The sequence below is a fragment of the Gopherus flavomarginatus genome, chromosome 6, assembly GCF_025201925.1.
Source record: "Gopherus flavomarginatus isolate rGopFla2 chromosome 6, rGopFla2.mat.asm, whole genome shotgun sequence".
Taxonomy (NCBI): domain Eukaryota; kingdom Metazoa; phylum Chordata; order Testudines; family Testudinidae; genus Gopherus; species Gopherus flavomarginatus.
The window spans coordinates 116,115,936-116,176,883 of NC_066622.1; the positions used below are offsets into that span (position 1 = coordinate 116,115,936).

General features: G+C 43.2%; 1 protein-coding gene across 14 annotated transcripts; it reads right to left on the reverse strand.

Moving 5' to 3' along the window:
- Positions 1-19,181: 19,181 nt before the first annotated feature.
- Positions 19,182-56,275, reverse strand: MKI67 (marker of proliferation Ki-67). 14 transcript variants are annotated; one of them, XM_050959256.1, is made up of 19 exons: positions 55,943-56,275; positions 53,007-53,119; positions 50,381-50,462; positions 50,182-50,297; positions 48,638-48,707; positions 46,979-47,048; positions 44,938-45,186; positions 43,246-44,157; positions 42,453-42,697; positions 41,288-41,780; positions 38,279-38,394; positions 35,135-35,306; positions 32,779-32,913; positions 28,655-29,637; positions 26,706-26,769; positions 22,572-25,060; positions 22,182-22,256; positions 21,461-21,719; positions 19,182-19,854 (listed from the first exon to the last, which is right to left on the reverse strand). In XM_050959256.1, the coding sequence occupies exons 2-19, from the start codon at positions 53,096-53,098 to the stop codon at positions 19,715-19,717; spliced, it is 6,762 nt and encodes a 2,253-aa protein (XP_050815213.1). In that variant the 5' UTR covers positions 53,099-53,119; positions 55,943-56,275; the 3' UTR covers positions 19,182-19,714. The 14 variants fall into 14 exon arrangements, with proteins under 14 accessions (XP_050815213.1, XP_050815211.1, XP_050815208.1 ...); XM_050959254.1 differs by lacking the exon at positions 22,182-22,256 and having other exon boundaries at positions 21,461-21,935; XM_050959251.1 differs by having other exon boundaries at positions 21,461-22,256.
- Positions 56,276-60,948: the final 4,673 nt, after the last annotated feature.

Here is a 60,948-nt window from a genome sequence, read left to right on the forward strand (position 1 = left end):
GTAGTAAAAGGAGGAGTTACTTGCCTCACAGTGACTTGAGTTATTCTATATTTTGTCTCTGGGTGCTACTCTATGGGATGTGTGTGGGCCTATGCACTCTCAATTGTAGGGTGTAAAGTAGCATCTGTGGGCCCATGCCTGTGCATCGGCTCTGAACAAAGGCTTATAGAGAGGCACAAGGTCACAGCCATTCAGTTCCTTCTCAACAGTGAAGCCAGAACTCCACAGCAGAGCGGAAGGAAGATGGGAGGTGGCTCACCAATAGAGACAAAACATCTTGAAGAACCCAAGTTATTGTAAGGTAAGTAACCTCTCCTTCTTCTAGTATATGTCCCTTTGTGTGCTTCACTGTAGGAGACACCCAAGCAATAACCTAAGTGAGGAGGTGGGTTCTCAGAAGGCGAGACTAGGCAGTTTGAAAGACTGCATCATGCAAGGCAATGTCATCTCCAAAAATAGGTAAAATGGCATATTTGGCAAATGTACGGATAGAAGACCAAGTAGTAGGTCTGCAAATTTTTGGTATGGGGACAGCCTTCAGTAGAGCTACAGCTGTGCACTTACCTCTAGTGGAACATGCAGTTACTCTGTGAGGAAAGTGGACCCCAGCATTTCCATAAAAAATGGTTACTCACCTCTCGTAATTGTTGTTCTTGGAGATGTGTTGCTCATATCCATTTGAATTAGGCGTGTGCACGCTGTGTGCACAGTCATCAGAAAGTTTTTCCCCTAGCAGCACTTGTCAAGTCGGCTGTGGAGCCCCCTGGAGTCATGCCCTCATGGCGCTCAGTATATGACTCTGCCGACCTGGTGCCTCCTCCGTTCCTTCTTGACAGTTACTCCAACAGAGGGGAAGGTGGGTTTGGAATGGATATGAGCAACACATCTCAAAGAAGTTACAAGAGTTGAGTAACCGTTTTTTCTTCTTCCAGTGGTTGCTCATATCGATTCCAGTCAGGTGACTCCCAAGCCTTACCTAGACGGTGGGGTTGGAGTTAAGGAAATGCTGACTGTAGCACCACTCTGCCGAAAGCCGCGTCATTTCTAGTGTGCCGGATGATGGCGTAAGTGAGAGGTGAAGGTATGCACCGAGGACCAAGTTGCTACCCTGCAGATTTCTTGGACTGGGACCTGGGCCAAAAACACTGCTGACGAGGCCTGGGTTTGAGCCATGGTCGGTACTTTGACCAGCTCACAGCACATGTGGATGCATGACATGATCCAGAAGAATATTCTTTGAGATGAGACAGGGAGCCCTTTCATCTGGTCTGCCACTGCTATGAACAACTGGTTCAATTTTCTGAAGTCTTAGTGAGCTCGATGTAGAAAGCTAGTGCTCGCTGAACGTCAAGGGAGTACAGCCTCCACTCCTGGTTACTGATATGAGGATTAGGGTAAAAGACAGTGGCGTAGTGGACCAGTGTTGTTGAGGCCATGCTGGAGCTATCAGAATTCTTTTTCCCGTCTCTGTGGGCCTTGAGCAGGACCTTGTGCACAAGGAACGGGGGAAAGGCATAGAGCAGGCGATCTCTCCAGGGTAGCAGGAATGCATCCGTGAGTCCACCTGGGCTGCAACCCTGGAAGGAGCCGAACATTGGGCACTTCCTGTTGTGTCAGGTGGCAAACAGGTCGACCTAGGGAAACTCCCACCTTTGGAAAATGAGGTGTATGACATCTGGCCGAATGGATCATTTATGTGCAGAAGGACCTGCTGAGGTTGTCCGCCAGCATGTTCTGAACTCTTGGTAGAAAGGATGCTTTTAGGTGAATGGAGTGGGCTATGCAGAACTCCCACAGCCGGAGGGCCTACTGGCATACGGGAGAGGAACAGACTCCACCCTGCTTGTTGATGTAAAACATGGTGGTGGTGTTGTCAGTTAGAATTGCTACACACTGGCCTTGTAATTAGGCCTGAAAGGCCTAGCAGGCTAGGCGTACCGACCTCAGCTCTTTGATGTTGATATGTAGGGAGAGCTCGTCCTGTGACCACAGGCCTGTGTCTAGAGGTCTCCCAGATGCACACCCCATCCCAGAGCCAATGTGTCTGTAACCAGGGACAAGGAAGGTTGAGGGTTCTGGAAGGGGACTCCTTTGCACGTTGCTTGAGTGTTAAGCCCAGTGGAGGGATGTGAGGACCTGCCCTGGAACTGTGATCACTGAATTCAAGCTGTTGCGCCCTGAGCAGTAGGCTGAGGCGAGCCATGTCTACAAAGGTCTGAGCTGCAGCCTGGCGTGCCAAGTTACGTATGTGCAAACAGCCATATGGCCGAGGAAACTCAGGCACCTCCTTGCTGTTGTGGATGGGAATTGCTGGAGGCTTTGAATTATGTCCATGATGGCTCAGAATCGGGTCTCTGGCAGAAGAGCTTGTGCCTGAACCGAGTTTAACATTGCCCCAATGAATTCTATTCTTTAGGTCAGTTCCAAGGCCGACGTCCCCAAGTTGAGGGACCCAGTCGCTCAAACATTTACCTGACCAAACGGATTTGGGACTGCACCTGACCCCTGGTGCAGCCCCTGCGCAGCCAGTCGTCAAGGTAGGGATATACTTGCACCTGCTGTCGCAGAGGAAAGCAGACACTACCAACATGCACTTGGTGAACACTTGGGGGTCTGTTGAGAGGCCAAATGGTAGGACAGTGAATTGGTAATGTTTGTGGTTGACCAAGAAGCGTAGGAAGCTCCGGCGTGTGGGACGAATTGCTATATGGAAGTATGCGTCCTCCATGTCGAGGGTGGCATACCAGTCTCCGGATCCAGGGAGGGGATAATGGTGCCCAGGGAGGCCAGGCAGAACTTCAGCTTTACCATGAATTTGTTGAATCTGTGAAGATCTAGAATGGGTGTGAGACCCCACTTGGCCTTGGGGATTAGGAAGTATCAGGAGTAGAATCCCTTGCCCCTTAGCTCCTGAGGAACCTCCTCCACCACTCTCATGGCGAGGGGCACTTGCACCTCCTGGAGGAGTTGCTCGTGAGAGGGGTCCCTGAAGAGGGACAGGGAAGGGAGATGGGAGGGTAGGTAGGAGCAGAACTGGAGAGAATTTCCCACTTCCACTGTGCAGAGGACCCAGCAGTCCAAATTTATTTGGAACCAAGCACAGTAGAAGTGGGACAGACGATTCAAAGAAAGACGGGGAAGGATCCGGAACCAAGGCTGGTGCACCATCCTTGGGTGCCACTTCAAAAGGCCTGCCTGGAACCTGACAATGGTTTAGTGGGGCCCTGGCCCTACCCGGAAGAATATGAGGAAGAGTTGCTGCCACTGGAGAGATTTGTTGGGACGTGCACCAAATCTGGAACCTGGACTATTTTTGCAGGTAAATGTGACATGTGGAAGATTTTCTATTGCATAGTAAAACCTCTTGCACCAACTTTGAGCATGAGCTCTCTAGGTGCTGGAATCACATCGGAGCCATGCCTTGAGGTGGAGGATCCCCAAGTTGGGTTGTATGGTATGCCCTTTGTCCTGAGAGAGAAGGTGCAGAGTGGCCAGAAGGGAGATCGGTGGGCACATCACGATCTATATCAAGTAAGAGTACCAGGTCTGTCTTGGCTACATGGGAGCAATGAAAATTACACAAACTCTATTCCTCTTTATCTTCAGCAAAACCTTCAGCAGAAGAGGAAACAGAGAAGGTGCACAGAAAGTCCTTGTCCCACAGGAGGAGGAGATCATCACCCAGAGATTGCTGACTGATCCCCACCCCGGAACGGTATCACAGACACTTCTTGTTCTGGTAGGTGGTGAACCGCTCTGTGGATGGTATTCCCACAGTGTGAATAAATCATTAAGTACTGAAGGGTGCATCTCCCACTCCCGTGGTCACATGGCAATTTGCGAATGAGCTTGTCCACTATTGAGTTTTGAGTGTCTGGGAGGTAAACCTTGGACAGAGTGATGTTATGAGAGATGCACCGGTTCCATAGTTTCATTGCCTCTATGCATAGGGAAGGTAATCTGGCTCTTCCCTGACAGTTGATATAATACATGAGGCTATGTTGTAGAAGGGGAAGGGAGGTAAAGTGAATGGAATAACCAGATCTGATGATCTCTTAGGACCCATCTATCAGATATTATTCCAGGCACTGTGGAACGTTGCCAAACGGTGGCCAAATGGGTGCATGAGCATAGGTAGTATTAAGGAAGGTTTCATGACACTTCAACCTGCCCATCAAAAGTAGTGCTGAGGGGCAGGTGGTTGAATCTAAAACTGGGAGCCCAAAGGCTTCTATTTTGGGAATTTCCCTTTATTCCTTTGGGGCAGATAGTGCCATTGTGAGGGGAATTGGGATGAATATTGGTATTAAGGGCTAAAATGTCTCTTGTGCCCTGGTGTGTAGATTCCCAGTGACCTGAGAGTAGCCCTGCAATCCTTCAAGGACTGGAGGGAGGCATCAGTCTTCTCAGCGAAGAGCTTGAAACCCTCAAAGGAGAAATCATCCACTGTGGTCTAAACCTCCTTCAGGAATCCTGAGAGGTGAAGCCACGATGCCCGTCTTTTCACCACAGCAGTGGAGATGGTCCTGGCAGCCATGTCGGCTGCATCAAGGGCCAATTGAAAAGACGTTTTTGCTACCAGCTGCCCTTCCTGAATGATGATCTTGAAGAAGTCCCAAGAGCTCTCCAGCAGTTTATCAATAAAGTCATGTAATTTATTATAATTCATGTAGTTGTACTTTGCCATGAGTGCCTAGTAGTTGGTAATTCAAAAATGTAAGGTGGCTGAGGAGTATACCTTCCTACCAAAGACATCAAGGTGCTTCCAGTCTCTGTCATAGGGTGTTGTCTTAGAGTGGTGCTGTCAGCCACAAGAGTTCACAGCGTACACCACAAATGGAATTTATGGAGAGCTGCCTCCATAAAGATGATTTTCTGGTGAAGTTGTCTTTGTAGTATCTTAGTCAGAGCTGCTGGCAGAGGGAACACTTTTGTTAGATAGGGTCCTTGCCAAGAAAGCAAAGGCACTGGGAGTGCTTGTCCACAACCAGATCGCCTTGCTGAAAATGTAATGCTTCTTGAAGTCCAGAGAGCCAGGCATATCCTTTTCCAGATGGGGTCGACACAAGAACAAAGTCTTTTCTCTCTCTTTTTTTTATTAGGCACAGCCAAATAAAGAGTCAGAAGAAAGCTAAAAGGTTTCTAAAAGCTAATGATTAACAAATGAAAAGGAAAGTTAATGATGCTCTAACGGACAGCTAAAGGCTCCGTCTCCATCCAGGGGCGGTTAAGAAGAAACTGAAGGCGGTTATTCCACAGGCACTGGCTAGCCTCATGGCGCAGCACGAGGAGAGACAGCTTATGTGCTGCCCCACAGACACTGCTACAGAATTCTATGATCAGCAGTGCAGGGACACAAACACCTACAGTGAAGCACCCATAGGGACACTACTAGATGAAGGGGATCTTTGCAACTATTGGCTCTGTGCAGTACTGGAGCAAAAAGGCATAGGAAAAGGGGTCACCATATTAAAGAGGTGGATAGTTGGGCTTCATAGTACAAGTTATGCATAAAAAAGCCCCCCAAAACACAACCTTTGAAAATGAAAATGCAGTTTACCTTTTAAAAAGGATTTTAAAATTCTCACTCCCAACTAAATACACTGCTTTTTAATTGTCTATGTTACAGAAAACCACACCACCATATATTCTTGTAAATGAGTTTGGAATAAATTTAAGTTGTGTGTACACTAGTATTTTTCTTAATCTCGCTCTACTCCAGCTCCACCAGCAGTAGCAACATTGGGAGAGCTGCCAGTGTTTTAAACTCTGTCATCTAAGGCCACATCTACTGTACAGCCATGTATCAGTATAACTACATTGCTTAGGGGTGTGAAAAATCCACATCCATAATAACATAGTTATACTGACCTAACGTCCATGTAGATAGCGCTATGTTGACGGAAGAGTGGATTAACTAAGCCAATGGGAGAAGCTCTCCCATTGGCATAGGAGCATCTTCACTAAAGCACCAGAATGGCACAGCTGTATGTGAAGACAAGCCCTAACTCTGCTTGAAACAGATCTGGTCGCACAATGGTTGCAATGCTAGCAGCCGGCTGTTCACATTAATGGTCCCATCAATGTTAACACCAGTGGAGCTGTGCTAGTTGTCACATAATAATGGAAGATATTAAGAAAAATGAGTGTGTAGAAAAGATTCAATGGTTAAAAAATTTCAGGACTCAGATCCTCATAGAAAAAACATTTAAAATACTGGTTTCTTTCTGAAAAATGGCTTAAAACCTCACTTAACAGATGTAAATATGTGGTAGAAGAAGCTGACTTGTATCTTGTCCTCCACCATTGTAGTCTACCGGACATTTGTCATCAACTTCAATAGAGCAAGATCAGGCTCTTAAACACAAATAAATGGCAGAAAGAATATACAGTATCTTATAGTTTTTAAAAATATATCTTTGAGATTTTGAATTATTCATGCAATGTGCTATTTACAAGTAACAGAAAGACTCCATTATTTAAGAAAGGACAGTTACCTGCTCCGTAACTGGCGTTCTTTGAGATATGTTGCTCAGGTGTATTCCACAGTAGGTGTGCGTGTGCATCACGTGCACCAGTGCCAGAAGTTTTTACCTTAGCAGTACCCGTACTGGGGGAGCACCGCTGCAACCTCTGGAGTAGCATCTCTATATTGTGCTATAAGGGGAGCCGTGCACTCCCCCCACTCTCGGTTCCTTCTTGCAGGACAACTCCAACAGAGGGGAAGGAGGGCGGGATGTGGAATACACCTGAGCAACACATTTTGAAGAATGCCATTTTGAAGGTGACTGTCCTTTCTTCTTCGAGTGATTGCTCATGTGTATTCCGCAGTAGGTGACTCCAAGCTATATCTGATGGAGGTGGGTAGGAGTTTAAGGGTTTCCGGGACACAGTACCACCCTACCAAACCAGGCGTCATCCCTCGCTTGGGAGATGATCACATAATGTGAAGAAAATGTATGGACAGAAGACCACGTGGCAGCCCTACAGATGTCCTGGATCGGGATGTTGGCTACATAGGCAGTCAACGAGGCCTCAACTCTCGTTGAGTGCGCCCCAACGATTGGTGGTGGAGGAACCCTCGCCAGGTCATAGTACATGCGTATGAACGAGGTGATCCAACAGGAAAGGCCCTGGGTGGAAATTGGTTGCCTCCCATATGCTCGGCCGATGCAAAGAACAGCTGTGAGGATTTCCAGAACAGCTTGGTCCGGTCCAGGTAGAAGGCCAGTGCCCTACGCCCATCAAGCATGTGAAAAGATGGTTACTTACCTTTGTAACTGTTGTTCTTCGAGATGTGTTGCTCATATCCATTTCAATCAGGTACGCGTGCGCCACCTGCACGTTCGTCGGAAGATTTTTACCCTAGCAACACTCGGTGGGTCGGCTGGATCGCTCCCTGGAGTGGTGCCGGATATATACCCCTGCCGACCCAATGGCCCTTCAATTCCTTCTTACCAGTTACTTAGACAGAGGGGAAGGAGGGCGGCTTTGGAATGGATATGAGCAACACATCTCAAAGAACAACAGTTACAAAGGTGAGTAACCATCTTTTCTTCTTCGAGTGCTTGCTCATATCGATTCCAATTAGGTGATTCCCAAGTCTTACCTAGGCGGTTGTGTCGGAGTGAGATGTTGTAGAATGCAAAACTGCTGAGCCAAAAGCTGCATCATCTCTGGACTGTTGAATCAATGCGTAATATGAGGCAAAGGTGTGAATCGATGACCAGGTAGCTGCCCGACATATTTCCTGGATGGGAACGTGGGCTAGGAAGGCGGCAGATGAAGCTTGAGCCCGAGTAGAATGGGCGGTGCGGTGGCTAGCCGGAACGTGAGTCAAATCATAGCATGTACGGATGCAGGATGTTACCCAAGATGAAATTCGTTGCGATGAGACCGGTAGGCCATTCATCCAGTCTGCCACAGCTACAAAGAGCTGAGGTGACCTTCAGAAGGGTTTGGTTCTCTCGATATAAAAGGCGAGAGCCCTGCAGACGTCCAGGGTGTGCAGCTGTTGTTCCCGATGTGATGGGTGTGGCTCTGGGAAAAAGACTGGGAGGAAGAGTCTTGAGTGACATGAAAGGCGGACACCACTTAAGGGAAGAAGGAGGGGTATGGACACAGCTGTACCTTGTCCTTATGGAATACCGTATACAGGGGGTCCGCTGTCAAGGCCCAAAGCTCAGATACTCGTCTTGCTGAAGTAATAGCGACGAGGAAGTCTGTCTTCCAAGAAAGGTACAGCAGCGAGCAGGTGGCCAGGAGCACCCATAAGCTTGGCTAGCACCAGGTTGAGATCCCAGGGAGGGGTCGGGTGTCTGACTTGAGGGTACAAACATTCCAATCCCTTGAGGAACCTTGAAACTATGGGGTGACAGAAGATTGATCAGCCATTTTCCCCTGGGTGGAAGGCAGAGATGGCTGCCAGATGCACCTTTATGGAAGAGACCGCTAGGCCCTGTTCTTTCAGGGACCAGAGGTAGTCCAAGACAGTAGGAACGGCCACCTGCCTGGGGACTGAGTTACGCTGAGTGCACCAGCAGGAGAAACGCTTCCACTTGGCCAGATATGTCATCCTAGTGGAAGGCTTCCTACTACCCAAGAGCACCTGTTGGACCGAGGCAGAGCAACGCAACTCAGACTAGCTCAACCATGCAGCAACCATGCTGTGAAGTGAAGAGACTGCAGGTCCGGATGGTGAAGCCTGCCGAAGTCTTGTGTTATGAGATCCGGCCAGAGTGGCAGGGGAATCGGGTCTGCCACGGAGAGGTCGAACAACATGGTATACCAGTGCTGCCTCAGCCACGTTGGAGCAATCAGGATCAGGTGGGCACTATCCCTGCGGAGCTTGAGTAAGACTCTGTGGATGAGCGGAAACGGTGGGAAGGCATAGAGTAGGTGCCTCTTCCATGGGATCAGGAATGCGTCTGAGAGGGAGCCCGGGAAGCGTCCCTGGAAGGAGCAGAACACCTGGCATTTCCTGTGCTCTCAGGAGGCAAAGAGGTCTATGTGGGGAAACTCCCACTTCCGGAAAACAGAATGGATGACGTCCGGACGAATCAACCACTCGTGAGACAGGAAGGATCTGCTGAGGTGATCCACCAAAGGGTTCTGGATTCCTGGGAGAAAAGATGCTACCAAATCGATTGAGTGGGCTATGCAAAAGTCCCAGAGGGGGACGGCTTCTTGACAAAGGAGGGAGGAGCGTGCTCCACCCTGCTTGTTTACATAAAACATGGCTGTTGTGTTGTCTGTGAACACTGATACACAATGGCCTTGGAGATGGTCTCGAAACACCTGGCATGATAGACGGACCGCTCTCAGCTCCCGCACATCGATGGCAAGACCAGCTCTTGAGGCGACCAGAGGCCTTGAGTGTGAAGGCCCTCGAGGTGGGCACCCCAACCCAGAGATGACACGTCCGTGGTTTGGCTAGCACCCGGTTGAGGGTGGAATGGCACAGACTACAGGGGGGTTTAGCCACCAGGTTAGGGAGCCCAGAACCTTCCGGGGAATAGTGAGCACTGAGTCCAGGCTGTCTCTGCGTGGTTGGTATATTGAAGCAAGCCAGGTTTGAAAGAGACGGAGGCGTAGCCTCACATGCTTGGTCACGAAGGTGCAGGAGGCCATGTGACCTACTAGGCTGAGGCAGGTGCGCACCAACCTTGTCAGGAAGGTTTGAAGACCCCGAATAATGGAAGCCATTGCTTGAAAACGCGACTGCGGGAGTCAGGCTCTGGTCAGATTGGAGTCCAGAACCGCTCCTATGAAGTCTATTCTCTGCGTGGGTGTCAAAGTAGACTTCTCTGTGTTGATCATCAGGCCTAGGCTCCCGAAGAGGTCTTTAAGGATGCGCAGGTGCTGCGACACTTGTAACTGGGAAGTCCCTCGAATGAGCCAATCGTTGAGATAGGGGTAGACGAGTACCCGATGACACCGGAGGGAGGCGGCGACTACAGCCATGCATTTTGTGAACACACGCAGAGCTGTAGAAAGGTCAAACGCAAATACAGTGAACTGAAAGTGTTGATAGTTGACCACAAAACGGAGGTACCATCTGTGTGGTGGGTAAATTGCGATATGGAAATATGCATCCTTCATATCAAGAGCAGCATAGTCTCCCGGATCCAGGGACGCGATAATGGTCCCCAGGGTTACCATGCAGAACTTCAGCTTTATCATGAATTTGTTGAGTTCTCACAGGTCTAGGATCGGTCGTAGACCTCCCTTTGCCTTGGGGATTAGGAAGTAGCAGGAATAAAAACCCTTGCCTCTCATGTCTTTTGGCACCTCCTCTATGGCTCCCATGGCTAGGAGCGACTGGACCTCTTGTAAGAGGAATTGCTCGTGAGAGGTGGCCTTGAAGAGGGACAGGGAGGGAGGGTGGGAAGGCAGGGTTGAATCAAACTAGAGGTAGTATCCCACTTCCATTGTGCGCAGGAAGGACCCAACGATCTGAAGTTAGCTGGGACCAGGCAGGGAGGAATTGTGAGAGACAGCTGAAAAAGGGAGGAGAAGGATCCAGTAGAGCAACTGGTGGGCTGCCTTCGGGGGTCCCATCAAAAGTTCTGCTTGGGCCCCGCTGGTGGTTTAGGGGGCGCCTGATTTTGACCTCGAGGGGCAGACTGTCTCCGATGATTCCCTCTACCACACCTTCTGCTAAAGTCCTGACGCGGCCTATGCGGGGCGTTAGGGCGGTGTGGCTGCGGTCGGAAGGTCCTGCGTTGGATCACTGGCGTGTGCATACCCAGCGAGCGCATTATAACGCGATTGTCCTTCAGACTTTGCAATCTGGGGTCAGTTTTCTCTGAGAACAGGCCCTGGCCTTCGAAGGGCAAATCCTGAATAGTTTGTAGTAATTCAGGGGGAAGGCCTGATACCTGGAGCCAGGAGATACGCCTCATCGTCACTTCTGACGCCAGAGTTCTGGCTGCAGAGTCCGCTGCATCCAGAGATGCTTGGAGGGAGGTTCTTGCTACCTTTTTACCCTCCTCAAGTAGGGCCGTAAATTCTTGACGGGATTCCTGGGGAAGAAGCTCTGTAAACTTCCCCAAGGACACCCGCGTGTTAAAGTTATATCTACTTAGGAGGGCTTGTTGGTTTGCCACCCTAAGTTGGAGGCCCCCGGCCGAGTATATTTTGCGGCCTAGGAGGTCCATGCGTCTAGCCTCCTTTGACTTAGGAGCCAGGGCTTGCTGGCCATGATGCTCCCTCTCGTTCACCGATTGCACCACTAAAGAGCAAGGAGGTGGGTGAATGTAGAGTTATTCATACCCCTTTGAGAGGACCATATATTTTCTCTCTACTTCCCTTGCTGTAGGTGGAATCAAGGCTAGGGATTGCCAAATGGCATCCGCATTAGCCTGTATGGTGCGGATAAATGGAAGAGCCACTCTAGTAGGTGCATCAGCCGATAGGATGTCCATGACAGGGTCCTCTATTTCAGGGACCTCCTCCACCTGTAAGTTCATATTCTGAGCCACTCGTCTCAAAAGTACTTGATGGGCCTTGAGATCAATTGGTGAAGGGCCTGAGAAGGATGTTCCCGCCACCACCTTGTCAGGTGAGGAGGAGGAGGAAGAGAGGCCTGAGACCAGGGGGTCCTGTGGGGGCTCCTGCACTTGAGGTGCATCATCTGTGACTGGTGGAATCTGTGTGTCTGCAGATGGTATCGGAGCCTCATCCGTGCCCATAGGGGGGGAGGTGGCTTACTGTTACCTCTGGCACCCGGTGTTCTGACGGGGCTGACCGTGGAGCCACTGATGGAGCACCTTGAGCCTGGTGGTATGCCCACGGTGTCCAGAAGGACCAGTGATGAGGCTCTTCCTTGTGGCTCGGGCTCTTTGGGAATATATGGCTGGGGACGTCAGAGTCACGCTCCTGAGGATAGGATGTGCTACCAGCCTGCGATGACACCGATGTGTATCTTGATGGCCACGGCGATGCTGATAGACCCTGGGAGGGCGCCACTCTTCTGGATGCTCGATCCTGGGGCAGTACCAGGGAGCGGTACCGGGAGCTATAACGGTACCGTGAGCGAGACCGGGATCTTCTACCGTAGCAGTGCCGGGAGGTCTACCGGGATCTCGAGTCCCTTCGACTGGAGTGACTGAGGGATACACAGTGCCGAGGGCGGTGCTATGAGTCAGATTGGTACCGGGAGTATCTGGCCGGCGAACGAGATGTTGAATGGTGCCGCGAGTGCAACTGGTACCGTGATGGAGAGCGGTGCCAGGACTGTGAGCGGCACCGGGAGCGGGAATGACGTGATCGAGAGCGTCTGTGAGACCGTGATGGTGCCGCGAGTGCAACTGGTACCGTGATGGAGAGCGGTGCCAGGACTGTGAGCGGCACCGGGAGCGGGAATGACGTGATCGAGAGCGTCTGTGAGACCGTGATCTTGAATGACGTCTCTCTGTTGGACTAATGGAAGGTGGCCTTACCAGGGCCAGTTTTCCGATGGATTGTATGACCTGCACCGGGGGTGCCGGGGATTGATGCCATGTCGACTCCATCGTGGCAATGAGCTCCCTTGCTGTGGAGAAGGTCTCCAGTGCAGAAGGGAGGGCAAGCTCAACCACAGCATGAGCCGGGGAGCTGCCAGGCACCGGACTCAACGGCCCTTGTGGAACCGGAATCAACAGTGCCATGCTCGGTGGAGCCGCAATAGATGGTACCACAGTCAACGGTGCCGCAGCAGAGGACGGTGCCGGACGAACCGTCTTCAAAGAGCGCTCCTTCTGTGGAGCTGAAGCAGCTGGAGCGCTATGTTGCTTCCTGGGTCTCGGGGACAGGGAGCGGTGCCGAGCAGATGTCGGTGCCGGTAGGGGTCGGTGTCGAGGCTCCTTCTTGGTACCGGAGCAGTCCGGGGCCGAAGGGGTGCTCCTTACAGAAGCAGTCTGTTGGGTGCTCGGCACCGACCCTGCAGGACTAAGTGCCAACTCCATGAGGAGCTGTTTCAATTGAAAGTCCCGCTCCTTCTTCGTCCTTGGTTTAAACGATTTGCAGATGCGGCACGTATCGGTAAGGTGGGATTCCCCTAGGCACTTGAGGCAGGAGTCGTGGGGATCCCCTATTGGCACTGGCTTTTGGCACGCCGAGCATGGTTTGAATCTTGGTGCCTTGGGCATGCGCCCGTACCGGGGTGGAGGAAAGGGGGCTAATCCCCGATCCCCTCTTAAACTATAAACACTAACTATAAATACAACAATTAATACTAACTATAACTACAAGAACTCAAACTATACAAACAATAAACAGCAAAGAACTACGAGTAGCTAGGGACGTGGAGATCAGCAAAGCCGCGCTCCACAGTTCCAACGACCGTCACGGGCGGTAAGAAGGAACTGAAGAGCTGTTGGGTCGGCAGGGATGTATATCCGGCGCCATAATGGCAACACTCCAGAGGGCGACCCAGCCGACCCACAGAGTGTTGCTAGGGTAAAAATCTTTCGACAAACGTGCACGTGGCGCACGCACACACCTAACTGGAATCGATATGAGCAAGCACTCGAAGAAGGCAACATTCCTCGTTGGAAGAGCGGGGCTTAGGACAGAGCACTGGGAGGAAAATGTCCTGTTCCACATGGCAGGCGGAGACCACCTTCGAGAGGACTGAGGGGTATGGGCAAAGCTGGACCTTGTCCTTGTGGAACTGTATATGAGCGTTCCGAGGTCAAGGCCCTGAGCTCCGAGACACGTCGGGCTGATGTGATAGATCCAAGGAATGCTACTTTCCATGACAAGTGAGACCAGGAACACGTGGCCAAAGGTTCAAAGGGAGGTCCCGTGAGACAGGATAACACTAGGTTTAGGTCCCTTTGTGGAACGGGGGGCCTAGCATATGGGAATGAACGGTCCAGGCCTCTTAGAAAGCGGGAGGTCATATGTGAGAAAACACTGATTGGCCCTGCGCCGGCAGGTGGAAGGCCAATATGAAAGCCAAAAGTACCCAGACAGAGGCAGGAGCTAGTCCTTGGGTCCTAAGGGACAGGAGGTAATCAAGGATAATCTGGAGCGGTGCAGACGATGGGGAGGTTCCCCGCTCCACCGCCCACCTAGAGAATCTGGACCACTTTTGCCAGGTACGTCTGCCATGTGGATGGCTTTCTGCTTTCCAGCAGGACTCGTTTGATGTCCTTTGAACACCTCCCCTCCTCCTCCTCATCTAACCACTGAGCAACCACGCTGTCAGGTGGAGCGCGGTTAGGTTGGGATGGAGGAGGTTCAGGCAAAGCGGTAGCCTGCGCAGGGGGGTGCTAGGAGGTGCAGGAGGCTCCCGTACCAGTGTTGTCGGGCCTAGTCTGGGGCTATGAGGATAACCCACGTCCTGTCTGTTTTTACTTTTTGTAGGATCTTGCCTATCAGGGGAAAAGGTGGGAAGGCACAGAAAAGCTGGCCTGACCACTTCAGGAGGAAGGTGTCCAAGATCACCCCCTTCCCCACTCCTCCCCTGGAGCAGAACTGGACAGCGCCAGTTCTGGTCAGTTGTAAAGAGGTCAAGCAAGGGAACTCTTCACTCTCGGAAGAGCTGGTGGGTGACCTCCAAGTGGAGTGACCACTTGTACTGGTGGGAGAAAACCCTGCTGAGGCGATCGGCTCGCACATTGCGGACGCCGGGTAGGTGGAAGGCTCACAGGAAGATATTGTGGGCTATACAGAATTCCCATAGGCTCAGGGCTTCCAGGCACAGGGCCGAGGAACAAGTCCCACCCTGCCTGTTGATGTACTATAGGTGTTCTCAAACTGGGGATTGTTGAGGTTATTACATGGGGGGTCGGGAGCTGTCAGCCTCCACCCCAAACCCTGCTTTGCCTCCAGCATTTTATAATGGTGTTAAACATATTTTAAAAAGTGTTTTTAATGTATATGGGGGGGTCACACTCAAAGGCTTGCTGTGTGAAAGGAGTCACCAGTACAAAAGTCTGAGACCCCCTGATGTAGTACATCGCAGTGGTGTTGTCTGTAAGGACTCTGACCACCTTCCCACAAGGTGCATGCTGAAAACTACGCACGCCAACTGTATTGCCCTGAGCTCTCTGGCATGTATGTGGAGGGATAAGTCCGAGGCCAAACATCTCCCTTGGGTTTGAATGTTCCCTATATGACCTTGTCCAGTCCATCCCGGGCCTGGGAGTACTGGGAGGCTAGCCAGAGCTGAAGGGGCTTCATTCTGAGCCTGGCAAGGTGGACCATGTATACCATGTGCCCGAAGATCTGAAGGCATGCTCTTGCCGTTGTCACAGGGAAGGCCGTGACCGAGGGAATGAGACCTTTGAGGGTCTTGAACCTGCCCAGAGGGAGAGAGGCTGTGGCCCTTAAGGAGTCCAGCAGCACCCCTATGAATTCTATGCACTGAACTGGGACTAATGTAGATTTGTTCTCGTTCATCATTAGGTCGAGATCTGCGCATGAGGACAGGAGCAGTTCCTCATGGGCCTGCATCTGGGACGGAGAGCTGCCTTTGAGAAGCCAATCGCTGAGGTATGGAAAGATCTGAACTCCATTCCGCTGGAGATAGCCACTACCACTGCCATGCACTTGGTGAAAATCCTGGGTGCCGTGGATAGACCAATAGGGAGGACTGTGAACTGGTAGTGATCCAACCCCACTAGGAACCTGAAGCAGCACCTGTGCCCCTCAAATATATGCATATGGAAATACGTGTCCTGAAGGTCCAGGACCGCGTACCAATCCCCTGGGTCCAGGGAAGGAATGATAGAGGCCAGGAACGCCATGCGGAACTTGGAGTGGACCATAAACTGGTTGAGCTCCCGTAGGTCCAGGATGGGCCTGAGCCCCCCTTTTGCCATTGGGATCAGGAAGTATCGGGAGACGCCTCTGCCCTGGAAGTGTACTGGTACTCTTTCCACCGCTCCCAGGTGGAGTAGACGCGCCACCTCCTGCCCTAGAAGGCAGGTATGCTCCGGCTCAATAGGGATGGGGGGGTGGTAAGGTGAGGGTGAAGTGAACTGCAACACGTAGCCCTTGGAAATGGTGTTGAGGACCCACTGGTCCAATGCTATATGGGACCACTCCACTCGGAAGGCAGACAATCAGTTGCAGAACATAAACTTTATTAATTGGGGGGTCTCCCTAGCAACAGTCCTGGTGCCCCCCCTGCAAATAGTCAAAACTGCTTCTTTCCCTGGCTCTTCCCTTTAGAGGGCCCAGGCCACGGAGCAGAGTGGGACTGATGTTGAGACAGACGCCTCTGGTCTCTCGGCATCTTGGACAGGGGCTCATATCTGCTCTGTGCAGGTAGAGCCGAAGTTTGCAGCCTGGGCTTGTCCTTAGCTGGCAGGATGTAGAGGCCCGAGGTTTGAATGGTGGTACAGGAATCCTTCATCATGTGCAGACAGATATCCGTTTGGTCCGCAAACAGCGCTTTCCCGTCAAAGGGCAGGTTGTGCATGAGGGACTGGGCCTCCACTGACAGCCCAGACAGGAGGAGCCACGACTCCCTGCGCATGGAAATGGCAGAAGCCATCGAGCGGGCTGCCGTATCAGCTGCGTCTGACACCGCCTGGAGGGTTGCTTTTGCCACTGCTGCCCCTTCCTCTACCAGAGCCTTGAAATCCTTTTTGTCCTGCTCACGGAGGAGAGGTTCAAACTTTGGTAGGGACCCTCATAAGTTAGTCATACCGGCTCAGTAGGACCTGACTGGCCACCCTGAGCTGGAAGCTTGCCAAAGAATAAACTTTCCTGTCAAAAGTATCCAATCTCCTGGCATCTTTATCCTTGGGGGTGGGTGCGGGCTGGCAGTGTCGTTCTTGGTGGTTTACCAATTCCACGACCAGAGAGTTAGGTGCTGGATGGGAATAGAGGCACTCATGGTTCTTAGCCGGCGCAAAGTACTTCCTCTCTGCCTTTTTGGAAACGGGGGCCAAGGAAGCAGGAGTTTGCCACAAGGTCACGGAAATGTTTGCTACTCCCTGGTGGAGAGGCAGTGCTACATGGCCTGGTGCCGAGGATGACAGCACATTGAAAAGGGAGTCCGATGGGCCCTCCGTCTCTTCAGTCTGGAGCTGGAGGTTGGAGGCCACCCTCTTAAGGAGGTCTTGATGCGCCCTCAAGTCCTCCTGTGGAATGGGTGGTGGTGCCATAATGGCATCATCTGGTGCAGAGCCGAGTCTTGGGAGGTAGGTCCCCCGGTCGGAGTCCAGGCACGGGGCCGCCAACTTGGGACCTGTTGACTTGTCCCTCTGCTGAGAAGGGGAAGCTGAAGGTGTCTGGGATGCTCCGGGCACTGAGGGGGTTCCCATCTGGGCGGGCATCTGCAGCCACGGTGCCCGTTGACACCACTGTTCTTGCCATGGTGCCCCTTGCCACTGACCAATTTGTGGGTGCAGTGCTGCCGTCTGGTCCAGCTGAGCTACACGACCTGGTGATGGGCAGCTAGTTGCCGATGCTGAGGTCACCGTCAAGAGCACAGTCTCATAGGAGCGGCGAGAGCAACGGTGCCTACAACGGTGCCTTCCGCAGGACCGGGACCTTGACAAGGTACCTGTCCGAAGTGCTGCTCCAGTACTCGCCTCAGCACCAGGAGCTACGATGTTATGGTGCCGGTGAATTGCAAGAGAAGTCCCGAGTACGATGCCTAGCAGAGCGGGAACTCGAGTGAGAGTGTCGACGTCAATGGCGGGATTAGCTGCAGGAGCTGCGATGTGAGGAAGAGTGTCTGCAGCGCTTGTCACGGTGCCTGAGACCAACACTGCACAGTGTGGAGGGGCCTCAAGATTTCCATTCGAGCGGCGAGCCGGTCAACCTGACTGGTGTAGAGGGCTGGCGTGAGCTGTGAGAAGACCACATGGAAGGAGGTAAGGATCAGTCCTCGGAGCGAGAGCTGCGCAGTGCCGGGGAGGTCTGATGAGCACCCAGTGGCGGCCTGCCTCAGGACCGACACCGGTGGTGCCCCAGTTATCAAGATATCTTGCGCAGCCTGTGCAGCCTCCGGCAATGGCATCCTCTCCGCAGGGGAGGCACGCGCGGATGGAACTGGGCTGCTCCACTCAACATGAGTCGGAGGCCTAGGGCCCAGGGGGGATTGAGGGCTGTCCGGCTCGGGACCAGCCTCACTCCTCTCCTTTTCTTGGCGCTGCTGTGAGATGGAAGTCTTCCCTTGCTTCTTGGAAGGGGAGTGGTGCCGGCTAATGGAGGGGACTTCACTACACACCGAAGATGCAGTGCTGGGCGCCGAGTCCGTTCGGCATGCCAGGGTAGGGGCCACCGCCGAATCCATCAGGAGAGCGCAAAGCCTGATGTCCCTCTCCTTCTTAATCTGCGGCTTGAATGACCTGGAGATCTTGCAGCGCTCACTCACATGAATTTCACCCAAGCAGCGAAGACATTCAGCGTGCAGATCACTGTTGGGCATAGAACGGCAACAGGAGTCGCATGACTTGAAGCCTGGGGCACAGGGCACGCCCCGAACCCACTCTAACTACTTGAAGAACTACGAAAAGTAACTGTACCACTAAGGTCAACTAGAGAAGCTGCAGCAAGCCTGAAGCAAGACGTTTCAACTACCTTCACTGGCGGCAAGAAGGAACTGAGGGTGGGGGGGAACGCGCAGCTCCCCTTATAGCGCAATATAGAGGCACCACTCCAGGGGTAGCAGCGATGCTCCCCCCAGTATGAGTACTGCTAGGGATAAACCTCCAGCATCAGTGCACGTGGCATGAATGCACACCTACTGTGGAATACACATGAGCAATCACTCGAATAAGAATAATAGTCTTTAGTTAGTGTGTACATATCTACATGGTCCTTGGATGCTGAAAACACTTGGATGATGTTAAATTAACTGCATACAAAACACAGAACAACACTCCTTTGAAAAGGAGGAGTTGGGGAAAGAGCAGCCTCATTGCTTTAAGATGCCCACTCTTTGTCCATTTAGTTCTGCAGGCTGTCTGGTGTTAGCAATCATGTACAATTGGACCTGCTGCAGAGCAAACAGCAGTCTTCCCCCACAAACTAGGGGACAACCAATATTCTAGGAGACCCATCATATATAAGAAATGCTTCCATAAGCCTGCTGGGTCATTTAGAGGAATGGGGGAATAACGCTGACACTGTGCTTGTGAGAAAAAATAGTAATTATACATAAATCTTGAGTTTTCCTAATATACTTATAACTAAAAGTATGCTTAAATCACAAAATAAAATCACATATCTAATTAACATTTACAAAATTTATTAACTCTTATAAAAATCTATTTGCATTTTTTGCAGTAGTCAATTTAAGCTGTTAAATCAGAATTCCCACATAATAGTTTTGCCAATAAAAACTTGTAGACTTTTTTAAAAGGATATTTACAGAACTTTCATGAAAAAATAAAACTTCAGTATCCCAAAATTACGCTAACTAGATAAGAACGTACAATTACATATGGGCAGATTCAGCAAAGTAATACAACTTCCAGACTGCTGAAATGATCATCAATGAAAGGAGGCATCAGTGTTGGCACACAAATTTTTTTGGTTGCTGTAATTTTTCACAAGCTCACAACAGTTTGGAAAGCAAATATATTTGGCTGAATTATGCCATTTAAAGAGGTATCTCTTCTACTTATACAAACAGATAAACATATCTCCATTATACCTAAATTCACGGAATGCTTTACAACTCTATCAAATCTAAGTACGTAAAAAAACTGCAAAATCAAATACTGAAAAAAATTCAAAACTGGCTCTACAACTATTAAGGAGGTTATTTTCTTGTTCTTGCACTTGTTCTTGTTTTCCTTTCTGTTCCTCCAGCACTCTGAATCATGCTTATACCACCTTGGCCAAGTTCTCCTTTAGTTTTGTTTCTTGTTTCTTTCTGCAGAGTTATACTTTCACCACACTCTGTAAAAAAAATATTAATTGTAAATTTGGATAATAAATCAAACTTTTGAGCTGAAATTCAAATATTCAGCTATGCTGTTTTAAAGAAAAATATCCCTAATAAATATATCCCAGAGACAATACCCAGGAAAACAAGAAACCAGTTATGAAAGCTACACTTTTGCACAACCAGCATCCTTTAAAATAGATCCCTGAAGGCTCACAGCTATTTCTGAAACCAGATTAACATTAATAAGTGCACTAAACCTAGTTATTTTTCTTATGTGCCATTTTGCAACCATGGTAGTCCATTCTGCACAAACGGACTTCAGATACTGTGGTTAGCTGTGATATATGCAGGGAAGCCTGTTGAATAAGCAGTCATGGACAATTTGATGATTGTACTAAAAGCCTATGGTGGAGCAGCAGATGACACTCATAAATCACCATAAATGTCCAAAGATAGTGCTGTGACATGGTGAATGCAGGCCACCATTCAGTAAGCACGCTGCCAACATTCCTGCTGCCTTGTGGGTTTAAGCCTTTTACTAAAGGCTAAGGTTCCAACCAAAATAACTGGCTGCACTTGATTCTTGGGGTCTTTGTCCAGTATTAGTCCCAAAGTTATACCATAAACCCAATTTGGTACTTTATTTTAGTGATTTTTTAGTTTTTACATACGAGTTAAAAAAAGACACCCAATAAAAATATTAAAGCAAAGGAAAACCCTGCATTAGAATATACAGCAGTGGTTTTGGGTCCACAAAGAGCAGGCAGGTCAGGCTCTTCATTGTAAAGAAAAGACTAGACACCTGCATAGGAATCTCAAATCCAGAGGAAACAGGTGCTGATCCCAGAACAAAGTCACTAATGGCACCAGAGATGGTAGCTACCGTCAAAAGTTGCTTGGTGGAAAGATGACCTCCAGCAGAAGAACATTGTCCAGAAGAAAGGAATCAGGTGCCTAGTGCAGCAGAAGATCAGGCACCAAAGCAAGCCTGTATAGCAGGAGCAGGAAGCAGGCAAGGGAACCAGACGGCAGGAGAAAAGATTGAGAAAAAGGAACAAGACAAAAGGGCAAATGTAAAGGGAAAAAAGGGGGAGGGTAGTATGAGCATGCGATTGGAGGATCAGACAGCAAAAGAGCATATGCAGGGGAAGAGGGGACCAGGCAGAGAAGAAGGATGAGAAGGAACATACATAAGTTGAAAAAGACGGTGATCTTTTACAATTGACAACTATCACATTGAAAACAGTTATCTAAATATTTTCCTAATATTTTTTCATGTTAACAATTGTAATTGAAACAGAGATGTTGTACAATTGCAAATAGATTGAGGGGAAGGTGATTCATAATACAAAAAATTTTGAGGACTTCAGATTTACAGTAACAAAGGTGCTAGGTGCTATACAAACATGTACTAAGTATCCCTGAGGCAACAAATTTTTAAGATTGAAGTATTGGGACCTACAGTAATGTAAATTTTATCACTTTTATTCACAACATAAAGTTACATGCAAGATCAGGGATAAACTTTCTTATCTAAAGCATGCAATAGTTTGCATTCACTCACCTTCAAAAATTAAACAATTACATTAGGTAACTGACAATAAATCATTGCCATACCTGATTTTAATTTTTTGGCTGCCTTTTCATCCTCGGGCAAGTGACGTTTTCCCCTGAGAGAAGTGGAACTAGCTGCATGAGATGTGAGATCAACCTGTTTCCTTCTGCCCTTTCTTGGTGGATTAGCTTTTGCCTCAGTTGTATTTTCCAAAGGCACATTTTGGTCTTCTTTAGGAACCTTCTCTTTACCATCACTTTCTGGCAAGCTGCTTTTTCCTCGGAGAGAAGTGGAACTAGCTGCCTGTGATGTGAGATCAACCTGTTTCCTTCTGCCCCTTTTTGATGCCTGGGAAGTAATATTTTCCAAAGGCACATTTTGGCCTTCTTTAGGAACCTTCTCTGGCAAGCTGCTTTTTCCTCGGAGAGAAGTGGAACTAGATGCCTGTGTTGTGAGATCAACTTGTTTCCTTCTGCCCCTTTTTGATGCCTGGGAAGTAATATTTTCCAAAGGCACATTTTGGTCTTCTTTCGGAACCTTCTCTTTACCATCATTTTCTGGCAAGTTGCTTTTTCCTCGGAGAGAAAAGGAAGTAGCTGTCTGTGTTGTGAGTTCAACCTGTTTCCTTCTGCCCTTTCTTGGTGGATTAGCTTTTGCCTCAGTAGTCTTTCCCAAAGGCACATTTTGGTCTTCTTTAGGACCATTCTCTTTACCATCATTTTCTGGCAAGCTGCTTTTTCCTCGGAGAGAAGTGGAACTAGCTGCCTGTGTTGTGAGCGCAACCTGTTTCCTTCTGCCCCTTTTTGATGCCTGGGATGTAATGTTTTCCAAAGGCACATTTTGGCCTTCTTTAGGAACCTTCCCTGGCAAGCTGCTTTTTCCTCGGAGAGAAGTGGAACGAGCTGCCTGTGTTGTGAGCTCAACCTGTTTCCTTCTGCCCTTTCTTGGTGAATTAGCTTTTGACTCGGTTGTATTTCCCAAAGGCACATTTTGGTCCTGTTTAGGACCCTTCTCTTCACCATCATTTTCTGGCAAGCTGCTTTTTCCTCGGAGAGATGTGGAACTAGCTGCCTGTGTTGTGAGCTCAACCTGTTTCCTTCTGCCCTTTCTTGGTGGATTAGCTTTTGCCTCAGTAGTATTTTCCAAAGGCACATTTTGGTCTTCTTTAGGGACCTTCTCTTTACCATCATTTTCTGGCAAGCTGCTTTTTCCTTGGAGAGAAGTGCAACTAGCAGCCTGAGATGTGAGAGAAACTTGGTTTCTTCTGCCCCTTCTTGATAGTTTCTCTTTTTTAGGTGAAATAATAGCTTCCAACGGCACATTTTCATCTCCTGGCAAGCTGAATTTTCGTCCAAAAGAAGTGGAATTAGCTGCCAGCACTTTATGATCAACCTGTTTCCTTCTGCCTCTTCTAGATGTATTCTCTTTCGCTGGGGAAGCAGTAGATTCCAAAGCTGCATCTTGGTCTTTTTTAGCAGCTTCTTTTTTGGCATCACTTTCTGGCAAGCTGTATTTTTCTCTAAGAGAAGTGGAACTAACTGCATGTGGTGAGAGATCAACCTCTTTCCTTCTGCCCCTTCTTGAGAGATTTTCATTTGCTTGAGAAGGAATGTTTTCTGAAGTCTCATTTTGGTCTTTATCATTACCTTCAGGTAAAATTTGTTTTCCTCTGAGAGAAGCAGAACTGGCTTCCTCAAGTTCAAAATGAACTTTTTTCCCTCTGTCCCTTCTTGGTATATTTTCATTTGCTTCTGTAGGATTATTTTCTAAAATCTCTATTTGTTTGGTTTCAGATGCTTCCTGTTTGCCATCACCTTTCCTTATACTCTTTCCATGTCTAAGAACAGTTTTCTCATCATCTTTAGGACCGTATACCATTGCAACAGTTGGATTGTTTGAGGCTTCCTTGGTTTTGGAACTTTGCACTGTCTGTAGAGATCCTAGGGAGTCTTTTGTAGAAATTGTCTCTGGTTCAGTTTCTGATATATTCTGTGGTATCATTTTTTCATTCTTGGCAAATTCACCTTCCTTAATGTCCAATATACCTTTTTGAAATCTCTTATTTCCACGTGTTTGATTAGTTTTTTGTATTGAATTCCTGTTTGCTTGCAAGCTATGAACATCAAGTGGTGCTTCATTTGTGTTTTCAAAATGTGACTTCTTTAACTTTAAGCTTTGACCTGTTTCTGCTTCCTTGTTTCCCTGAGATGCTTTGGTCTCATTTTTTATAGATTTGTGTGTTTTAACTACAGTTTCTTTTGATGTTTTCTTGGTTTCCTGGACACATCTTACATTTTCAGGTCCCATCTCTGTACATACGTTCTTTGTTTCCTCTAATTGCTTTCTTGATTTTACTCTCAAAGATTTTCTTCCTTTCATCTCTGTTACCATAATTTCAAGGGTTGGTTTATTGATTTCAGATTCTTTTACTGCAGCAGCCTCAATGATACTGTTGGCAAAATCCTTTTTATCTGTTTGTATGCACTTTTCTGTTTCTGCTCTACAAGGGTTCCTTCTTGTCTGTCTTTGGGGTTTTTCTTTTGCATCATCTGTAAATCCCTGTTTGTTATCTTCAGTTTTCCCTCTTCTGGTTCTTTTAGCTGGAACTAATAATTCTAGCATTTCTAATTTTTTCTCCCCTGTAGACCTCTTCCTAACTGACAGAGCCACCTTTTCATTATTTTTTACACTATCTTGATCAGACTTATCTTCAAGTGCTATAAGCCCTGTTTGCAGAGGGTGCCCTCTTACATTTTTACTGCTACTAGATACATTTGCTGTCTTCAGACTTTGATCATTTTCCATTATTAAAATATGATTTGTGACAGACTGATGCACAGTCTGCAAATTCTGTTTCATACTTGTAGTTTCTCTTTGTAGCACTAAAGAATCTTTATCATGAGACTCAAGACTCCTTTTATCTCTTCTGGAGCTATGAAAAGTTCCATTTATTTCTACTGAGGAAACAGCTTCCTTATTTTTGTCAAGTTGTTTGTGAACATGAATTTTTGAAATAATTTCTTCTTGCATACACTGATTGGTTCTCTTTTTTCTTCCTAGATTTTTAACTACAGAAGTGAAAGCAACAGCCTCTTCCTTCTGGTCTTCAATCCTCTCTTTCATCAGAACTGGTAATTCTAGTACATTTACATTCTTCTTTAGATTTTCTTCACATTCTCTTAGCGACAAGGGGTTCTCTTTTATTTCTATTTTCTGCTGTTTTGCCCTTGCAGATTTTTTGTCTTTACTGGACAAATCGATAGATTCCTGGATAAGATTTAATTGTGGGGCAACAGAATTTTCAAAAAGCAATTCTTTATCATCACTATCTTTCAAATCTTGGTTTAATTCTCTTTGCAATTGCATAGCTGGTTCCTGAACTGGATCTATTTTGGCAAGTAAAAGAGAGATTACTGAATTTGAGAGATTATGGCTCTCTGTCTGAGAGCTATCACTCATTTTTTCTTTTTCAATATTTTCTATATTTTTCACAATTTCTGACGCCTTAGGTGAAATACATGCATGTTCAAGGCTTTCTTGCAATTCTTGTTCATTTTTAATGTTTCTATTCCTTGATCTCACAAATGGGAGTGATGTTTTTTCAAGTGAATCTTCCATTTTTTTCTCTCGCTTCAGTTCTCTTTCATAATTTCCTCTGGATTCTAAAATAAGTAACATTTTTCATTAAAAACACAGAACAAAAGGATCAAGAATAAAATTAGTAAAATAACTGCACAACATGCCTGATGAAAATTACCTCTAAGCTTAGGATAGGACTATTTGATTCTATTAAAATGGTAAGTTAACGTATATTTAATATTCTAAATAAGATATCTGAGTGACTTCTACAGATTCAACAATGAATGCTTTTTGATTACACAGGAAAAGGAAACAAATGTTATTTTATTGGTTGGGATACGCATATTTTAGAATGAGAGAAACTTGAATACATTTGATACTTTAGATATGATTATTTCATGACTGTTTAATAACCATTGATAAAGGATATAATTACTGTTACTACGATGATTCAGGGAATCTGTCTCTGTACAACTTATGAATTCTGATCGATTTTATGGATTCTATGTATAAAATTCTCTCATCCATTAAATCAGCCATTGGCTGACAATGACATTGTCATATACCACACATTGGTGGAAGGCTTCTCACACACAGAAAAATCAAAAGAAGTCCTTAACATTTAATGATTGTGCTCTGGAAGGACAATGGGTATACTAAAGAGGGTGCTTGGGCTGTAAGAATCCAGTAATTCCAGGTGGTCTGCAGGGAGGCTGGTTGCAGCAGTGGAAATTCTCTAGCAGGACAGGAGAGGTGTTAGAACTGGCTTTTAAAAATGGTGAGCAGGAGCAGCTCTAGGTACTTTACCATCCCAAGCACAGCAGGCAGGCTGCCTTCGGCGGCTTGCCTGCGGGAGGTCCCAGGTCCCGCGGATTTGGCAGCACACCTGAGGGAGGTCTGCCGAAGCCGCAGGACCAGCGGATCATCTGCAGGCATGCCACCGAAGGCAACCTGCTTGTCGCCCTCACGGCGACCGGCAGAGTGCTCCCCGTGACTTGCCGCCCCAGGCACACGCTTGGCATGCTGGTGCCTGGAGCTGCCCCTGACAGTGAGGCTGGGAGATTCATTCTGGGACATGTTTCCACAGCTAGAGAGAACCTTTCAACCCTCTGACCAGCCCAAGTTGATGAGAGTTTGCTGCAAAGAGTCAGAGAGGAGAATCCATAACCAGAAAGAGAAGGCTGAGCTGGAAGAAAGGTGACCTGGGATCCCAATGATACGCAGCACAAAATCCTGTTAATCTCATTTGTATATATTTAGCAAAATCTACATTAAGGCAATATTAAAGCTACATACAAAAACCAAAAAGTCACGAAATGTGGAAGTTGATCCTGCATTAAGGAAAGGGTACCGCTGTATTTAGTACAAATAAGAAAATAACAGCTAAATGCACAAGGTAGTGTAGGGTGATTCAATAGATAACATTCTTACCTGCAACTCAGTTCTGAGCCAACATAGTGTTAACGGAATAATATGCTTTTGGAAGTCTTTCAAAAGAGATTTAATTTTAAGTGAAGTTTAACAGCAGTATTTTCGTGCTGGTGGATCTACAAATGTTACTATCAGCATACTACGTTCTTAAATTCCAATTCCCAGCAGCAAGTATTCAAAATTATCACTGCACAAACTAAATTCAGTATTTTCTGTGTTATCTGGCATTTCCAAAAACACACATATTTAAGATACATTATAAATAATAGCGTTAAAAATGCTCACATTTGTACTTACCATGTTCACTTTTAGGATCAATATGAAGAGAATTATTTTCTTGCATGAGATCCGTAACTTTGACCTAACAAAATTAAATAGTAATCAATAAATCTGTGGCTGTCAGGGCTAAGGACAAGAAGGAGATTTTAAGTATATTAAGAAGAAAAGAAATGCTAATAATGGTATAGACCTCCTACTAGAAGGAGATGTTAAAACAGTTAATGATGCAAAAAAGGCAGGAAGTATTAACATTTCTGTTTTATATTTGAAAAGAAGCAGGACAATATACTTTTCATCACATAAGGATGATGAGCTACTTTCCAGCCCATTACTAACTAAGGGAGGATGTTAAAAAACCATCTGCTATGACTAAATATTTTTAAATTGGCAGGCTCTGGTAACTTGCACTCAAGAGCCCTAGAAGGCTTAGCTCAGAAGATCTCTGGCCTGCTCATGATAATTGTTAATAAATCTTGAAATAGCAGGTAAATGCCATAAGTCCAGAAGAGTGGTCATGTGCCAATATTTAAAAAGGACAGGCGGGATGACCCAGGTAATTATAGGCTGGTTAGTCTTACATCAAACCCAGGCAAAATAACTGAAAAACTGAAATGAGATTCAACTGATAAAGAATTAAACGATAGAAATACAACTAATTCCAGTAAACATGATTGTATGGAAAACAGATCTTGTCAAACAAACCTGATTTAATCCACTTTTGAGATTACAAGTTTGGTTGAGAAAGGTAATTGTTTAGATACTTAAGAATTTTGTAAGGCATTTTTGATTTAGTATCATTCAACATTCTGATTAAAAAAATAGCACTATACAATATCAATAAAGCACATTAAATAGAATAAGAACCAGCTGACAGATCTTTAAAAAAAAAAAAAAGTAGTGGTCAATGGAGAATTGTTAGCAAATGGTGGTATTTACAGCAGGATTCTGCAGGGATTGGTGGTAGGCCTGGTGTTATTCAACATTTTCATCAATGATCTAGAATTAAATATACAATCACTGCTGATAAAACTGACATATGACACAGACTGACTGAGTGATAAATAACAAGCAGGACAGGGTTGACATCATAGAGAGTGGTCTTGATCACCTGGTAAACTGGTCCCATTCAAACACAATATATTTTAATGCAGCCAAATGGAAAGTTTTACACATCTAGAAAACAAGCAATGCAGGCTGTATCTACAGAATGGGGGGATTGTATCATGGAAAGCAGTAATTCTGAAAAGGATTTAGGAGGTCAGAGAGGAAAGGCAAAACAACATGCGTTCTCAGTACACTGTGGCAAAAAGGGCTACTGTGATCCTTAAACATATGAACAGGGGAATAGTGAGCAAGAGTTGGGAAATGATCTTACCTCTGTAGAAAGCATTGGTGAAGCCCATACTGGGAAACCACATACAATTTTGATGTCCATGTTTTTAAAATGTTAAAAAATTGGAAAGGGTGCAGTGAGAGATTTAAAGAGCTCAATCTGCTTAGTTTATAAAAAATGGTTGAAAGCCAATTTGATTACAGTACGTTCTCAGAAAGAAAATTTCAAGTACTAAAGAACTCTAATCTAGCAAAGAAAGACATAAGAATCATCAGTGGCTGGAAGCTGAAGCCAGACAAATCCAAGTTAGAAATAATGCGTAAATTTTAATAATGAAAGCAATTAACAACCACAGGCACAAGCTACCAAGGGAACTGATGGGATTCTAATTAGAAGATATCAAGAGATGGAGAATCCACCACTGCACCTGTGTTGTGCTCAATAACTTATTGAGCATTATTTCTGGAACACATACATCAGCCAAATAAGTTATTGAGCTCAACACAGGGGTAAACTGGATGACATTTTATAGCCAGGAAGGCAGTATAGATCATCTTATGGTATCCTCTAGTCTTAACATTTATGAATTTGACTAAAATTAAAATTATCAAAATAACATAACAAGATCTTTTACCTTAATTTCCTTTGGTGTATCAAACATTTCTTTAACACCAGCATAATCCAGTTCAGAATTTGAATATTTTAGTTTAGGCTCAGCCATAAGTTTTTGCAGTCCCACAAAGTCATCAACAGGTAGATATTTTTCCCTTGGTGTCCTTAGTAGTCTGCTGATACCAAACATGTCTTCTACTGGTTCAACTCTTTCATTTGATGTCTTCAATAGCTTTTTGATTCCTACCGTATCTTCTGATTGGATTCTCTGCTTAGATGTTTTCATATGGCTGATCCCTATCATGTCTTCTACTGGCTGACATTTCTGCTTTCGTGTTCTCTTCATAAAACGAACTCCCACCAGATCATTTACTGCTTGCTTTTTTTGTGCTGGAGTCTTTAGTAATCTTTTTAAGGCAATTTCATCTGTAAGAGGTTCCATCTTCTGCTCTGGAGTCCTCAAGAGCCTTTTGATGCCTGAGAGAGCCTCAATGGGTTCGGTCTTTTGCTTTGGAGTCCTCAAAAGTCTTTTGACGCCCGAGAGAGCCTCGACGGGTTCGCTCTTTTGCTTTGGAGTCCTCAAGAGCCTTTTGACGCCTGAGAGAGCCTCGATGGGTTCCATCTTTTGCTTTGGAGTCCTCAAGAGCCTTTTGACGCCTGAGAGGGCCTCGACGGGTTCCATCTTTTGCTTTGGAGTCCTCAAGAGCCTTTTGACGCCTGAGAGGGCCTCGACGGGTTCCATCTTTTGCTTTGGAGTCTTCACAAGCCTTTTAGCTCCCACTCTCATCTCAGTTGCATGCTTTTCTGGCATTACTAACGGATTATTCATTTCCACCTTCTTTTCCAGTACAGTTCTCTCTTTTTTAGGAGTCTGCTTTAACTTAACAGCCACAAAAGCAGAATTTGGAGACTTCTCCACTCTCAGGAAGCAAGATACAACATCTTGACAATCTTTTCTCTGTTGTGACATGCCTGAGGTACTTAATGGTGATATTACCATCTCTCCTGTAATAAAATTAGGTTTATGTAATTCTAAAGGAAATTTAAGCAAGGAAGCCGAGTATGCAAATTGCTAAAGTAGTATCAGGCATGCAAAGATTCTGCCCCTCCCACAAAAATCTAGTCTTATTTAAACAAGTAACTTGGTAATTAACAATGAAAAATAACACGAAGGCACTGCACTCATTTTAAAGTAAGTTTTTAATTGAATTGAATAGAAAAATGAATATAACTAGTGTTCTTTCTGTTATTTAATCCAATATTAAGTTAAATTTCTTGTATACTGTCCCTAAATTTTAAACATGCTGCAAACTTTGTTTTGAAAATGCATAACATACAGTAACTCCTCATGTAACACTGTCTCACTTAATGTTGTTTCAATGTTATGTCCCTGCTCAATTAAGGAACATGCTTGTTTAAAGTTGTGCAATGCTCCCTTATAATGTTGTTTGGCTGCCTGCTTGTAAGATTCTGTGGAAAAGCAGCAACTTTACAAGGGAGAATTGCACAAATTCTACTTCTCCACCTCCTCCTAGTGCTTCCCCCACCGCCAAACAGCTGCTTGGCGGCGCTTAGGACTTTCTGGGAGGGAGGGGCAGGAGCGGGGAAGAGCCATGTCTCTGATCCTCCTCCTCACTCCCAGAAAGTCCTAGGGTTAGCAGTGCTTAGCATTTTCTGGGAGGGAGGGGGAGGAGTGGAGACGCGGCGCTTCCCTGCTCCTCCCTGTCCGTCCCAGCACTTCGCGCTTAGGACTTTCTGGGAGGGAGGGGCAGGAGCGGGGAAGCGCTTAGGACTTTGTGTGGGGAGGGAGGGATGTGGCGTGCTTCAGAGAGGAGGTGGAGTAGGGGTGGAAAGAGGTGGGCCTGAAGTGGAGCAGGGACAGGAAGAGGCAGGCCTGGAGCATTCCCAGCAAAATCTGAGCCTGCTCTCCGGAGAAGCTGCCGCTGCTGCTGCAAAGTTGCTTCCTAGCATCCTTGCCTGCAGTAGGCTGTGCCTGTGTGGGGTAAGCCAGCGGCACTTCCCAACCACAGTACAATAGAGTACTGTACAGTATACAGTATAATGCCTTTTGTCTGCCCCCCAAAAATTTCATTGGAACCTAACCCCCCACATCTACATTAAATCTTATGGGACAATCGGATTCGTTTAACATTGTTTCACTTAAAGTTGCATTTTTCAGGAATGTAACTACAACGTTAAGTGAGGAGTTACTATAAAAGCATCAGGTGGAAGCTGATTTTTTGGCATAAGCGGACATTTGGCATTTTTGGCACTGGAAAAGGCATGGGGAACAAAAAAATCTTGTGCAAGATAAGCACATTAAAAGTGACCAGTAAGGCAGTAGAAGTTGATACTGAAATTTGCTTCACTTCGAACTGCTATTATTTGTCTGTCTGTAGACTCAGAAAACCAATTGTCAAGTTCATATATGAAATATTGTTTGAAAGGTTTTTGTTGTTAACCACAGTTATAATAATAATAATAATAATAATAATAATAATAGGTGATATACCAATCTCCTAGAACTGGATGGGACCTTGCAGGTCATCAAGTCCAGCCCCCTGCCTTCACTAGCAGGACCAATCTTTGCCCCAGATCCCTAAGTGGCCCCCTCAAAGATTGAACTCTCAACCCTGGGTTTAGCAGGCCAATGCTCAAACCACAGAGCAGTTGTATCTACACTAGATTTTCTCTACAATTTTTTCAAGGTTGTTAACACAAGTAGCTATAACATAGGAAGGTACTGGATCAGTAGAGCCCTGCATGGATACTAATTTATATCTGCAGATGAGGATATCCGTGGATATAAATTGGTATCTGCAGGACCGCAATGATCTCCTGGGAACCACAGTGGCAGAAGGAGCAGAACATAGGGCTGCTGCTGCCAGGAGCTAGCATCCTTTGCTGGCAGCTCCTCCGGTGAGGCTCTACTGCCCCAATCCCTTCCATGCAGCTGTCTGCATCTCCTGTCTGGGGACGTGTGCAACACTTGAACACAAGAGCATGACCAGGGACACCTGCTGGTGGGCCTGATGCCCACCCCAATTGGCAAGGTTGGGGGCAGTACAGCCACACTGAAATTGTGTTGTAAAATTGAAGTGGTCACTGTCCCCTTGTCTACCCTATATCTCCCACCATTGCTATTACTAGGGTAGAGAGCTGCACGGTGGTACTGACAGTGGAGAGTTTTAGGGAAAGAAGTCAAGTATAGACAAGCCCTGCAAGAGAAATCTTAAAACAAACCAATCAACCTTGGATTTATTCTATAACACAATTTTGCAGCAAATTTAGTACTTGTGGAATACACAGTGCTCTTAATATAACCGTTTACTTTATTTATATATATTAAGCGTTCTTCTCACCAGAAAGCTGTAGAATGGAGGTTTTATATATGTATTCCAAATTCTCAAGTAAATGGAAATGCAATTCTAAAGTTTTGGTATATTATAGGATTTATTCTTGAATTCTACCTATGAAGAACTATATTAAGGTAATTCTTGCTAAACTGTGAAGAAACGAGATCTCATTTGATCTCTCTGGGACAATATTAGCTTTGATCCTTATGGCAACCCAATGACTAGTACCAAGAGTTACAACAGAAAGGAAGGAAACCCTACCAAAGAAGTGCGGGGAAGTTAGGAAGGTGCCTACTGAGTATCATCCTTCCACCTTGGATGGCTTTTGACTTCTCATGCTGGGCTTCACCTTTTCCATCACCACCACCCTCACCCTATCTTAAAACACAAGCATTGGGCTTAGTTGTGTCTGCATTCAACAATTCATTGCATTTTGTTGAAGCTTACCAACTCTTCAAAGCTTTAAACCCATTTTGTACAACCATACATGCTTCAACATTCTGAAAGCACCATACTCCATAGGACAATAATTTAATGAAGAAGTGGATCATCCCAGTTCAGAAATAGTTGGGACTACAAATACATCTTTTAAGATAGAAAGCAGCATTCAACCACCTATCTCAGAATTACCTCGAACTGCCACCTGCCCCATTCTCACTCTACACTAAGTCTGCATAGGCTCAAACAAAACGAATAATTGACTAAGCTTAGCACTAGTCTACTTTTCTTGTATGCAATCCATAAACCCTCACTCCCTTTCCACAGGGCTATTAAAAAGAAACAAACATACCAGATTCCTCTGGAGTGTGTACCTCAGAGCCTTCTACGTCAGCACATGATGGTGTAAAATCAGTCTTGTGAGCAGCAGACAAAGACGGACGTCTTTGATTTTCATCTACTGGAGTTTTAAACATCTCAGTCATTCCTATTAATTATATTTAAAGTAATTAGCATATGCATTGATTTACAATTTGATTTACAGTTATACAGTTGGCAGAACAAAATAAAATGAAACATTGTGACTTAGTTCCTTTCTTCAAATAGTACACCACACAGTGTAACATTAAGGGCAGATAATCATACATGACTTCACGTCTATGCCTTTGATTCACAGTAGAGGCATTATAACAGGAGGTAGGTGGTATAATATGTTAATACACTGATTGTTCAAGTCACCTCTGGAAATATGTTATGTCACAAATGAGAGTCAGTTTAGTAGTTTCATCCCAGATTGAATAAAGACTAATTTCCCGGATTTAAAAAACCCAAATCTAGAACAATAAGGATGTAGTACAGCAGAACTGAGTAGTAGAAATTGTCTGCAAAATACCATGTACCTGTGTAAGCACTGCACAACAGGTGTGTGTATGTGTACGTATGTGTGTGAGAGTCAGACTCAGTTCAAGAGATATTGATAATTCACTGTGAGAAGCTATAAATTAACCACAAAGAGAAAGTGGACACGCAGCATTTTATACAGCAAGACATCTAAATATAATGTAAAGTTTAACATTTTTCTGCTGTTAGTGACACATCCTGCTTTTAAATTTTTCACTACCTTCATTTTAAATAAATTGAATGTAATTATTTTTATTTGTAAAACAACGAAACACTACTAGACTAAACTACATATAAGTTTTATCTAGAGACATACTTTACTGATGCATCAAAGTGTGATGGCCCAATTTTTTTACACAACTGTGCTCCAGACATACAGAAAGCACACATGTTGGGATGATTTAGCTGGTGTTGGGTCTTGCTTTGAGCAGGGGATTGGACTAGATGACCTCTTGAGGTCTCTTCCAACCCTAATATTATATGATTCTATGCATGTATGGAGCATCACAAATTTAATTACAACTATACATTAAAATAATATTTGATTGAGATACCACTCAAATAACATTTACATTGCAGCAGCTGTCAGATGCCAAAACATAGTTTGAGTCCAGTTGTGCTAGGCACTGCACAAAGATAGTACATGAAAGTCCATCTCCAAAGAACTTACTATCTAGACACCAAGATATAACAGGCGCATTTAAAAACAAACAAACAAAAAAAAGTGATCCCAGTTGGAGAGGAAGTAAGAGGATGTTTTAGTAGTCATTGGCTAAAAATTATACTAATCAGTAGCAGTAATCACAGCTTACTACTTGCCAGTTGTTATATGGCAGTTTTCAGTACTCATTACTAAGTCTGTCACGGAAGTTACAGATTCTTTGACTTTTCGGGACCTCTGCAGCAGCTGGTGTGTCTGGCCTGGGGGCTGCCCCAGCATTTTGGGCCACCGCCCTCCACCTCCCCCCACAGCAGGGATCTTGGGTCGCCATGCGACCCCCTCCCCAGCAGCGGGGGAGGTGGTCCTGGGCCAACCCCCCATCTCCCCCAGCAGCATCACCGGGGGTCCTGGGCCACACACTGCTGCCCCCTATCCCAGAGCACCCAAGATTTAGTCAGGGTTATTTAGCACAAATCATGGACAACTAATGTTTGTTTATTGCCAGTGACCTGTTGATGACTTTTACTAAAAATACTCGTGACTAAAACATAGCCTTACTCATTACAATATAAGTGAGAGTTAAGACACGTAAAGTGGTAGTTTTACAGATTTGACTGGCAGTTTTCCCCACGTGCAAGTGCAGTATGGGAGAAAGTATAAAGGCACTAGTGTAAAGAAAGTAGAAAACCAGGCAACAGGGACTCTAGCATCATTGGTGGAGTTAAGAGAGCAGTTAACCTTGTTTTAAGGAGAGATACTGCAGAATTTAACTGTGTTCAACTTTGAAGGGTAGAACAGGAAGTTTGTATCTGGTGCAGCAGAAGGGGGGGAAACAATGGAGGGACCTAGAAGGTAGTGACTTTGAAAGCAATGACCTTGACAAAGTTTGCTCATTTTCAAGAAGTTGAAATTAAATACAAACCCTCCTAATACAAGGTTCAAGTTGAGATGTTAAACTCAAGGCCGAAAAAAATTAAAGTTTTGGTCCCTGCAGTACATAAAAGTATTTTCTAGTATGTAAAGGAGATTAACATGTTCCAAGTTACACAATAGGCTGTATTAAGTAGAAATTGCTTTTATCAACCAACATGAAGTGAAATAAGGCAAGAATTACGTGGCTTAATTTTAAAAAAAGTGTGCAAATTACCTGTGAAGCTTTCATTTATATCCATGTTTGGTTTCAAAGCATAATTCTTGACCATTCTAGGGGCCTCTCCAATCAGCTTCACTGTGGTGGTATGAGCTCTTCCTATCACTATTGTAGCTGGAGAATCTGCATGACCTGTACTAAAATGACCCTTTACTTTTCTTGCTGGAGTCTGTAGAAAGAAAAACAGAGTTGCTCAGTAAGTGAGAATGTATTGTAATAACCAAAACAGCATAAGATCCACACACAAACCTGCACCAATGTTACTGTGCATTTTTTTAAAAATGGATTTTTAGTTTAAATTGGCTTTTTTAATTAAATGAATTCAGGTTTATTTTTCAAAATACAGTAAACCTAGAACCAGAGTTTGTTGATGTACTAAACTAGCTCTTGATAGCAGTTGTCTCTTCTGCAGACAGAGAGAGAAAGTTTTCTTCACTTTCAGTTCAATAAATAGTTCATGCAAAGCTACGAAAGCAATTGGGAGATGAAAAAAAGCAGGAAAACTTGTTTTCCTCTTCCAATCTACAAATAAAAACTTGGTGTGGGTGGATGACCTTAAAGCACACAATGACCAGAATCAATCAGTTCAATTCACTAACTATAGATAATAATTTACTGGTTAGTTTTAAATGCAAAACATGTTTTGACAAAACTCTTTTCTTATGTATTCCAGCATGTTAAAGGTAGTTATATTGAAGTTCTAAAAAAAAAAAAATCGTAAAATATCGGTTTTGTGCATTTTTAATTGAATTTTCCATCCAAATAGAGCTTGACATATCACAAGTATTCTTGAAATACAGTGTAAAGCAGTTCTCAACTAATAGCTTGCATGCAGCCCAATTAGCACACTGTGTACGAAAGCCTGCGGGTATGTCCGGGTTCCCAGCTGCCTATGGGGGAGGGGTCTGGGGTGCCCCGCTGCCTAGCACAGGGAGCGGGAAGGGGTCAGGCTCCCACCTGGCCCGGCAGTCCCTGAGGTCCAGGACAGCTGCTCGGCCCCAGGGGCCTGGGCAGCCATGCAGCAGGGGACTGGGGCAGGCGGCTGGCCCAGCCCGCGTGGCGGGGGTCCTGGAATCTGGGGCAGCTAGCTGGCCCTGTGGAAACCTGGGGACACCAGCCCGCTCTGCAGGCTCCGTCCCTGCCCCCACCCCCCAAGGGCAGGAGTTCTGGGGTCGGGGCAGCTGCATGGGTGAGGGCAACCAGTCAGGGGAGGCAGCACACACAGCAGGGGTCCGGAGTTCAGGGTCCTGGATGCCTCTATCCTGCCAGGTTACACATTCTGGGCCATATATGCAGCCTACAATGTGTACTATGTTGAGAGTCACTGGTGTAAAGGCTACATCTAACTGCAGATCAACATGTTTTATTGGTTACAAAGCAATGGAAAAAAAAAAATCAACCGTTCTTTAGGAAAGCCATTAAGAAATACAAATAAAGATTAAAATTATTGAAATAAATGTTTCCTGCTTGCTGATTTCAATCACTTTGATTTAAATCATTCCACCCTAGTCAGAGCAGTATAAAATGCGTATTTGGCCCATTCCCTATCACAAATGTTTTAATCTTAAAAAGCAATTTTTGTAAGGCTCTATTTTCATTTTTCTGCTATAATTGCTCCTTATAGTTCTCATCATGTGTTAAGTTTGGAAAATGGGGAGGAAGAGAAAAAAAAACATACTCTATCAATGTTTTGGCACCCAGAATGGGAGAAACATTTAATGGTGACCTCAAAGGTAAAATCTGGCTAGAAATATGTCAAAGAGCAATGCCTACGTACTAAATGTAATCAACTTCTAGAAAACTCTGCATACAATTTAAGAATTCAAAAAGTTCTGAATAAATCAACATTTTCTACTGCTTGTTATAATCAATTTCTTACTGAACACAAAAGTTAAGCTGCCTCCCTCTTTTCCTCTCCTGGCCCTGCAGGTGTGACAACCTTCCTTTCTGCTGACAACACAACAAACCAGATTTAGACAAAGGCCCAGTTTCTGTGGACACAAAAAGCCAAATTCTGGGATCAAACTGTGTTTACAACATGCTACTGCAGAACACTAATACGGAACCACTCTACTTAACTGAAGGAAATTTTTCTAAATATTATTATGACAAAATTAAAATTTATTAGAAATTCAGTTTCAATTGTACTAGAAAAGATTCAACACACCGCAGTGGACTAATTAGCCATTCCACATATACTCCCCTCAATGATACCTGATGTCTGCTGGATTAATACAAACTAAAGTATTATATTAATACCAACTAAGGAAGAAGGATAAGAACAGAATACTGCTGTTGTCCTGTACCATTGTAAGCAGAAAATGAAGGGAAGTTTTATCTTGAAAGTTAGGTAAACCAAACACTTTGTTTAAACTAAGGAAAGATCAAGTCCTTAAAATAAGGCAGAAAACAATATATTATAGTCTTTGGACAACTGAATAGGCAGAAAAACGACACAATAGTGCTTTCTTTACTAAGGCACATTTAACAGAAATTGCTTTGTAATATGAACTAATTGTGACAAGAGTAGTATATCAGTCCAGAAACACTTGTGTTTCCGAAGGACTTTTAATAAACAAACATCTCCCCCTTCACTACAGTTACACCGGAGAATAGCAAACACGGGACTAAATTCCAAAGAACCTTAGACATGTTTGAGCAATAAACACCTACGTTTTTATTGTACTAATAACTTTAAAGTCCTACATTTCTAGTTTGTCGATACAGGAAAATATAAAACTGGGCGTATGAGAGAAAACGATCCACAAGACCTTTATCTTCAGAAATGGCCCACATTATAAAAGAGTTTGAGATCACCGATAACCTTGTCTCTTTCATTAGTTCTGCTGAACAATACTATATCTCACTGTGGATATCAAAATATTTTAAAGGTACACATTCTTTAGTTTCAATTAAATCCTGTATTTAATATATCAATACAATAAAAAAATGGTGCAAATTTGGCCCTGTCCTTTCACGAATCAAGAAATATTTGGAATCTAGCACATTTAGAGCCATCCAGGAGATGTGTATCAGTGCTTGAAGGCTATTTAGAGGACAAGGAAGCGGACTAAAAATTTATTAAACGCCGATGAGGCCATGCATTCAGAAAATAGTACAGTTTATTTTAAATAAAAATACCTTTGGTGATTTTGTTAACTTCTTGGTTGATTTTCCTTTGAGAACACATTTTTTAACAGCTTTTATTTGTGGTCTTGCAACACCGAACTTCACCACTTCTGCCCAAGATTTTGCAACTGGAATGCAAAAAAAAGAATTAGATTGAGAACAGTTCTCAAGTGTGCAAACAGTAGTCCAGAGTTATTTCCTCATAATTCCCATATTTAAAGTACATTTCCTATGGAACTTTGCTCAGATTGGTAATTACAGGTGGAGGTGGCAGTAACACTTATAATTGAGGTTGTATAACATTTTCCATTATAAGGCCCTATTTTCTGTTGCTTATATCTTTGCAAAACTTTAATCATTTGCTTTGGAGCAAGGACTTGAAATTTGGCTGCTGGTCCTTGAGAAAATCCACCCTATTTTGGCAGAATTATAGGCTTCTGATAATTGCTATTTGCACGTGCTCAGAGGTTTATTAGAGGTAGGCAACAAAATTAACCAAAGATTCCATCTACACTGGGTATGTGCTGTCTCCATCGAGCCCTGTGCCAGCCGCACTGAGCAAGCTCCTGACCAGGGCTGAACAAAATATTCTACAATTGCTCCTCTAGAGAGGATAGCCAGAAAGGGAACAGGAAAGTTTCGGACAGACAGGAGCAAAGTGGGAATGGAACAAGATACAAGGATAGGAGCAAAGGGAGAAGACTGGTAAGGATAAGAGCAGAAAGATCTACACCAGGGTTTATTAACCTATGAGTCGGGACCCCAAACTGGGTCACCAAAATGTTTCAAAGGGCCGCATGGCAGCTCCTGTCCCAGAGTTGTTTGGGCTAGGTGAGCCACTCCAGGAACTGCAACCTCTGGGGTCCCAGCACCACTCAGGTTTGGCCCAGTCATCATGACGACAGGACTCTGGGTAAGCCAAATCTGAGTGAATGGCACTGTAACCTCATTAGCCTGGTTGCAACTCCATTCACACAAATTTGATCCAGTTATGGGAGTGGGACTGAACCTAAGCAGCACTGCAACACCAGAGAATGCAATGCCCAGAGCCATGAGCCAAGCCCAGCCAGCCCACAGTTCAGGAGCTGCCATTGTGAGTTCTGGGCAGGTCCCAACCAAAACCACCCCAGGTCTCCACCCCAGACTATTTATTGGGTTGCAACAGGCCATACACATCTATAAATGGGTCCTGTGCTCAAAAAGATTGAGAGCCACTGGTTTATACAACTACAGCACACTCTTCCCCAAAACCTGGAGGCAGTGGAGGGAGGGTGAAGAGAGAAAGGAAGAGACAGGATACCCAAGCAGCCAAGTCCCTCTGTCAGCAAATAGCTGCAAAATCCACTGGGAACGTGCATCTCCTCCAATCACAAAAGACAACAGCCTACTCCTACTACTAGTTACTATTAGCTCTGCTGGTTAAGGTCTGTACTGTGTATCTAAAAGTTCCAGTCATGCTGCTGATCCAAGTGGTGGGGGGGAAATATGATTCCACAGGATGGAATTTATCTTTTCAGTTTGCATTTTTAGAAAGCTGAGGAAATTACATTTAAAACTATTTCTAAAGAATGATCAGATTACAAAACCAACCAATAAAAAATTGGGGACTGCCAGACATAAGATTATCCATGCACTCTTAATTCAGTCAATTTGTTATATGTATTATGATACTTATTAATTACATGTTCATATCCACTTCCCTCCCTCCTCCACCCCGCAAAGGACTCCTGTAGACAACTGATTAATTCCCCGAACACCATCCATCCTATGCACAGAATGATGAAGGACACCTGCCTCATTTGTTGAAGAAGCTGAAAGTATGTAGTGACCCAAGCAGGGGGCCTATAGGAACAGAAAGGATGTTTTTGTGGTTAAAGACAATTGAATGTCACTTTACTGAAATGGATTTTATTCTAAGGCTAACACAATGCAGGGGAGTAGTGAGTAGGGGGGTGATTTTACCTCTGATGATATAGATATTAGAATACTGCATACAGTGCCAATGTCCACATTTTAAAAAGGATCTTGAAAAATTCGAGAGTATGCACAAAAAGCCACAAAAATGACTTGAGGACTGGAGAAAAAGCCTTACAATGAGAGACACAAAGAGCTCAATACGTTTAGTTAATTAAACAAAAGTTGAGAGTTTACTTGATTATAGTGTGTAAGTACCCTTCACTAGGAGAAAATACCAGATACTAAAAGGCTGTCATCCAACAGAGAAATGTATAAGAGCCACCAGTGGATAGAAGCTGAAGCTAGACAAATTCAAGGCACAGATTTTTACTAATGAGGGTGATTAACCATTGGAATGAACTACCAAAGAAAGTGGTGGTTTCTCCAACTCTTGAGGTCTTTGAATCAAATCTGGATGCCTTTCTGGAAGTTATGCTTTAGTCAAACATGTTAATGGGCTCAATAAGAGATAACTGGGTGAAATGTAATGGCTTGTTATATACAGGAGGGCAAACTAGATAATCTAATGGTCCTTTCCAGCGTTAAACTCTTCAAAGCTATATTCAGTGCAAAGTTTGGATGTACAGAAAACAACACGTAGCATCACATACTGAATGATGAGGATTAAATTAATCCTGTGCACTAAAAAGGGCAGGGGTTTAGGGATGTAAATATCAGTTAAAAAAGTAAACCGGTTAAACAATTAAAATTATTTTGGTTAACTGAGGTAGCTCAGGGAGGGGGGCGGGGGGGGGGGCTGGCATGGCCAAGGCTGGGCTCCCACTGGCTGGTGTGGCATGGCTGTGGGCCCGCTGTCCTGGTGAGGGCTGGGGCCGCTCTGGCCCAGTCCAACATGGGGCCACTAGTATTAATGATAAAGTCTGGTTAACCGGTAAGCCTAATGCTTACTGGTTAACTGTTTATATCCCTAACGGGGTCATGGAGAAAATATAGTATGTGATTATGTAGTTAAAGAATATCATAATGCATATGCATGAATTAATGGCTTCTGTTCAGTTTTTAAAGAAGCATTAGTAGTCTCCAAAATCAACTACTTAAACAAACCTAGCAAATTGGCTTTAGAAGCACCACTTCTTCTTTTAGAATGAATTATTTCCACAGCATCGCTCCTCCTCTTCATGGGAGTTCTCTTTGCAGAAAATCTTATACTACGCCTTATTAATTGTTTAGGTGTAGTTGGCACAGACACTTGATGTTCCCGGTTAATATGAAAAGATTCAGGTGTCTTGACTCCAGTAAAATCTCCACCACTTCCCTTAATTTCTGTTGCAGCAGTACCCTGCTCCTTTGAAGTAGGAGATAGTGTGCTAATGTGAGAAATAGAGAAACGTCCTTTTGTGAATGGTGTATTTGATGGGGAGTTTGCAGTGAGCTTAGGTGATATTTTTTCAAGGGCAGACAGCGAGGCAGCCGGGGACCTCCTGGCGGGCGGCGAGGCAGCCGGGGACCTCCTGGCGGGCGGCGAGGCAGCCGGGGACCTCCTGGCGGGCAAGTTTTTTTGTGATGATTTTTGTCTCTGCAAATGCTCTGAAAGATCCTGATAGGATTAAAAAAAACAGCTCTCTCACAAAGTAGAAATACAAATTCTAACCTAATTCTGAAAAACACATGCTCAACATATCAAATTAACTGAAATAAACTTTGTTTTACTCATTTAAAATAAAATTTGGAAATTAAAAAGATGTTTAACATTTTCATTTCAAAATAGCTGTAAAAAGGGTAAGAAATGAGAATTGAAGTAAATCATTTATTACCTGAACGTAGGTTAAAATTTCAATTTTAAACAGTTGTGTTACATTAAGTTTGATACATATCATATCTTTTACTAAATTTAATTCACAAGTTGGTGGAAGCAATGGATAAACATTTTCAGGCTACAATTAATTTGTTATTTTGCAGCTTATGGCATTTTATTCCTTTAGTCAATTTTCAGTCCAAATTGCAATAGTTTCCCAATAAATGTCAATTCCAGTTAATGTAATTTATAGTAAAAATACAATCTCAAATAAGACACTGATGAGCTGGCCTTCAAACATGGGAGTTCAAAAATACTGAAGAGCTAGCTACACTGGAAATAGCTGTATTTAAATACCATCTAAAGCTGAAAGTACAGTATCTACATTACCTCATATATGCCTTTTCTGTAATTTTCAAACTTAAAATTTCTATTTGTTTCCTTGGTGTTTAAATTTTCATCTTTAAAGTTTACCTTGATTACAAGACGTTTGAATCCCTGTCCCTTCTTCAGAACTGCACGAGGTGAATTTCCAAATGGTAAGCTTAACCTTGCTGGAATTGCACCTCTTCTAAGTGGTGAATTGGGTGGTAGACTTTTATCAAAAAGTTCAGGACTGAGATGACCACCAAAGGACACTCTCTTTCTTTTCCCAAAAGGCTGATGTAACGACTCAAGCTTTCCACTTTTCCGCTTTTCAGGTAACCTCTTTGTCTCACCTTTTAAAAATTACAATTGAAAAATGTCTTCATATATATGAAGTCAAAAAACATTACAACAAATAAATTAGAAATTAATTTTTACTCATTTTAAAGTCTGAAGCACATTTCAAGCCACATTTAATGAGCACAAATCCTTATAACTTAGTTTTGCACAATTCAGTAGATGTAGTTACATTCACATTTTCTCAAACAATTTCAATGTATTTATTATGGTTAACCATAATTACATACACCTCTACCCCGATATAACACTGTCCCCAGGAGCCAAAAAATCTTACTGCGTTATAGGTGCAACTGCAATATATCGAACTTGCTTTGATCCGCCAGAGCACACAGCCGCGGCCCTCCAGAGCGCTGCTTTACCACGTTATATCCGAATCCGTGTTATATTGGGTTGCGTTATATCGGCGTAGAGGTGTATACAATACTTAGGGATATATGTGCAGCAAAAAAAAAAAAAAAAAATTTTTTTTCACTTACATAAAACATGATAGTCTCTCCCAAATAAATTTAAAATATAGCTCCTAACCATACAAAGTATTTACCTGACTTTTTCTCTTCAGTAGGTAGGCTAGAAATATTTCTTTCTGATGCAACTTCATCATCTCTCAGAAGTGCAACACTTTCAGAGCACCTTCTTTTTGATGACAATCTGTGAAGTCCCAGTACAATATTAGCATCTTCCACCTCTAATTTCTGTTGGTTGTTCTCTGTGCTCAGCTTTTCTTTAACATCGCTACCTTTAATATCTACATTCTTGTAATGTTCTTGAGATGGAGCTCTCTCCAGTGTTTCTTCAGCCACTTTGCCAGAGCTCATTTGTCTTCCCCTTCGTGCTCCAGAGTGATGTTTATGGCTAGCAGAAGATTCATCTTTCGGTGTTAACCTTTCCGGAGCTAATAACTCTGATAATGGACTTTTATTTGAATTTTTTTTACTTTGTCTAACACTCTCTTTGGGGCTTTTGGAATTACTATACCCAGGAGAAAATCCAACGGTTTCAGAATCTCTCTCCTTAGTTATGCTAACTGAGTAAGTCTCATCATGAATTTCTTTTAGCACTTCTTCTGCATTTAAGGATTTTCTTGGTGTAAGCTGTTTACTATTTCTTTTTTGCTTTGAATATTTATTATTTTTTCCCCAAATACATGATTCATTCCCACGAACACTAGTGCACACTACATCCTTCTTTTGAATTTCATTTGCAATTTCTGTTGCTTTAACTCCTAATGATGGATCTTGTCCAGTCTGTGGTTCACCTGAATTTGCAGAACTTATTTCATTGGTCTTAGAACTATTTCCTTCAGTAGAAATCTGATTAAGTTCCACATCATTTATTTCTTGTTCTTTAACTTTAGACTGTTCAATATTTTCACCAATGATTGTCTCTTTTTCCTTAGTTTGGGTCTCTTGACCAGATGAAAATATCAATAATGAAATTTGCTGGGCATTAGTCTCTGTAGAATAAATATAAAAGTAGAAAACAGAAGTTATTTTACATTTGGTTAAAGAAACATGTTGCAAAGAAAGACCCTAAATAGCAAGTAAAAGAAAGGCTTGGAAAGTAATGAGTTATATAAAGCCAGAAAAAATGAAGCAGGGAGCATGTCTGGTTAAAAGAATAACTAATGAAAAAAGGGTACGCTTCTAAAAAGGCGGCCTCTGCAGATCGTTTTAAACAAAAGAGCCAACATGGACCTTCTACCCCACATACCAGTGTGTTCTCAAAAATTAGGGCCCATGATGCAAAGGAAAAACTGTTGGTCAGCAAGGAGGGAAAGAGATAAGGAGGAAAAACCTTGGGGAAAAAAGAGGTTGTAAATCTCATCTAGATTAAGATTGGAAATAAAGGCGAACTGTCTCAAATTGGTGTTTAGCTGAAGTCTCTACTTGGGAATGACATGACTTTTTTTAAAGCGTTTAAAAAAGGTAAACTCTGCTAATACCTGCCTGATAATGTTGGAGCTGACAAATATGAGTCCCAGCACTCCTGGATTTAGCCCATTTGATCAATGCTTATAAATGTTTTGTTACTCTTTGGATATAGTAAATTGTTTATTAATTAGGCTTTGTAGGCCTGTTTAGAGCAATACTATAAATTCCATTTGGCCTTTGGATTTAATAAAGGAATTTATGGTTAAATTAGTGTTATTCCAATATCCTGCATAAATAATAATTCCTACAGTGTCCATCAACATAATATCACCATCCTGTCTCTCTTTTTTTAAATATATCACCTGCATGTCGTGGCATAGGTATCTCTTCGTTGCCATCTTTCTGTGTTTTCACATCAATCTCGTTTTTCAACAATTCATAAAGTTTGCTAAAAGGAGACATCTCATTTTCTCTTCTGTTAGATTTAGCTGTTCTGTATGTTGATTTAGATGTTGCATGTTGTTTGGCTGGTACAACTCTGGAAATATCTTCCTCAGTGCTTTGCTTGTCATTTTCACCAAAATTTTGGCCTTCACATTCTCTGTTTTTATCTAGATAGTAATAAAAATAACCTTATACATATATATTTATTTTAAAACTGGAGGACTTATTAAATGGGTGGAAAAACAGATTTTCTCCTTGGACAAGATTTGCTCTTTTGAATAAAGCAGCAGCACCACCAATCAGGGTTATACTGGGATAAAAGATCAGCACTAAAGTTTTTCCCACTAGTCAAGCTCTTGTTGGCAACCAATTTGAATTTTTCTAATACATTCATCAGTAGTTAAATTGTTTAAGCTGATATTTAAATTGTATTTAGCTTCTGAATTAGCCTCACATTGAGATACAGCAGTTCATGCCTCAGAAATATCGTCAATCTGCAAAATCAATGACTGCATCATTATGGTTCACACAGGTCTCTTAGGGTTTTGTCTACATTAGACAGGTGAATGGATGGTAATTTCAAATCAGCTGGATGAATCTGATTGTTAAAACTGATACAGAATTACCATGGTAAATTAACATCTGGAATCTACACTGATTCTGTGACGCATGATTGTGGCAACTGCCACTGAGGTACTTCCCCTTGTCTCAGCATTGCCTGAGACCAGCTTGGATGGCTGCTGACAAATGCTGGTATACCTTGACTTCCCTACTGTGATTGGACAAGTTCCTCACCCCACAGAAAAATGATGGTGCAGGATCTCTCAAAGGACCATGCTGAAGCATATGACAGCTTTTATATAAAAACTTTTCTTTGGGGAAAAAAAGCACATTTTGTGATTAAAATAGCTCAAACTGAGCTCCATGCAGAATGTAGTACAGCATTATTAGTATGGGGCAGGCAGATTGTGGACAAGGTGACCCTTAGAACTTGGACTATGAAAACAGGTGTTGATATGAAGAGACAGGACGCTTCAGGAGAGACTGTTGCATTATGGGTCAGTAGTGGGAAGACATTTTGTGATGACAGTGTTACCATGATCGCAGGATGTGTCCACAACAGGTACTTAATCTATTGTGCTAACATCAGTTGAGACCTATTCCTACTTGGTACGGGGATAACTTGCATTGATTGACCCTCTCTGAAAAACCATTGTAGCAAATCTGTGTGGATGAATAGGCACGTCCCATTGACTAAGTACATCAGTCAACTGATCCTAGTGTAGACAAAGCCTCTATTTCTCCATCTACTGGAGATCTACTGATGGCGAGTAAAGGTAGCAATGCTAGCACAGATTTTGAATCACTGTATTCTATAGACTTGCTCAGGGTTAAATACTAGGGTAGAAAGCCCACAGCACCTCTGCATTTGCACGATACTAGTGGAGCTGCACTTGTGGTGGAGAATTTTAAAAAAAGCCTAGACTACACACAGACGTGTGCTAAAATGTGTAGTTTTGCTCCGAAAAGCAACTATAAATGGCATCTTTTGAATTGATGGATCTTTTTCTTGGGTGCATCCAAAAGCTGTAACTTTATAATCCATAATTTTTTTTTAAATTTCTCTTCCTATTAGTACTCAAAAGCAGATACAACATTTGCTGTGGAGAGTCATGATTCTTTTCTCCCTCAGACACCAACTGAATTAGTGAAATTTTAATTGCAGTGGTTAATTTTGTCCTCAACTATACTGCTGTAATGCCACTGAAAGGCAGAATTTGGTCTGCCAAATCTAATTATCTATTAGGTAACATTAAAATAAAAGTTCAACTGAGGAAACAAGTTGACTAGTAAAATGAAAATTTAGAGATTTTCCCATATTCTTTTTGCAAACATACTAAGAATAAAATGTGACTATATAAAACTGAAAAAAGCAAACTACATGAAACAACTACCAACCAGACGTATGAGGACTTTTAGATGTTGGGCTCTGTAATTCCACTTCTGCCACCTGCTGAACATGAAGAACCTGTAAATTTGTACAGTGTTATGATAAAGCAACATATTTTTATTACAAATACAGTTTTCTACGCTACATTTTCAGAAGATTACAGAATTTGGCCTCTCTTCATAACCAAGACAAATTTTAATTGAGCACCAGGCTTACAAAACAAATGTAAATCCATGCATTATATGAAATTTTACAGTATTTGAAGACGGTTATACAGGTTACTACTTGAGTAAGACATCTGAGGCTCCTGAAGACAGTTTTATAGTTTGTCTTATTTTTGGAATAGTCATTAATTCCAAAAGAGACTGTAGCCTAAGCATACATTACAGCTAAATTCTGATAACTGAACAAAACAGAGATCATATGCTTATTAGACTTCAGGGCAGCCTGCTCATCAATATAATAAGATGCCAGGATTGTCACCGTAAAGTCTAGAATGTCTGTTGAGCCAGCGTGAAACATCAGAAACAACTACAAGCATGACTGAGAGTTCTTTGTTTAGAGTATCAGGTTCAATCATCCCTGGCATTTGTGGTCTGTTACAACGTTCTCAGCAATTTTGACTTTATGAATTACATCTGTGCAACAGCACAAGCTTTCAGCTACAGCTGGCATGTACTTATCCCATGCTAAAGTCCTAGAGATTGTGATATCAGAGGTAACAATCACCACTCTTATTCCACAGCTAATTTACATGCAACTATTTCATTAGGTGTATACAGGACACTGCACAGATAATGGATTACTTGGCCCAACTACTACACCTATGTGACAATATGGGCTTTCAGATAGTAGTTTAAATATAAGAATTGCAGCCTACATAAGTGTTTCAATGTTCATGACAATCAGCTGATTAACAACATCCCTATAAGATATTCATTTCAACAAGTATTTTGATAAAATGGGCAAGAGACTGTAAAAGAAAAGGTTAACAAAACCTGCTAGTCATGAAGATAAAATTTAAAATTTTATGCTTTGAACAATCTTTAGAGAGACTTCAACATTAATGTAATGGGGATATGGAATAACAATCACAGATTATTTTCTAAAAGAGGCTGTTCAGTCTTGAGGACAAGCTTCCCAGTTTTGCTAACTTAATTCCTTTAGACTGTCATTGGCCAGGAAGATAAAGAAACATGTCATTAACAACACTGCATTACTTATCTACTGCTATTCAGAATAAGATTATATTGAAAGCAACACCACTAGAAATACTTTGACACAGGGACATACAGCTATGATTTACTCCTGTAATTCTTAAAATGTAAACATTAAGGTACAAGGATCTCAAATGTCTCAAAACCTCTGTACCCTGTCCTCTCTTAAAACAGCCAAACTGTTTTTAAAAAATAATCCTTAGTTCTGATGCTAAATTTAGAGTATTATAGTTAAATATTTACACTGCTGAAAACTGACACAAGCCAATATGAATTAGTAAATAGTAAGAAAACAATATTTCTCAAGAGTTTCTTCACAGCTTCAATCACTGGATTAGTGTGTGATGACAAGCTAATAGGGAAGATAAATCACCAAAGCAATACTAATATGACATGACAGATTACACCATGCATATGTTCAGCAAATGTAGTCAGTGGCCTTAAAATTACCTGTAGGGTTTCATTTTTTGGAGTTCTAGAAAGTCTCTTTTTTGGAGTGGATTGAGGAGGATATTCAAACCTGCAAAAAAATTAACAGAAGAAAACTTCTTTGCTTATGTTATATTTATGATGGCTAACTGTAAAACATGCATAAAGCCTGTAGTAATTGTCCCCTTCCAGCAATAATACCATTATTTAACTGGTTATAAATTGCACTGAGGCATAGTTGTGAATTTTTCTCCAAAAGTCTGTTGTAATAATTGAGCCTACACATCTACCCTAATTGTGAGCTCAATTGTAAAAAGTATGTGAAAGTTCGTAAGATATCACAATAACTAATAACAATTGTTCATGGGAAAAGGAATAAAAAGGAGACTGAAAGACTGAATTAATCCAAATAAAAAGGCCTACTGATTTAACTTATGGACTGTGTTAAGATCAAACTTGGTAAACATGAGAAACGTGAACCAAAATTGGTACTTCAGAAACTAGGCCTAATTGTTGGACAAAATAATGCAGGAAGAGCTATTCCACCCACCATTACCTTTTGGGGTCTTTAAAGAAAGAAATTTCGGGGGAAAAACTGGCTAGAGGAGCAAGCTTCATATTATGGTTGCCACCCTGCCATTTCCTGGGACCCTAAGCCTTCATCATTCTGATCCTGAGAGATGTCTTGACCAGACCAGGCCAGAGAGAGGGAACCAGATGATATCACCACCTTTACCAGGTCATCAAATCCCAACCACCACCTGAGATGAAACACAATTGGACTTTAACAGCAGCAGCAACAGCTCTCAACTGACGTCTTTTTTCCCCTCAAAGGACAATTATTACAATTTAAGTCTAAGAGATGTCAAACAAGGGGGATTTTCCTTCTAAAATTTCTCTCCAGCTAAAGGGAAAAATGCATGTTTTTAAAATGAAAGCCTTACTTAGAAGTCTACCTTTCAAAGTGTTTCAACTATTTTTCCTTCATTTCCTTATCTTAATAAAGGTTAAAATGATTTTTAATGGTGCGTTTGCTATGATACTAAGCAGACTGTGGTCTCTATATGCCAAACTCCAAACCTTGTTTAACACTGTTTAATGTTGGACAATGACTGCATTACATCAACAACCCTTTGACCCTTTAGCCCAGATATTCCATCTGAATTAATACAACACATCAAACCTTAGGAGAAAGTCACACCAGGACATCAAGACAATACTGTCATGAATAGCTTATCGGTAAATAGTTTAAAGGTGACATAATGCTTTAACAGCCCATCTTTCTGATCATACTACGCAAAAACTCTGCAAGGAAATATGAAGCATGAAATTAGATTAAAATTTATTTTAGGGAGTAAGAAGAAAATGTGTCAACCTCAGATTAAAGGGGGAAAAGATACCCTCTTTGTCTCTGATCCCACAATAAGATGTGGGTAGGTGGACTCTATGTTCTTAGGGAGCACCACTGAAATCAATGGAGCTCCTTGAAGATGTAAGAGTGTTCTTTTGCAAATTTCACTACAAAATCAGTGCCACAGTTCCTTGCCTCCTTCATTGCTACTGACCTGAAAGAACGATCAACAATAGTGAACACATCTCCATGCTTCAGATGTGCAGGTTGCTGAAAACTGTTACCATTCAATTGCGTTGGATTTACAGTACTTAAATTAATCAAGATTGCCTATAAATGAAACAAAAATAGCTAGTTCAGTAACCTGAAGAAATGCAATTATGGAATATAATACAATTAAAAACAAAACTTACCTCCTTGTTCTCATTGACTTCAATTTTACAATGTTCTTTTGAGACCTGAGGCAGCTGTATGCGGATATCACACTCCGTTTTCCTTTAGTTAAAAAGCACAACTTTAGTTTTAAGCAAGTAATTAAGAGAACAGAAAAAATTTATTGTAGAGAATTTGCTTCTGAGCATGTGATCATTTAATATCTGCAAAAATGTTATGATGCTGTTTGAAAATGCAATATAAAAATATTTAAAGTCAGCACAAGCACTGTGAAAACCTAAAGCAAATTTTAAACTAAATATACACTATTAAAATTTACTGCTTCTTAAATTAAGAACTAGCTGGATATATGTCCACCAGATGCACATACATAGACAATTTTGAAAAATCTTTGCACTGTTGCAGCTCCACTATTGCTATCAACAGTGGAAAGTTTCCCAAAAAAATCAAAGACAAAATAACTACTAGTAAGTTACAGAAGATTTCTCCCTCCCACAAATGTTGCTTTTCAATCAAATATTTACTCTAACTTGACAGCTTTAGTGAATGATATTCTGTTATGTATTCATCCACACATATACCTACATTATCAGAGTATTCTTTTCAGACTACAGGATTCACACCGTTAGTACTTAATTCCTGGATTACAAGAGAAAAGAAAGCAACATGCTGGCTAAACTGCTTTGGTACTTTTAGGGTGTTTGACTGCTTTAGACATTAGCACGAAAACCAAAGAACCAGTCCTGAAATTTAAAGACAGAAAAATATAGAGGAAGCAGAGAAAGAAACATGAAATCTAAGGATTGCAAGTAAGAAATGAATTTATCTATTCTGGATCATATCATCAGAATTGTTTACTAAATTCCAGTTGCAGGGCCAAATTTGAAGTCAGAGGCAAACGGAAGGCAAACTTAGGACTACAAAATCTTTCTTGCTGCTAATATGTGCAACAGAAAGAACACAACTTAACTTTCAGAGCACTGACAGATTTACCTGTGTATATCTGGTAGAAACTAAATATTAGGAAACTTTAAAATTGTGGGCCCTCATCTTAGAATTGGATCAGTGCAGACACATGAACAGCCCCACTGAAACCAATGGGGTCCATGTGAACAAAGGAGTCCTATAGTGGATTTGACTGCCTTATATAAGGCTCTCAGATATGGCACTTAGGGTATGTTTACACTGCAATAAAAGATCCCACTACTGGTCCGAGTCAGCTGACTCAGGCTCTTGGGGCTATAAAATTGCAGTGTAGACAATCAGGCCTATGGGGGTGAGGTGGGGGTGTGTGTGTCAGAGTCCAGGATCCATCTAGCTATACCCTGTCTACTATAAGAATTTCCTCTTCCAGTATAAAATAAAGTGGTGTATTCAAAACTCAAATTTTAAATATTTGTTTGGTGCTCTATTATTTCAATACACAAACCTATGTTTGTTTCACTTTTTCTTTTGAGTAACATTCAAACAATTCATATATAAAACAATTTATCAACTTTTAAGAAAATTTGTTTTATTAGTTCTAATGACAGCTCAACTTCTGTTCACTCTTAGTAACAAACATCACACATCAGCATGCTGACTTCTCAACCTGTCCCTTCCTGCCTAAGCAGCTTGCCAGATATTCAGTAGAATACCATTTCCACACAAGAGAGGAATCCAAATAAGATGCCACTCAAAGTATATTTTACAGATTTTCAAAATATGATCATACATGTTCTCAAAGCTTCTTGAGCTTGGCTCCTTTTTGGCGAGGCTTGCATCTGCCCATGGGTTCTGGTTAGATGCCTTGGGCTTGATTCCTTTTTTGACTAGCAGTAAAAGAAATATCCCTAAAGCCACTTGGAGCACCAAAATCAGACTGTCGATCTTAGCAAATTGCACAAATCTACAATTTTCCCTCTCCTTTCTTACATGAGGAATGACATAGTTAATGCTGACATTAAAGTTTTATCACTGAGTATGTAACATACTTAAGATATGATGCAGTACACATCTCTCAGAGCTATTTCATGCTCTCTGCAGACTCCTGCAGATTTCTCTTCATCAGTTTAACTCTGTTGACACTTTTTACATTTTCTTTTGAAACCTTAACAACTAGAGTTACTCTTCATATCTGTTTATTTTTTAAAAGAAAGCACAGATTCTGAAGAGCAAGACAGGAGTTCAAGAGATGGGTCGATACACTGTATCACTATGTATTGACTCAGTCTGTATCCCCAGTGGCAGCAAAAGATCTCTTCTGACTTTTACCTCTAGTCCCAACTCAGCCTTGGTTTTTTCCTTTAGTGACCTCCCCCCTCTTATTAGGCTTCTGTCCCCTGCTGGCCAAGCGTGAGTCCAGTTGGGACTTTTCTTCCCCACAAGCTCCCTGCTTCCTCTATATTCACCTTTACTACAGAGTGAAGCTGAGAAAAGCAGCTATGTTGTGCAGTCAGAGGATGGAAATTCAACTGTTTACCCTGGGAACTAGCTTGAGCTTTTTTTCCTCTATTAAACATTCTCCCACTATTTGCAAATATTCAAACATTTATTTGTATTAAACAGCAAAGCTTATAAAATAAAGAAAAATATAACACTAATAACAAAATGTTAATATGTTCTCTTGATGTACATAAATACATTTCTAACATTACCAATTCTTACCTTCCAAATAAACAAGAACTTGCAGTGAGTGGAAAATGGATTCCATCGGTCCCATTCCTTTTAATAACAACAATTTCCCCAAAGAGCGGCATCTTTGAAACTGGAAGTCTTACCTGTAAAGGAGTGTCAAATTTACTATCCCAAATTAATCTCTACATATTTATGAACATAGGTACCTTGGTTATCTAAATTATGTTCAAAAGACAAATTCTCTACCATTTACATGCAGAAGGATTCCAAAGTTTTTTCACTCACAAGGGTTCGTGGGAACTGTTAAATGATACCTAATAACAGGAGGTGAAAGTCGACATATGTTCATAGAAAGGCACATGCAGAATTCATGGGCCATGCAGAATTATGTTTCCCCTAACAGAAAACACATTCTGATGAAAAGGTGCTCCAGACACTCCTTTCACTCACAAGGGGTCACTGTGGTGCCAGAACAAAAAGCAGCCACTCCCAGGCGGGAGCAGCCCCAGTTGCGGATAGGGAAGAGAAAGAGTGCCTTCCTCACAGCACCCTGCCCATGGGGCCAGGCAGGAGGCAAGTGTTATTGTGGGAACCGATAGCATGGGACACATGGGGTTGCTGGGGGGGTCACAGACTGGGGTTCAGAAGGGCTAGTGGGGGGGACTGACTTGGGCAGGAGCTGAATGGGAATGGGGGTGCAGGGAAACATGGGGGAGGGCAGGACTGAGTGGGGATGCAGAGACACATGGAGATGGAGCAGTACAGAGACACGTGTGCCTGACTAAATGAGACAGGCTGGTTGTCCTACAGGGTCTGCATGGGAGAAGCTCCCTAACAATCTCTTCCCCCCTCCCCACCCAAAACCCTGTTCCATACTTCTCCCACCTAAAACCAACAATCCTCCAAGTTCACACCCAGGCTCTTTCTCAGCAAATACTGTGCTGTTTTGACAAAACATGCAGAATTTTAAAATATAGTGCACATATTTTTTATTTTTGGTGCAGAATTCCCCCAGGAGTAACTGTATCAGGTTGATGTAAAGAATTACTTTTCTATGTTTACATATGTTTGGTATCTAAGTATCACAATATTTCCATAACTGAATGCTTTAAAAGGGGGCAATATAAACTATATTGATATAAATGAATGTGACTTGAATGTTTTTTCAGGTACAAAATCTCCGCCCAACTATTCTTAATGTGTTTATGATTAGCTTTCCTGTGTGCCAAAATGCTTTTCCCTCTCTAATGCTGTGTGAGTCTCATTCAAACAGGAGGAAAATGACTACAGAAAAAAGGAAATCATTTGAATGGACACATATGACAAAATGCTGAAAAGAAAATGCAGAAAAGAAAAAAGAAAATACAAACAGAAAAATACAATTCTTTTCTTCCATTTCTTTCAGTTATATAAATGTAAGATGTTATAATAGGGAACAAATTTTTCAATAAATGCATGACTTTTTAAATTGACTCTGCCTTTGTAAAGTTGTGTATATTACAAAAACAGCCCTGCCAAATCTCAGTCATTTGGAAAAGAATGACTGCCTAATTTGAGATTAGTTGTCATACAATTTCGATCATTAAAATTTGAAGGACATTCAGGTTAAAATTTGCAGGTAAACATACAATTAAGGGATAACTTGAAAATCACATTTTCTATTTGCTGAGTTTACTTTCACTGTTCCCCTATATATTGCCAGTTTCTCCGTTGCTGAAAAGATGGGAGCAGAAAACCCTGTTTATAACAGTTTTTTTTTTTTAAATTTCACATTATTGTGGCATAAATGCGTTAATTTAAAAAAAATTCAAGCATCTCTAGCATACGTATGTTACAAAAACCACCTTACATTATTTAAACTGAAAAATGTATAAGACCATTTACTTTTCACAATTTTTTTGTATTTCCCTCCTCACAAGGACAACAGAACAGGTAGTTTCAGTTGGTTTTGATCCATTTCAATTTTAGATTCATGCACCAGCACAAAACTGCAGTATTAGAATGGAAAACAACGAACGGACTCAATTAAAAGTACTCATTTTTTGTAAACATGAATTCCTATTGATCTCATTTTATCTAAGATTGTTTTTAAAATTTCCAAATATTGTGTCAAATTTGATAGTGTCCCTTTAACAGAATCTTCATTTTTGTGCTGTATGAATTTAAATGAAACTTCTTTAACACTTACCCTAATTGTCCCCCAACTTGAGGATTCACGCCAAATGCAAGCATAAAATAAAACGCCACACCATCTGTACAGGTTTCTAAACTAACTAATCATGTGCAAAGAAATACTCTCAGAGGATTTTAGACGACAGCCTGATGCGCCTAGGTACAGTAGTTAAAAACAAAAACAAGACACCCGGAGGAGGAATTATATGTCAGCCACACGGAGACATTTATAGAACCAGTTGGAGGATAACTGCTTGAGAAAACGACAAATCAGCATGGGCTCTGCTTGAAACGCGACTCTCAACGTGAAGATGAGGAGACTTTGACAGTTACAAAAGAAATCACTACCTGAGCCACCTACCAAAAAGCTACAATACACACATGCCCCGAGCTATTTAAGTAGCTAGACCCTCTCCCGTGAAAACTCCACAACCCATCCATGCCGCTCGCCGCCGGGAACCTATCCTCCCCACCCCCCACCCCCCAAAATCCACACAGCCCAGCATCGCTCCCTCCCCAAAATCAACACGGCCCAGCGTCGCCCCGCCACCTATTCCCCCTCCCCAAAATCAACACAGCCCAGCGTCGCCCCCACTTTCCCCTCAGGGCTCCCTCCACCATTCCCAGTCACAACCCAGAAACAAGTTCTTCGTTCCGCTTCCTCACACATCGGCTCCCGGCGCCCCGCAGTAGACAGACGCGGGGCAGAGATACCCCCCGCAGCGACCGGCCACGGCGAGCACCTCACTCACAACATCCCTTCAGACTGGGGTGCGAAAGAGAAGGGCTCCTACCTGTCCGATTGGCCGTCACGGTCCGTTCATCCAGATCGCGCCACCAAGGCCACATTCAGCTGCCAGCCCGCTTCCTTCACCGCGATGCCTGAGCGTCTCCCCGCGCGCGCGTAGACTCTCAGCTCCAATCACCTAGTCACTCACAGCCCCCGGCACTGCTGCCGGTCGGGCCTGGTACCGCCGCCGCCTCACTCCGCCCTACGTATCCCTGCACCAATCACCACATAAAACAAACCCCAGCAGCCCCCACAATACTTGTCTGCTTCCTTCACTCATCTGCTGACAAAAATCACCCTTCTGGAGCTGCAGAAATTCCGGCTGCCGGGACAGACATCTTTCCGGGACTATTTTATTTCCCTCCCTCCTGGGCGAGTGAGGAGGAAGGATACAGGGATTATAGATAAAAATCAAATTCGAAAAGGCGCGCGAAACGGTCTGAGTGGGGGAAGCAAAATCACGTGATGGCAAAGAGGGCCCAATGGGAAGCGCTGAGGGTGTTTAATTTTCAAACTGGCGGTAGACGAGCCGGGACTGACTATAGGAAACGGAGGTAAAAGGGCGGGATAGCGCGCGTGCGCGCCATCGCCGCCTCTCCTCTGACCCTTTCGAACGCTGCCCGGGAAGTGCTTTCGCACCGCTGCGTCTTTTCCTAAAAATCTGAACGCTGCTCCCGCCAGACCTTCACCAGAGGGAGCCTCCAGCTGTACCGCACGCGCCCCGGAGCCCTTCGTCCCTCACATCGCCGTTAACTTCCCGCACCCCAGAGCGCGTCTCTGCTTCGCTGCGTTGTTTTATCCGCCGTCTCCTCGCCGCTTCCCAGCCCGCTCCTTTCAGCCTGTTCTGCCTTAGCCTAACCCCATCTCCCCCCATCTCTTCCAGGGTTAACATCCCTGCCAGGGCCCTCCTACTCCTGGACCTCGCGCGCCCTGCTGACTTACTCCTTTTCGTTTGGCTGATCGCGAAGGACTTTGGCCGTAGCTCCTGCTGCTGGCCACCATGGGAGACTCCAGTGTGTGTGCCCAGCATCCCTTTCCTAAGGCTGTGAGACCTTTACACCAGGGCCTGGGTTGTCTCTGAGCTGGTGAAGTGGAGCATGTGGCACTCCACGGGTTTACCCCTCACTGGTGCTGGAAATGACTGGCCCTTACTCTGCCCTAGGTAACTGTGACATTAAAAGTGTGATATAGCTCATTGAAAGACGACAGGGTCAGAAAGATTTAATTAACTCACAGAGTGACTTGACCCATGGCCGAAACGGGGTTACGAATATATGTAAATAAATAAGAGTTTTGAAATGCAAGTCTGCATTGTTTAGGGCAGTGGTTCCCAAACTCTGGTTTCTGAACTCCTGTGGGTTCACAGAATGTTACAGGAGGGTTCTTGGGAGAAAATTCTTTAGTGGCAGACAGAGCTGTCCCTAGGGACCCTAGCATGGTGCCAGTATCCTGGAGCCTCTGGACTTCCAAGAGCTAAGCAGACCAAAGCAAACTTATCTGTCACACTGAGGAGATGGAAACTTCAAGACTCCTTATAAGAAATGGAAAGGAAGGTGGATATTTTTTGCTGTTTTTAAAATTAAATAGGCAGCTAATATTGTTGTTAAAATTATTATGAAGAACAAGTTTAAGCTTGTAATAAGCATGTCAAAAAAACTAATTTTATAGTTCCAAGATCACTGCTTTTATAGTTTATACTTGGGTAAATGAGAAAATCCCTGGAAATGTTCATTTTTAGGAGGAGATTTGCGAGACTTGACATTTTAGTGAAAGGGGCTCACAGGTTGTTAAAGTTTAGGAAGCACTGGTTTAGGGTGAATAGATGAGAGGGAGAAAATATCAAGACACATGGGGAGGGCGGGGTGGTCCACCAGCAGGAAAGAAAAACAAAAAAAGCCGAGTGCTGCCAGTGGAACAACAAGAGGGAAAAACAAAAAAAGCAGAGTGCTGCCAGCGGGGGGGCGGGGGGGAAGCCAAGTGCTACTAGCGGAGCAGCAATAAACAAATAAATTTAATAACAAAAGGCAAGTGCTGCCGGTGGAATGAAATATCGGGACAAATTGTGTCCCGACCAAAGATTGGTCAGGACGTGAGACAAACACTTAAATATTGGGATGGTCCTGTTTTTATCGGGACATCTGGTCAGCCTAGCATTGTTAGAGGTAGAAGGGTAGGTGTTTGCTTAGGTCTTGGGATGTAAGCAAACAAGTCTTGTCTATTTCTATAGCTTTGATTCAAAGATCAAAAAAGGAATATTAACATTTAAGAAAATACTTGAGTGAAATAGTATTATTGTCTATATGTCTCTTTGAAGGTTGTGGTAACCTGTATCTGAACTGCTTAATGGATAAATTACCCTGTGCTAATTGCCAGGATGTTTGAGAGAAGGAGAGTTAAGCCTATTTTCTCAGGCCAAAAGGCTGATGGAAATGTATAAAAACCCTGGGACACGATCCTACTTCATCTCAGATCTGCTCTTGGTTTCAAGAAGGGGAAACCTTAAGCTGTAATGATTGAGATCCCCAATCAGTGACTGGAGTCACCCTGAATATGAACATTGGACTATAAACTATAGACCAGCGATCCCCCAACCCAGACGAAGGACCGTGGCGGTGATCGAGCATCTGCCGAAATTCAGCGGCATTTCGGCAGCAACACCTCTTGACTGCCAGCCAGGATAAAGGCACATTTAGATGCCCCCGAGGGCACCATGGCTCCCACGGGCACTGTGTTGGGGACTGCTGCTATAGACTATTTCTAAAAGGACTTTTGGCAGCTACAAGCTAATCTCTACTATATATCTGAACCTCAAGAATTGAATTCTTGTCTGTATGTATACTGATCTTTTAACCAACACACTTTTCTTTTTAAATAAATTTTAGCTTAATTAATAAGAATTGGCTGATAGTGTGTATTTTGAGTAAGATCTAAGTTATAATTGGACCTGGGTATGTGGCTGATCCTTTGGGACTGAAAGAACCTTTTTTTTATATGATGAGATACAATTTTCAATAATCATCATTATATCTGATGTGTGTCTGGACGGAGGCCTGAGGCTGGGCACTTTAAGGGGACTGTGGTGTTTGAACTTCTAACTAACCAATGAGGTATGGTAGAAGCTGTTCTGTGCTGGCTTGGTAAATCTAAGTATTGGAATAACCACCAGCTTCTGGGGTTTGTCTGCCCCATTTTCACCCTAATTGAGTGACCTCAGCTGGCTCCCACGGGCAGCACTGTCACAGTGACCACCTGTTCTGCCAGAGTGACAAAGCCTGGCCTAGTCTGTTTGACTCAGCCCTGAGAAAGTGGGGAGTAACAAATGATATAGCACCGACATTTTGCTGCTGAAAGAGAGCTGCTTGGGACAAACCAGGAAATAAATGGGGGTCCATGCAGGGGCATATATGCACATCAGACTGGGACCCATATTTTTTTTTAATGGTTTATATAGTTTGGCAAGTTAACTTCTAATAAGCTTTTTTTAAAAAAATATAAAATATGTATGACTGATTTTTGTGCGCGTTCTGTATGATTTTTAAGTAGGTTTTATCTTGCGTGTTTTTGGTTTAACGTGGTGTGTTATTTAAGGTATGTGTGACAAGTGACCTCTATACCTGTATAAGTGCCAAAATGCCGTGCAAATTGACACAGCCATGTTTTTAAACCCAGAGAGCTAAAATTCATAACAGTAAATGTTGAATAAATTTCAGAAGTCTTGATCATTCTGTCAAAACATGTTGTAAAGCCAGTCAGCTAAATGAGAGGACAATTTAGCATTATATTTTTAAAACCTATACCCACTTCTGTTAGAGTGGGAGGCCCCATTTTGGAAATATACCAAGGACAATATGGTGGTCTTGAGAGCTCCACCCAGCTGAAATATTTTTACAGTGGAAAGCTTCTTAATCCTAGCCTTTCCCAGTTACAGGAATTTCACAGGGTACTTGTAACAATAGTAGGTAAAAATGTTCAAACAGAATTGTGATTTTAACTTAATGGTGTGGCTTTATGTAGAAATGGTTACTTGCTGTAACTGTGGTTCTTCAAAATGTGATGCAGATGTGTATTCCACTTAGTTGTGTGTGTGCCTAGTGCACTGCAGTCAGAGACTTTTGCTAGCGGTACCCACAGAGGGGCAGCACTTCCGCCTTGTGGCTATGGCCCCTTCCCTGGCTCATGAGGTGGTGCCGCTCTGACCCCCTCAATTCCTTTGCACAGAAAGCCCATGAGAGACTCCGATGCAGAGGGGACAGAGAGTGGGTCATGGAATACTCGTCTGCATCACATCTCGAAGAATCACAGTCAGGGTTGATAAAAATCAGTGACTGGTCTTCCTGACTAGTGATTTAAATCATGATTTAAATCAAATCCATCCTGATCACAGTTACAGTAAATATCAGTTTTCTTCTTTGAGTAGATGCAGATGTGTATTGCACTTAGGGATTCACAAGACATACTCCATCCAGGGAGGTGGAGCTAGGAGTCTATTGAAATAAGAATTGCAGAACTGCTGTTCCCATGCCTGTGTCTGCTCTGGAAGTAAATTTTAGGTAATCATACGGGATAGCAAACAGAACAAAGCAGATTACTGAGCAAATAAAACAAAACATGCCACCTAGGCTTAATTCACTAAAGACACAGGTTACTAATAGTAATTTCACACCCTAAATGTTTTAGGCAGGTTGCAGAGTTTCTGCAGCTTAAGAGTTCCAGTTATTTCTCTTCACAGGCTAGAGTCATGTCTCAGCCTGGACTCAACCCTTGCCTTTCCCTAGCTTAGTTCCTTTTTCTTCAGATGCTTTTGTTACCTGGGGTTCTTTCAACCCAGAGCTCTTGGTAACTTTACTCTGTGCAAGGTGTCAGGACATAAATCAGGGGAGACACGGCTGTCCGACTTGATAGATGGCTGGCACAAACAGGACAACACGAGTACTTTCACTTAAAGCTAAACTTTACTAGTCTCAAGCACTTACGCACGTCCACAAGATTAGTAAGACACCCCTAACCCTT

Bases quoted from the DNA above. Each gene is read 5' to 3' on its own strand.
- MKI67 (XM_050959242.1), bottom strand. From the start codon at position 53,098: ATGCCGCTCTTTGGGGAAATTGTTGTTATTAAAAGGAATGGGACCGAT. The intron at 50,298-50,380 runs GTAAGTTTTGTT...TTTCATTTATAG, and splicing joins AAGTCAATGAGAACAAGGAG to GCAATCTTGATTAATTTAAG. The intron at 38,395-41,287 runs GTTTGTTTAAGT...TTTGCATTCCAG, and splicing joins TTCTAAAGCCAATTTGCTAG to TTGCAAAATCTTGGGCAGAA.